The 72,089-nt window shown below is 43.0% G+C and overlaps 1 long non-coding RNA gene across 1 annotated transcript; it reads left to right on the forward strand.

Moving 5' to 3' along the window:
* Positions 1 to 19,119: 19,119 nt before the first annotated feature.
* Positions 19,120 to 48,345, forward strand: LOC140560737 (uncharacterized). The gene is made up of 3 exons (XR_011979993.1): positions 19,120 to 19,150; positions 20,621 to 20,789; positions 48,135 to 48,345. It is a non-coding gene; the product is annotated as an uncharacterized lncRNA (long non-coding RNA).
* The last annotated feature ends 23,744 nt before the right edge of the window (positions 48,346 to 72,089 follow it).

Raw genomic sequence — 72,089 nt, forward strand, 5'->3', positions numbered from 1 at the left:
GCGCTTTGTTATGTCTGCTCCATTACCGGCTCAGCTGAGGCAATCGGTTCAGGTTTACCTCTGTTTGTGTGTGTGTGTGTGTGTGAGTGTGTGTGAGTGAGAGAGAAAGTCTGTCTGTGTGTATATTGGAGCCTGGTTGTTTTTTCAGCAGAGGTGTTTAAAAGGTTTTAGTTTTTTTATGCCCTCCCTCAATTTATTCAGAGCACATTATCAGCCATAACATTAAAACCCCCTGCCTAATATTGTGGAGGTCCCCCCTCGTGCTGCCAAAACAGCTCTGAACCCACAAGGCATGGACTCTGTATGTATCTGGTACCAAGACTAACGTTAGCAGCAGGTCCTTCTTTACGGCCGGTAAGTTGGGAGGTGGACGGGGCCTCCGTGAACATCAGTGAGCCCATGAGGGAGTGCCCCTTCCCTTCCTTTTCACCGGTTGTCCTTCCCTGGAGTACTTTTGGTAGGTACTGGCCACTGCATACCTGGAACACCCCACAAGGCCTGCCTGATCATGATGGATTACAGTCTGCTGCGCTGGTATGAGTGCATTAGAAACAACACACACTCACTAACACACTCGCCACCACCATGTCATGCCATGCTGAGAATGACCCACCTCCTGAATAATACCTGCTCTGTTGTGGTCAGTCCTGTGGGGTCAGTCCTGACCATTGAAGAACAAAGTGAAAGGAGTCTGTTGAGAAACAGATGGATTCAGGCTGGACTTACAGCAGTAAACACTGCTCCTCTATGGGAAGCGGAGCTGATGCAATGGGTCAGGGGTGGTCCTAATGTTCTGATGGTATTGTGTATTATCTGCTTTTTTGATAGCTTGCCCGATCTGCTACTTCTAAGTGATCAGTAAATGGCTTAGACAACTTAGACATTCTCTCTAGTAAACTGTGTTTAGCACTCACACTTTAAGCCCCGCCTCCTCACTCTATTACCCACACTTCCCTGCCAACTTGGAGGGACATCACACACGCTAACACACCGCACTCTGGGCCATTCCACTTGGCTCTAACACCACCTTCCTATCCCGCCGTTCCCAAATCTCCCAACGAGCCAAGCTCACCTCTACACATCCTGCAGAAGGGAAGCCCACTGGTCCGGGGGGCCGCCCGCTACAGGCCGCTTCACTTTAACTACGCGCCCCAGGGTCCACATAATCTCCTCTCGTCGTCTCTGAACTTGCCTTTGAAGTGCCGGTCCGTGGAGATGGCTAACGGCTAATGGCTAGGCGCGGATGATTCAGATGTTTCAGATTGGCAGAGGGTTAGACGGGCCGCGACAAAAAGAACTTCGGCTGTTTGAAGTCGGGGCTAGGCTGCGGCGAAGGGGCGACGGTAACAATGAGGGCGAGAATCTGAAGAGCATTTCGTTGCTGCTGTGAAAAGTACATCTCCAAGATGGAGAGTTTTAATGTCTCATTTTTGTTTTTGTACAGTTCCTGAGTGGAAAGTACGGGAATGTAGCAGACGTAGCAGCCCAAGAGATTCGAGCTGTCTGATAGCTTTCACCAAGGTCTCAGACCTTAATTAGCTTGTTAGGGCTATAGCTTGTTCATTCACATTTAGGAATGGCCAGGCCTGTCCCATGATCTGCAGCCATGGGGTCAGATCCTCTAAGCAGCTGCTGAGCACTGAACATTAACATAACTGATGTCCACAAAGCAGAAGGTAGCCGTTTCCCTCAGTTCGTAATTTCAATAAGAAGTGGCAGTTGGTTCGAATCCCAGGTCATGCTCCTTGCCATCAGCAGCCGGAGTCAGAGAGAGCACAATTGGCCTTGCTCTCTCAAGGGTGGATGGATGGCCCCTGTAGGAAAGTATTACCAATAGAATAGTACTCTCTGGAGCAGATAAACATGAACCTATTGGCACCATGCTGCCTAATGCCAGGCGTGGGCTAGTGGGCTAGTGGGCTATAAAAGCCCCCCAGCATTGAGCTGTGGAGCAGTGGAAAATCAGTGTTTTTTGGAATGATACTGGTGCGCCATCCAGTACTTTTGATATGAGCTGGGGAGTTTGGGATGAGGTGCGGTGGTGATCATCCAACATCCTGACTTCACTAAAGCTCTTTTCCTGAATGCAATCAAATCCTCACAACAACACTCCTCTTCTTCCCTGGACAGTTACTTCAACAAAAGCAGGATAAACTCTTGATTTTAGACAAAACAGTGAATGAGCAGGTGTCCCAATACTTTTGCCCACATAGTGTGCATTAAAACAATCTTGTAAGAACCCTCCATCCCTGTCCAAACACATACCCAGTAGAAAGCCCATATGATTGTGCATGGCAGTAGCTAACCTTATTTGTAGCTTCTTGTCCTGCTAGCTAATGAATAATGCATGCACGCCAGTAGCAAGAGCGTGTGTGTGTGTATGTGTGTGTGTATGTGTGTGTGTATGAGTGTGTGCGTCAGCCAGAGATCAGGAAATGCTCTGCTCGAGGAGCCCTTGCCCTAACTTAGCAACCTCCAACTGTGCTGTCTAGCATCGCAGTAGCTTCGCAGATGAAAGCGCAGAGTCAAAAGGCCAGCGCTGTGTGTGTAAGAGTGTGTGTGTGTGTGTAAGAGTGTGTGTGTGTGTGTGTGTGTGAGCACAATCCACTACCGAAGATATACTCTCGCCTCAAGCACAGTTTTATCCCTCCACTCCATTGCAGCCCGAATCCTCAGGAGGATGTCGTAGTCCAATAACGAAGCTCAACCCGGCTCTTGGCAGGTTCCGGCTAACATCTGTGCGCTAGCAGTAGGAACAAACAGAAGTCAGAAAGCAATCGATACTTAATCTCGCAATTATGACTTGACTTATGACAACATCAATAACCGGGGTTGGAGGAACGGCGATGGTGAAGGTTGGAGTTGGAGGAGCGTGCAAAAGGTGCTAGGTGTTACGCCGAGAGGTTGCATACATCAAGTTCATCCGACCCAAAGACTTTCCTTGGGCTCCTGACCGTCGGAATAAAAACACTGAGTAAAAAAAAAGAGGCAGTTCACCTCATTAGGGAGTTTAGAGCTCATTGCCTCGCAAATCAATAGAACAGAAAGTCTGCGGCTGCGCAATATGGGCAGCCTCTTGATTACTTGTAACGAAGGCCAAAGAGTGTATGCAGGCCAAAGCCTTAGCATCCGGCTAACAGCCGAGCGATAAATGCCCACTCCGCCAATGTCATGTACAACGGGGCCGAATACACACCCCTTTATCCGGACCCTCATACGCGCTTCCCGCTAGTTTGTAGTTAAGAGAGTGCAGCACCTTTCCTAATGAGAAGCAGATGGTAGCAACTCCAGTCCCGCTAGCGCCATCTGTGAAAGGCAGGTGTCTGCCAACGGGCCACGAGTCAAGAACTACCTGACCCAAGACAAATATCTTCATTTAGAGAGCTTTATCCCCTCAGATATTCCTTCCTTCGCAGTTTCTTTTCTTTTTCCTCGTGTGAGCACCGGCTCTCTCCGGCTGCTACGTTCGTACCTTGTTTACCCAAGTATGCTAAAATTGGCAGGAAGAAGGGGTCGCTTAGCATTATCTAAAACATGCTAAAGATAGCGTGTGAATAAATCCCAGCCAAGTTAGCGATTTTGGGGAGTGAGTTACGTTACGTTCCACATTTCCCAGCATTTTTTTTCTCCGCCTGTTTTCCGAAAGATTGGAAAAGAGTGACTTAGCATTACCCAGATGGGATCACGTAGCCAAGCTAGCATTTTTGTGTAAAGGATTCCCCTTGATTTCTGTTCTCCAGGAGATGGACGAGGCGCTAGGATTAGTAGCCAGATGAGAACATATGGTTCCACTAGTTTTCATTCATTGTTTGCCAAGACTGAGTGAATTGCTCTCATTTATGCTCCTACCTCTAATATTTCTTTATATTTTTTTACTACCCTGTCTGTTTTCCAGGAGAAGGAGCCCACGTTAGCATCAGCCTGATATCATTAGCCTTGAATTTAATGTTAGTCAAGCATTTTTTAGGTCTATTTAGGACTATTTAGCTTGAATTCTCTCTCTTTGCTTCCACCACTCTCTCTCTACCACCGTATGAAGGGTAGGTTAGCATTAGCATTAGCCTGATAAGATGGGCACATGGCTCCCAGACAATTAGCTTTCTTTCATTGCTAGCCAGGTTAGCATGTTTTATGTTTTTATGTTTTTTGTATGTGTGAAAACATCCAGAAGATAGACGAGGAGCTAGGATTAGTAGCCAGGTGAGAACATGAACATATGGTTCATGGCTAGCTTTGGTTCATTGCTAGCTAGGTTAGCATTTCTGGGTGAATTGCTCTCATTCATGCTCCTACCTCTAATATTTATCTCCCTACTCACAATCTCTTTTACTACACTGTTTTCCAGACAGTGTTCTACCACCGTATGGAGGGTAGGTTAGCATTAGCATTGCCCGATAAGATGGGCCCATGGCTCCCAGCCAGTTTCGTTCATTGCTAGCCAGGTTAGCATGTTTTTTTTTTTGTGTGTGTGTGAAAAATTACTTATTCTCCCAGATCTTTCTCTCGGATTCTGTTTTCCAGAAGATAGACGAGGAGCTAGGATTAGTAGCCAGGTGAGAACATGAACATATGGTTCATGGCTAGCTTTGGTTCATTGCTAGCTAGGTTAGCATTTCTGGGTGAATTGCTCTCATTCATGCTCCTACCTCTAATATTTCTTATATATCTTACGACCTTTACCACACTGTCTGTTTTCCAGAAGAATGAGGATGAGTTAGCGTCAGCCGAATATCATCCGGAAAGAAATGGGGTTAGCCTTTTGGTCAAGCATTTTTGGGTGAATATTTAGCTTGAATTCTCTCACTTTTGCTTCCACCACTGGAGGAGGGTATGTTAGCATTAGCCCGATGGGATGGGCACATAGCTCCCAGAAAATTAGCTTTCGTTCATTGCTAGCCAGGTTAGCATGTTTTTTGAATATTTAGCTTGAATTCTGTCACTTTGCTTCCACCACTCTCTCTCTCTCTCTACCACCATATGGAGGCTAGGTTAGCATTAGCCCGATGAGATGGGCACATGGCTCCCAGACAATTAGCTTTCGTTCATTGCTAGCCAGGTTAGCATCTTTCTCTCCCATGTTTTTACTACACTGTCTTATTTGCAGAAGAAGGAGGACGAGTTAGCATCGCCATCATGCGGCTTGCTTCCGCCATGTTGCTTTTTTTCAGGCGTTGGCACAAATCCACATGGGATACGTCAGGCAGCGATGGATACATCTATCGTACAAATCGGCAAGATGAAGGTACCTGTTCGATTCGGATAGGATACCAGTCATACTGGTGGTTTAGCTTGGCCAGGTTCACCCTGCTTGTAGACCTGCTAAACCATCAAACTCAAGCCTCAAATAGTTCCACTAGCTTTTATTCAGTGTTAGCCAGGTTAGCATTCCTTTTTTGTGTGAAATATTTCTCTTACTTAGGTTCCCAACTCTCTCTACCCTCCACCCCCCCCCCTCCTTTGTCCAGTAGATGGAGGTTTTGAGGTGCTGCTGGCCAGTTAACACAAGTGCAGCATTGTGGGTCAAAGCAGAGACAGCTACTGGCCCCCCATCACTCCACCCCTCCCTCCCTCCACTGCCTGTCACAGCTGTGCATGAACAAGCCCAGGGGCAGAGCACAACAGGGCAGAGCACAACATATATCACTATGGAGACTGTGGGGGGTTCCTTCAAAAGGTGCCCAGGACCAAAGAGGACAAGTGTCCTTTACAAAAAAAAAAAAAAAAAAAAAAAAGACATGCCATAAATCAAGCGAAGTGAAGCCCGGGCTTTGTCCATGACTCGGAGCAAGATGATTGGTAGAGAGAAATGAGATACTTTGGCTGCTTCTACAATGTCTTCATCATCATGTACCAGTGAATCACTATACGGACAAAAGTATTGGGACACCTGCTCATTCATTTATTGTTTGAAAATAGATCCTGCTTTTGTTGGAGTGACTGTCTCTACTGTCCAGGGAAGAAGGCTTTCTACTAGATTTGGAGGAGCTTTGCTGTGAGGGTCTTCAGATCCCCAACTCCCAGCTCATCCCCAAAGTATTGGATGGAGCACCGTTCATCGTTCCAGAGAACACAGTTTCTCCACTGCTCCACAGCTCAGTGTCTATTGGCCTGAGGAGTCATGGTGTCAATAGATTCATGTTTATCTGCTTGAGATAGTCCTATTCTATTGGCAACACTCTAGAGGGACTAGACATGCTGTGTCCTTGAGGTGCTTCAGTTTGAAGGTGCTTTGAGGAATCTTCAAGAGAAGGTTTTTAGAAGGAAAAGGTTCATTGAAGGTTTCTCAAAGCACCTTCAGAGGTTCCTCCTCAGTTCCTCAAGGTTCAGATCCAAATCCTTCCGAACACATTCAATGATGTTGAAGTCTGGACTCTTGGGTGGTCAGTCCATTGCTCTGAGAGCAGAATCTTCAGCAGTTTAATTTATCTGTTTGCTTTGCTCAGTAAGAGCCTCTTGGTCATCTCCACATCCCACGGCGCGAGCGGAGCTGGGTTTTCTCCTCTGTCTTACAGCTCTAAGTGCTGTTTATGTAAGAGGGGCAGTTTTGATGGTCTACGAGGTCTTGCATCCTGCTTTCTCGGTATCTTTGCATCAATTTTTGATCTCCATCTCTGGAAAACGTCACTCTAAAGAACCCTTTTAGCACCTTTTTAAAGACTGTGTTGGAAAATGAATGGTCAAAGTAGGATTTTAGATTTAAAAACACTGCGTCATTCCCAGTTCAGACATCTCAGCACTGAAGGTAACATGTGGGCGTTGTGGAGAGCAGGCTAGTGTCTGAGGCCTAGGGGAGGAAGGCAAGCACAACAGAAGCTAGCCGCTCTGCGTTCTTCAGCGTTAAAGACGGCGAAAAAGCAACTTGCGCTCACAAAGGGCGGCAGGGTCGAGGGCAGTCAGTGAGCTGGAAAACGATCAGCCACGCTGCCTGCAGGAATCCCACGATAGCGAGGGTTTCCCCTTGATCGTGGCTGAGAACTGTCGACATGGAGGCACGTTAGCCTCTCCCCAGGCGTGGCCTTTTAGAGCTTGGAGTGCATGCACTGCCGCAGGAACCCCCTCATCGCTGAGCTTCTCCTGTGTACTGTCCATAATGCTGCCTTCTCCATTTCTTCCTTACTGCATCTATATCCTCTTGTTAGCCTTCACTCTGGCCTGATGAGATCTTGTGGTCTAACTAGCTCTTATTAGTGTCCACTCAGAGGGCTAACACACTTTAAAGCCACAAAGCCTTGGCAAACATTTCCCTCAAGGGTAAGTGGTGAACCATGAGGCTTTATAATAGGGACAGAGCTACATGCAATGCAAAATTGCAGGTTATTACTATGGAAACACATTACTGTGGAAACACACAGATCTTTAGGGGTTACGGAGGTTCTGATATCTGGAACAGAGTTACCAGCCAATATACAGATACAAGCTCAAGCCATGAGCAGATACAACATACAGATACAAGCTCAAGCCATGACTGGGGCAGCGACTGGCCCACATGGTCTAATCCCCTATCGTCCACCCTGTTCTTCCCCACTACCTTGGCATTAGATGGCTGAGCGCTGTCCGGGTACGCTTGGGTGGCAGACCGCGGATCTGCCCGGCTAAAGTGCTGCATCTGGACCTCCAGTCCCTCCCAGCACCTAGCCGGCAAATTTCCACAATGAAGTAGAGAGGTGCCGGGGGCCGGAGGGACGCCCCCATCAGTTCCCCTAGTCACGGCTTAAGCTTTAGCTCACCAGTTAGGGTGCTCAGATTTTAAGAGAGGGCATGTAAGCCTTGTGATTGGTCAGGGGTATGGTGACGTAAAGCTGACCACTTTTATGCCCGCCCGTTCTACATCGAGAGGACGGCAGTACGTTTCTACTTTTTTAGCCTTTGAGAAGATCTTCATCAGACAAACTTGCAATGCTAGCACTTAGAAGAGGTTGTAAACCCTGTACTTCTGCGTACGTTTGGCCTACATCACTAGATAAAGAGAAATTGGGTCGTTTTTCTGGCCTATGGATCAGCGGTGTGTACTTCTGCGGGGCAAGAATGAAGCATATGCTAAAAAAAAGAACACCCTGCCCTCAGTGAAGCATGGCGGTGGCTCGGTTCGGCTTCCTCTGGCACTGGAAACCTGCAGGGTTCCTGCAAACAGCTGAAAGCTTGTACATTTTGCTAATGAGCTTCAATAATTCAGCTGTAAGGGTTCACAGACTTTCTAGCAGCACTGTTTATTTCCTCTAACTAGCATCAAATCTGAGATTGGTGAATGAAATGTGGAGGACTCTTGGGATGGATGTTGGAACATGGCACCTGTTTTCAACTCGAAATGTGAGACCAAATGCAACCTCACAGTTTCAAAACCCCGGAGCTGCTTTACAGCCAAATTTACACATTTATTAAAGTCACCAGCTTGGTCATTATTTATATGCTGTTAGTTAGCTCTTTGGTTGATGTGCCTTGTGTGGATTAATTTTTGAAGAAAAGGCAGGCTCATCACTCGTGGAATCGAACAGCTTATAACATACGTACACCACAAGGATTTATTCAAAGGGTGTTGCAAGTTCTTGTGGCTCGTTGCACCTGAGCAGTGCATAATTGAAGAGTGCTGAACTTGTAGGATCTGAGGACCACTTTGCAAAATATTTCAGCTAATTTTTGATCACTTTATAGCTTCATCGCTTCTTCCTTCATCTGTACTTAGCCCTGTTTCACACATCCTGCCTCAGCATGGCGTGAGCATTGCAGAGGGCCTTGTTTTTTATTTAGGTGCCAATGCTAACAGGCTAGGATATTTACACAAACAGGAGGTTTCCAACTTTTTTAAGTACTCCTTGATGCCATCAAGCCCAATTAAGTTTGGGAAGGGCTTAATAATAACTCTTACCAAGGTCTCAGACCTTAATTAGCGTGTTAGGGCTGTGGCCTGTTAACAATTATTGAGTACTGTTTTAACAGTACTCTTCCACATGCTTGGAATTGCAGTTACACATTCTCACCAGAGAGGTCTCCAAATCCCCAACTCCCCCAAACTTACGCATTGATGCTTTAAGTAAGGTCACTGTTTTGACCAGCGTTTGGAAAAGGGATGTTGAGCTTGCTCTCATGAGTGCTTGAATTTCCAATAGAGGCCCTAACGCTAAACCATTCGCACCGAACCGTTATGAGTAGACCCTCTGGGTGCTGTCTTATGAAGCCATTTCAACTGCGACAGGGTTTCTGACTCAGCTCCATCTTCACAGAACCTGACAAACGCAGTCACGGCTCACGGAAGCAGTTAACAGCGTTCTCAGTTCAGTACCCAGGTTCAGATCCTCAAGCTGTGATTAATCCCAGCGTGAGCACATGCTGCGATTAATCCTTTGCTGGAACCAGATTTTACACTCCTTACATAGGTAGAAAGAAAAGCATCTGAAGCTGTGAAGAGCCTCCGTCTTGGTGATTACTGGGGTAATAAGAATTGAATTTTCCTGATCTATGTGGAGTGATTCACTGCCTCTGCTGAGAAGCCATATGTTTGTCAAGTGATTGAAATGTCATGAATTAAAAAAAAGTGACCTAAAAAGAACTGATTGGGAAGAAGGCCTTCTACTAGATTTTGGAGATTTTGTAAGCATTGCTGTGAGGATGTGATTGCATTCAGCAACAAGAGCTTTAGTGAGGTCAGGATGTTGGATGATCACCACCCCACCTCATCATCCCCAACTACCCAACTCATGCCAAAAATATATATTCGATGGAGCACCAACTACCTTTCCAGAGAACACTGTTAGTTCCACTGCTCCACAGCTCAACGCTTGGGGGCTTTATGCCCCTCTAGCTCACGCCTGGCATTGGACATGGTCCTCCATTCAGAATTCCTTCAGCTGTATGATGATTGAGGGGCTTCTGCATGCACAGCCCGTGCTAAACTTGCTGGAGGGTTTTTGGGTCATTGTCATGTTGCATAGCCCAGCTTCAGCTTTGGTTTTCAGACAAATGGTCTGACATTTTCCACCTTTTCCCCTTTTGATACAATATGTAATTTATAGTGGATTATATAATATTATGTAAATAATAGAAAACGCCTTAGTGTGTAAAAAGCCTTTATGCGTTAAGGGGTTATAGAACAGTTGAAGGTCCCTTGTCTATGGAAACAACTGTCCACATTAACAAAACATCCCTACATTTCCTTACAGGCCAGTTGAACTGAATCGGAATAGAGGTCCAGTGTTTCCACCACTGGAGCTCCACCTGTAGACGTCACCTGGGCCGCTCCACAGCTGGCCTTCGCCCCTCATAGCTGTCGCATTGTGGGAGTGGGAATCTCGCTCAACAGGAAACTGGATTGTCCCCAAAGCGCGAGTCATTTAAACAGCCTCTTCGTTGTGATACATTCCTTCTCTGGCGCGTGGAGAAAAAACAGCTGGACGCGAACCAGCGCTCTTGTGTGTATCTGTGTGTGTGTGTGAGTGTGTTTTTACTCTCCGAGCGACACAGATAATAGTGTGATCCTCTCCTACCCCCCGAGGACGCGATTTGGCTGAGCAGCGGGGGGGATTGGGGACAGAGGGGAATCAGAGCGAGGGGTTATGAATGTGCGTTTGATTTTCATACGCCGCGGGGGTCCGGCGCACAGTGGGCCGCTTGTTGCCACGGCGCCCAGATGTGCGCCCCAGCCCGTTCAGACAGGGGGTCTGCCCTCAAAGACGCCCTGTTTAGGGCCGCTGGGGGAAAAGGCCTTGTCTAAAAGAGACAGTGAGGGGCCCTATCCTCACCTCAGCCGTGGACACACTCACACACACTTACACACACATACGCCCCTCAGGAGCTGAATCAAGTCGGTACCAGGCGGAGCATCAGATAGACAACATTCGTTCTGTTTAGGTCTGTGAATCGAGGCGGAGTGGTATAGAAGGTAGACTGTAGTGCCGGTTCCGAACAGTAAGTCATTTTCAGCAGAGCTTGATTTAACAGAGCTGTCTTATAGACCTTGTAGGTAAGCTTGTATGTAAAAACCATAAAAATGGGTTCTTCAAAGGTCCTTTAGTAAAAGCAATGGTTCTAACTCTGCTCCAAGAACCATCATAATGGTTGTTCTTGAAGCTCTAAGCTCTAAGGACAAACGATTGTGAAAAATAGTGGATCTTTTAGATACGGTGTAGAGTCTTTTTAGGAATGGAGATTTGAAAACTGAACTGAAATCGAGAACTGAAAGACTCAATAAATGTTTACAAGCTGTGATACTTTTCAAATAGGTGGGTGGGGGGTTACTAAAGTTCTGACCATGCAGGGTGTCCAGATTTTTGCATTTCCTTTTTCATTATTTCGAATTTAATAAGGTAATATATAGATTTTCCTGCAAAAGTCTTCTAGTTCTGTGTTCTTGGGTCATCTTGCTGCACTGCAAGTGCAATATTTAGCTTGAGGGACCTGTGAGGGTCATGGCAAAGGTGTGTTTAGGATCATTATCCTGCTGTAGAAGCCATCTTTCCTCCATTTTTCATCCTTTTTCTTTTTCTTTTTTTTTTTTTTTGCCTCCAGAATGTGCAAACCAGTGAAATCCCAGGCTCCCTGTGTCACTGGCTGCAGCACAAGCCCAACGGATGACTGCTCCACCCCCTGGCTTAACAGTTGGATGAAATTCTGCCTATTTGGAAATCCTTACCAGGGGTGTCCAAACTTTTGCATGCCACTGTAAAGAGATGCATTTTTCTTTCTTCCACATTTTTTACTGAAGGAAAGGGTCATATGGAGGCCGCCTCCATCTGTGGAACCAGGCGTTGGCGCTGAGAACAGCTGGGAATAAGGATGACCATTTCTAGAGGCCTACGGTAGCTTTGGTGAGGGTAAGAGGAGAGGCCCAGAGGGAGATGCATACTTAGAGGGGGGTGGGATACGAAATTGCTACAGCACACCTCACAAAGCCTCACAAAAAGATTTTTAAACGGTGTGACGTCGATAGTCATTTACATCGGTAGGGGTGTGTTTTTTTATGTCCGCTGCTTATAAACTATTGACCGGGACCTCTTCTCTTCACTGTGGATGGGAACAAACGGCAAGCCTCCAGGTGTGAGAAGGAGCTTTTGTGTGGCCGCTGATCTTTTTGTCGCGCACCTTCCCGAAGGAAGCCTCGCCACACTGTGTCAGAGATTCATGCGAGGGGTCCCTGCTGCTAGCTATACAAATCACAATCAATGTGTACAAAAGGGAGATTATTGATGTGGCGCTTTATGCTTTACGGCATATACCTCGCTCACAGTAGTCCTCCTAGTCCTGACAGGCCGTGTACACGTACGTTTTTATGGGCTACGTTGCCTGAATTTACATTAACATGCAGTTTTGGCGTTATTTGTCTATTAGCAGTGATACTACTGTAAGAGCTGTAAGAGCTGCTATTGCACTGTTGATCCTGAAGTTGGGCAGTGTGTGTGTATCTCTCTTAAACCTGCCACCAAATATCATCACCCACCTCTCACATGCTAATGCCTCTCATTAAACTTTTCAGCGTTAGCGTACACGTTACGTAGCCGCCTGTTCTGGTTTTTGGTGACCCAGAAAGAGAGGATGCGTCTGATATTGACGGACAACGAGGGGGCCTTTTTTATGGGACGGGTCGATTTCCAGCATTCAATGCGACTCGGTCGTCACGGTGCCAGAGGACACCTGCTGTAGCTTTAATGTTCAGCCAGTCAATAGCCGCCACCATTCACTTAGCCGAGGGTAATGCAGGCCCACTGTGGTCAAACTCTGTAAGTGCGGTGGTCACTGAAAGGAGCAGAGGAGTTACACTGTGCACTGTGAATCCTTTCCTTATAAATGTACTAATATGAATATTGTATGAAGCTACAACAAGAAGCTGAACTGACCTAGGATCAGTGCTTATACAGCCTACTGTAGATAATAGAAGTAGTCTGATCATGCTATTGTGGATTATCTTTAAACGCCACAGTGTTGGGAGAAAGAACTTTAAAGCATAAAGAACTAACTCTCTCTCTTTTTACCTTCTCCGAGTAAATGGCCACCCAGCCCGACCTGCTGGAAGATTGTCCGCTGAGGTCCCCTCGACCTGCGTCAGACCAGCTGCCACCTACCAGTCCGACCATCAGGCCCCGCACACACCACCCATGCCAGACCAGCGGCACACCCTCCTACCACTGCTACCTGTTTAGTGACCATGTTCAAACCTAAATGGACTCTATGGTAACTATCTGCACTATTAATATCACCACTATTAACTATCTGCTGTATCTGGTTTGGTCATTTTTATCAATAATTTATTAATAGTTCTGATCAGAGGAGGACGGGTCAGGTCGGATCCCCCTTGTGAGTCTTGGTTCCTCCCAAGGTTTCTTCCTCCAGCTCTGAGGGAGGTTCTCCTTGCCACTGTCGCTGTTGGGGTCTGCTCACTGGAGGTCTTGGATCCTTCATGTCTTCTTATGTTATTCCTTTTTTCTGTCTTTTACTAATGACTTATTATGTAAAGCTGCTTTGTGATGACAACAGTTTGACTACAGCATGAGCTTCTGGGAAGTGGAGATCAGCTATCACCCAGACCCAAGTATAGTGTTTCAGCATATCAGTCCAAACACAAGAAAGCTGACTGTATCCAGTCAGACTCAAGTCATGTTTGTTTTACGTGTCCCTAAAAAAATGGTACAATAGAAGAACCACCATTTTTGTCCCATGAATGGCCATTTCTAAGCTCTGAGTGGCTCAGCGAGTTCAAATCCCGGGCCATGCCACTTTGCCATCAGCAGCCAAAGCCTGAGAGAGCACAATTCGCCATGCTCTCTCCGGGTAGATAGATGGCGCTCTCGCTCTCCCCTCATCACTCTTAGGCGATGTTGGCCAGCACAGGCATCTGTTGTGATGAAGCAGGGGACCTATCGTGTTCCTCCGAGCATGTCAGAGGCGGTGGCTGGAATAAGGAATCCTTTAAGGGCCGGCGTTGGCGAATGATATGATACAATTGCGAAGAAAGCAGACCAGCACAAATAGTCTTCGCTCGCTTCTGATTGGTCGGTGGAGGTTTATAACAATAAACTGCATGATAATCGGCGAGTATGTAAACTTGCTACTTCACATGCTTTGCGAATTACACTGGAATTAATATACCATATTAATCAGAGCTGCATATTCTGCTGATTTTGCACATTTCTGCTTACTTATCCTCTTATTTCGTGGAAGGAATCGCTGCAAGTTAACTTCCTGTGCATGAAGAGTAACATTAACTGAAAACAATACGTGGCAAAATCTCTGCTAGTCAACTTTCCGAAGAAAAACACTGAGTAATTAATCATTTTAGCACCTTTAAAAAAAATTTCCTGTGACTGTGAGTGTTTATTCGTACAGACCGTACAATAACAGTGTTTCCCTGACGCTGTGTAATCGTATCATTGTTATATCTTAAGCGCAACAAACAATAAATCAACCTCAAACTTGAGTAAGACAAATGCGTCCGTCGTGAAACCTCTGACACGGCGACGTTGATTCCAACATCCGATCAAGGAGTTAACTTCTTGTGGTATGTTGTATCCAAACAACCCGGCCGTACGCTTAAAAAAGGCAGCAGAAACGATGGCTATCAGCTTTCACGGTGGAGCAGCAAAGATTCCCCAAAGTGCCCGAGCTCTTCTGAAATGTGGCCCGCTGGGACGACTTAAAATGAAACTGCAAACTAGACAAACACGCCGGTGAAAGCCGACACATTCCTGCGTCCGAGGCTGCTGATAGGCCGCGGCTTTATGCTAGCGCCGGTCAGATGCCTTAAATCTTCCCGATGGGGTCCGGCCTGCTTCCACTGCCGAGGCATCGCCACGAGCCGGCAGCTCTAGCGCCCTGAGGCTGGTTAATAATATCCCACATTTTCCGAAATGACTGTAAATCAGTGAGATGTGAAGGAGCTTTGAGCTTCGGGCATTAATAAAAGGCCCACAGTTATTATGCACCCACATTATACACCCACTGCACAGCACTGTCCCTACACTCACCGACTATCTACTCACAAACACCCACCAGATAGGTGCACTTTGTAGGATAACAGGAAACTGCTGTAGTCCATCCAGGGCTGTGGGGGACCTCTAAAAAGGTTAAAAAATAATGAAAACTTTAATATTTCTCTTTAATAAATAAAAAAAAATATATAAGTTTAATAAATATTAAATGCAATTAAATGACAAATAATAATTTTGCTTTATTGTACTAAACAGTATGTGTTATATAAAAAAGTAATTAACAAAGGCAAATATTTATATATAAATAAAGAAATACATTTATTTATTTTAATATTTTTCCCTTATTCCTTTATTATTTAAACTATAATAAACTGTATACAAATAAGACTAAAACTATTACACTTTGTATAATAAAGTAATTAGCATAGGCAATTAATTAATTAATAAATAAATTATTTATTATTATTAGATATTATTATATATGAATACTGTTTACTTTATTTTATTTTACTTTATTTAAAGCCAATACTTATATAAATAAATAATGTATTTATTATTTATGTATTTTATTTTATTGTACTTTGTTTATGTTTAAACCATAATAAACTGTGTACAAATAATAACTAAGCCCACTAGATATTTTCAATTATTTTATTATATATAAATAAAACCATTTTATTTCATTTTAAATATAATTTCAAGTATTTTTTTCTATATATTTTTCCTTTTCACAGTGCCTCCTGGTGGTTTGGGGACCCCAAGCGACTGCTTATACCAGTAATAGCATGAACTAGACCACTTCTGACTTGATATTACTTTGGTGGGATGTGTTGATGCCCTAACTTCTAATGAAGTCCATGAGTCAGAACATTTATGGGGTCCAAATTTAGCTTAGAGGCTAATTTTACTAACAAACACTAGAAATCATTAGAAACCAAAATCTTTTTGGTAAATTGGAGCCAATCAGAATGTATGAATAGTATGTATGTATGTATAAGAGTCTAGCTAGAACCAGAACTATCTGTTCTACAGTAAAGTGCTAGTACCATCACTAAAACACTAGAGGTTTAGAGTCTGGGCCCATTTCATTCCTATAGAGCTCTCCACTGCGTAAACCAGCAGGGGTACGCATTTATCTCAGGCTAGCAGATTGTGTTCGAAAGAAAAGAGGCCTGGTCCAGAGTAACCCAGAAGCCCTCAGACTGCTCAGACTCAGGCGGCGAACTCTGAAGGTGAGCTACGCTGTAACCAGCACAGTTACATCCGTTAGAGCGAAAAGAACGGGCCTAACCTAGGCTTGACCTCTGGTGAAGTTAATTAACTACACAGGAGCGATTAGGGCAGATTAGCATGACAGTAAGCGTCCACAAGTCTCGCTAGTCATTAAACAGTGTCTTTTCTCCCAGGAGCATGCAACCCTCTACTCCAGGCTAGCAATGACTAATGACACAGTTCAGGCCTTTGGGCGAATTGTTGGGGTTGGGGGGTGGATGAAAAGGGAGGGTGTCATTTACCCCGTGTATAACATTAGGGGGGCAGTAAGGACTGTGTCTGTGTGAAGGCTAACACAGGGAGTCATTCATTGGCCTTTTCCAAAGCAGCATTCTGCGAGCGGCACAAGTCGAATGGCATTTTTGCGATAACAACCTGAGCGGTATCACAGGCGGCCATTGTTGAGGACTTTTCGGGAGAAATTAGCGGGAGCCCCCTGGTCATGTGAACTGACCACAAAGCCATTGTGCTGTGGTGGGGACTGCTGTGAGTCCAAAGGGTCAATAATAAATAAAAAAAAAAGAATATATTAGCCAGTGTTATTGAGCCTTTGCTACCGTTATATGGCTACATCACCATCTCTATTACTCTCTCTCTCATTTGCTCCCTGCAAAAACGTATTTTTTGGTTTGGAGTTTTGACAGACATTTAATTTACATTAAATAGTAAAGTGTGAAACATTGCAAAGGATTTACGAGAAATGTAAATTTTCCTAGTAAACATCCTAATAAAAAATACAATACGGATCAACATTACAACAAATGTAAAGCAGTTTACATTGAGCATGTTTACAACCTACATAATTAATAGAATTATTATTTTTAACAATTCTATAAAAAGTAAATTTTCCAATGGCAACACTGATACTGAACTCATTTGTAGGGATTTATTTATATTATTATTATTATTATTATTATTATTATATCCATTATATAATTTTATTTTGTACTATATTGAGAATTTCCCCACTGCGGGACTAATAAAGGATTAAAGGATTATCTTATATTATGCTATATTATTTAATATACTTAATTCTTACATTATATTACTATACATACTTTTCTGATATCCACATGTACATGATTAATAGGTTGTGTAATGCAACTACATTACATAATTACATAATATTTATATTAATTTTTTACATTCTTTCACACGCAAAAAAAGACTAATCATTTTTATGACGATTAATTTGTTTTTAATTCTACGTAAAATCTCTACTCTTTTACCTGAAAGTGTGAAATCTGCACCTTGGACAGACTATAGCTCATTTAAACAAGCATCAAGCCGAACGTTTCTACCATGCAAAAATGGCAATGCCCATATCTCGCAAACAGCAACTTTACAATATTACAAAATCCTTTATTAGCACATCTGAATGTTTAATAAACAGTACCTAACCATTCATTAATTAGTATAATATATAATATAACTATATTTTTTACTCTTATAATTCCAGAAAAATGAATCATTCTTTATTAGCATTATTCAGTCAAATGTTTATGTCTTAACTAGCTTCAATTAATAGTTATTAACCATATAGTAATGTTTATTACTGTCGTAAGTATTGCTAATGAATGTACCCTTATTTATATTATTCTACAATCTCAGATATTTGAGTGTTATTGAAGATTTAGTCATGGCTTGTATCTGGCTGGTGGTATTTTAGGCTAAACGGCTTGCCGTACTGAAAATGTGACATATATCAGACTACATGTAATTCCCTTACATTTGTTACAAATTGAAATTGACAAAAGTATTTGGACACCTGATCATTCAGTGTTTCTTCTGAACTCGAGGGTATTAAAAAAGAGTCGACCATGCTCCGTTGGAGTAACTGCCTCTACTGTCCAGGGAAGAAGGCTTTCTTACTTGATTTTGGAGTAGAGCATTGCTGTGAGGATTTGATTGCATTCAGCGACAGGAGTGTTAGTGAGGTCAGGATGTTGGATGATGACCACCACCCCACCTCATCAACCCCAACTCATCTGAAAAGTGCTCCATCATCCCACTGCTCCACAACTCAACGCTGGGCTTTTTTTTTTTTTTTACCCCTCTAGCCCATTCCTGGCATTAGACATGGTCCCAGTAGGTTCATGATTATATGTGCTCCAGAGGGTCCTATTGTACTGGCAGTACTTCTTTATTACAGGGACTAGGCAAGCTCTTACAAGCAAACTACGAGTGGTTAGGACGATTCTTAAGACCTGACAGTTGTTGTGGACGAGCTGTGGGGCCCTGTCTAATATCTTTCCATGGGGCCCGAAATCCCTTGCATTGCCCCTGCAAACAGGACATAAGTAAACACTGTCAGATGAGGTGTTTTAAGGCAAACTGGCAACCTAGGAAAGTTTCCACTGCTGTCATGTTGTGTTCTGCAGTTTGGACGCTTGCTTTCTCAAGTCTATTAAATGAAAACAACAACAAACGGAGATGTCAGTTTGACATGCCCAGCTCCAAACTACTCCTGACGTGGCTTATCCGTTTCTGCTGCATTATGCCGGCGAGAACAAAACAAACTGAACGGAGAAGAAGGCCGGGATACGTCGGTACGGTACCCCAGGCGGGAGAAGGCGCAAAAAAGCTCCACTAAAGTACAAAACAGTGTCCTATAGGGAGTGAGCATTCTTCCCTCTCCCGTCTTCCCCTCCGAAATGAGCCCACAGCCTCTGGCGCTGCGTGGCTTTTCAGACTGAGTGGGAACGCACGCTTCCGTAGCACTGAGTGGGCTGCCGAGGCTTTGATGTGTACCTAGCCGATACCTTGTGGCTAATCTAGCCGGCTGGATTAAGTCTTTTTTGCCCCCCCCCCATACCCCCCTTCTCCCCTCCTCTTTTCTGCAGCCAAGATTGCCATCTCGGCCTCCGTAATCTCTCTGTAATAGACGCTAATGCAGAAGCACCTGCCACACAAGCTGGGCACATCCCGTCCTGTCGCCGTAAGCAGCTTACATCCCATAATGCCAGGTATTTGAGGAATATTCATGTCGCTAAGTGCTTATGTAATGAGTCATAAAGCGCTATTGGCTTCTTGCTCTCTCTCGCTCTCTCGCTCTACTCCTCTCTGCTTGTTTGTGAGCTGATCCCACCCCTACGTACGAGCGAGCGAACCTTCAGGGCATTGTTGTTTGGGATGAAATCCCTGGCCCTTGCCAAGCAGTGAAATCGCATGCCTCTGGGTGCAGGAGAGCTAACTGTGGGACATGCTTTTGTCTTGGCGGTCTTGTGACGCAAACCAAGCACTAGAGCTCCTGCTCCGTACTCACTTCTTACAGATGAGACCCTCACAGAGGTCAAATATGGGGTCAAGTACGAGCACAACTTCAGCGGGGTCCATTAGCCTATACAGAAATGATACACGGCAATATATCGATTTGACATATGTGACATATTTGGAAGCATATGTCTAATTCCCTTACATTTGTTACATATTGAAATTGACAAAAGTATTGGGACACCTGCTCACTCGTTGTTTCTTCTGAAATCAAGGATATTAAAAAGGAGTTAATCCGGCTTTTGTTTGAGTAACTGTTTTTAATCTCCAGGAAAGAAGAAGGATTTGGACTCGATTGTGGAGGAGCATTGCTATGAGGATTTGATTGCACTCAGCGATAGGAGCATAAGTGGGGTCAGGATGCTAAATGATCAGCACCCCACCTCATCCCCCATATCCCCAACATCCCAAAAGTGCTTCATCATCATCATTATCATAATTGCTGGGGTCTTTATACCCCTTTAGCCCACACCTGGCATTAGGGCACGATCCCCAATAGGTTCATGTTTATCTGCTCCAGAGGGTCCTATTCCAGTGGCAGTGGGCAATAAGTGCAACTTTAAGTAGCCGAATGCAATCCTCAGAAGGGGTGTCCACAAATATTTGGACATATAGTGCATATGACTGCTAAGGTGGGTTTAGCTACTGATGACCACTGATGCCAGGGTTCTGACTGCTGTGATGAAAAGTAATGGGCCTTAATGAGTTCGGAAGCTAGTGGGAAAGGCTCGGAATTCTGATTTGATGGGATGTATATGCGTTTACAGTAATTCAGAAGCCAGCAGAAGATCCAGTAAGTCATTCCAACGTCCAACACCTGCTGGACTTTAGAAATGTGCGCAGAAAAGTGAAGGCCGCTGTTTACGTAAGTGCAGCTCGTACGGTGATAAAATCCTCAGAATTACATGACTAATATCACGACTATATGCTGGGCTGTCACCGGAGCTCTCCCGAACGCTCGAATCTGACTCCGAACTGACTGGTGGAGGAAAAGAAAGCTCTGGAACAAAAGTGGAGCCATCTTTTCAAACAACAGCCTGTGGCTCCTTTCGCTTGGCATCCGCGGGACGCATCTGATCCCTTGCTTTGTTTAATGCTGCAGCTTCCTTAAAAATGGATTTATTTGTTTGAGGTTGTTTCTCTATTTATTTCTGTATTTACAGAGCTCATCCATTTCTGGGAGGGAAAGGGAGGGATGGGCTTTGTCAAAATCCTAGAAGGTTTCCTGGCTCGCGCACAAACGTGCCTTGATGACTTACAGGGATGGAGAAAGTGAATTATCATGGGCCTACAGAAGGGGCTACCGCGAAGGAAGCAGATTCCGTGATTAAGGTTTGTATGAGAAAGTTGACTCGCCGAGATTTACTCCCAGGAAGTTGCAGTGTGGGAGCCGGACTTCTGTAGCTGTAACGTAACAGGGCCTATTTTCCTGCCGTCCGTTGTTGCAGAACCTATGTTGATGTATTTCCCTCACGGTGCATCAAAACCCAGGCTGAATTAAAGTGATACTTGCAAGCTGGTGGAAATTTTAAGCCATATTTGTCGTAAGATTAGCATTTATTGGACCTTGTATGTCTTTTTTCATAAATAAAAATCTATAAGCATTTTGATTAGTTAATGCTTTCTTGAATGGAGAGCATATTAGCTTCTGCGATTAGCAACATGTACATGCACATCAATATATTAGCATGGGCGCCTAAGTACTACAGAAATGGATTGCCCAGGAGCTAGACCAGCTAAATTTTGTTCACTACAAATAACGTAGATTCAAAGTAGATTCTGTAGTCAATAAAGGAAAAGCTGGTAGGTTCAGTTAGCATCTGATCTGAGTAATGCTGACATGCTGGCTGGCTGACATGCTTCCATTTGTTGCAGGATTAGCATTTGGCCTGGGCATGCATTTAATGAACACAGATATATACATAAAAGAGATTTGTGGCTTTGCTATCAGTGACTAAAACTATCAGGGACCTGATCTAATTGCTAGATTGAGCCCTAGAGCTAAATTAGCATTTAACTTGACTATAAAGAATAGCAGAAGAATAGAAAACCAGTTAGTTAGGGATCATAGAAATGCTAGCTGGGCCTTTACTGTCGTTCATTTGTTTTAGCAATATTTGCATTTTACAAAAATTAGCTAGAGAAAAAAAGGCAGTACATGTAATCTACATGAATTAAAGACAGAGTTTGCAGCTATGCCTAGTGCTATAGCATATATATATGTTTATAGGTTTCATTGGATTTTTAGCAAGATCAGCATGGCTTTTGGTATTAAGTAGACTGAAAATGTGAGAAGAAGAATAGTTAGTGATGGCCTGAATGAAAGGAAAGGAATCCAGAGACACGGGTCGTCTTCAACGTTTCTAAATCCACCAATGTCACTCCTCTACTGCGTCCTCTCCATTCGCTGGCTTCCTGTAGCTGCTGCCAGCATCAGATTCAAACGCTGGCCTACAAAGGCAAGACTGGACCAGCCACCCCCTCCGTACTCGCTATTACCTCCGTAATAGCGATGGTCAAAAGCCGATCCGCACCAAGAGCCCTTCCAGCTTCAAGTACGGCTCGACTCGACCCGCCATCCTTTAAGATCCACGGAAGACGAGCGTCCAGGCTTTTTTCTGTCCTGCACCGAAGTGGTGGAACAAACTTCCCCTGGGTGTCCGAACAGCAGAGTCCAACGCTCGCTGTCTTCAAACCCAGACTGAAGACCCTCCTCTTCTGAGAGGACTTGGACGAAGTGTCGAGTCGAGTACTGCGTCTCCATACTGGTTTCTGTGTTTGGTAGTATCTAAGCTTGGAGGGATCTTCTGGATTCTAGCCGATACAAACTAGCTGAGGGTATTTTCTGAGTAAACACTGAAGCACTTTGCCTTCAATGTGACTGTAAATGTAATACTAGCTGCCCATCTCTCACTTCCCTTTGTTTTGAGGGTCTTAAGAAAACTACAAAAGCTAGTAGAGATCATCTAAAAAGCAAGCATAGCTAGCAATTAACTAGCATTTTAGCTGGATTGTTCAGCGGGAGACGTGGCTTGTGGTTGCGCTACGAGCAAGGAAATGCTATTGGCCGGCGATGGGTTAGTATTTGTATTGTGCTAGCTGCTCCCTACTAGCATCCATTGATGTTAGCCACGTTAGCGTTTGAGCTGGAGTATGCCTTTAATGATAAAAGATCAAGGGAAGAAGTGATTTGTGGTGCAGAGCTGAGAACGATTAGATTAAATGGCCATAATTACCTGATTACGGTGAGTAAGCTGTGGTCATTCTGCCTGGCAATGAGTCTCCCATGCCGGCTGCTCGACTTAATAAGCGGAAAGGAAGAACGATAACGAATGAGTGGAGGAGCTACTCCACCTTTCCTTATCTGAACCAGGTTCACGTCAACATAGCTGGTGACTCAAATAGTTCTGAGCCAGTTGCAGTAAACAGTGTTTATGCTTCACTTGCATTTCCGTTTTGGTGGCTTTTGAGGAGCCATTTGGGGGTTTTATGACCTTCAGGTCCTGAATTCCAGAAGATACCTGTCCTGGAAAAGCAGGCGGACACCGCCACTATTCCATTTTCCCGGCTAGTTTTCTGAACGTTCTTTATCCCGTAGAATTATACATCTGGTGTTTCTCAAGACTGACCTGCATAATATGTCCAAATGTTTGTGGACACCCCATTTCGCTACTTTAAGGGGCACCCCTTGCACACGCACAGCTTGTCTAGTCCCTGTAGGGAAGTATTGCCAATAGAATAGGACTCTCTGGAGCAGATAAATAAACATGAACCCATTGGCACTATGCTGCCTAATGCCAGGCATGGCCTAGAGGGGTATAAAGCCCCCCAGCATTGAGCTGTGGGGCAGTAGAACTAACTGTGTTCTCTGGAATGATGGTGGTGCCCCATCCAATACTTTTGGGATGAGTTGGGGATGATGAGGTGGGTTGATGATAAGTAACGCTCTTGTCGTGGAATCAATCAAATCCTTACAGCAATGCTCCAAAATCTAGTGGAAAAGATCATATGGGCTGAAGAGGGAATTGTACAGTTTTGTTACTTATATGTCCACAGGTTGGTCCCATCAAGATCACATGTGCAGGGTCCAACCCAGATGGGGCCCATGGTCCTATCACTGGTCCTGGTGGGCACCCATATATGCGACTAACGTGGAACCCATAGACAAAACCTTCTGGTTCCCAGTTGGGCTACCCAATACAGGTCCCATATGGGGTTATCTAATGTTATCTAGGGCATAAAGCTCTCCAGCATTATTACTGCACGATCAGCAGTGAAATTCCATCCAACTTTGGGATAAGCTGGAGTACCTGACCTCACTGATGCAGTCCATCACCATCATCTAATAGAAAGTCCCACACCCTGCGTGAGGCGTGTCGCAATGCTCATTGCTATCTTACACCCCGCCAACAGTCTATGTTCACGCCTTCCACCTGCGTCGTTTAAATAGCAACGGTGCTAGCTTATATACCTGCCCTGATGGGTGCGGTGGTCTCGAAATGAGGGGTATTCAGGTCAGTTTCTGGTGTATTGCTGTGTATCTTGGCAACAGAAAACACAGGAGGAGCTCCACTGACTGAAAACAGCCTAGACAGACGTTCGTCAGCAGTCAGACGTTCGTTGCTATCTCGGCAGTGAATTGTCAACACAGGCACGTGCAGGTTGACGATTGACGGCTCGCCAATAGATCGCTAAAATAGAGCCCTAGAAGTTGTTGGTGCAGCATAGCGGGACAGATTTCTTGCAATACTCTTAATTTTGGAGGAAACGGGACCATACCCAAAAGCAGTGCTCTGTGTTGGCTGTGTAAGCTCAAAACACCAAGTTTTGGAGCCCGCTGCATGTTCACGGCATCATTAGTAACGTAATTACACCCTTTATTAGGCCCTGGCCGAGAACCTTCTAGAAATACATACAAATACAGACAGTACTCAAAGAGCTTCATGACCCTCGAACTGCTATCTGTTATTTCTACTCTTCCCCTCCAGCTCCATTGTTCCAGGAGTTATGAGGTAATGATATGTGGAACGCCAAGCAAGCGAGAGAGGTGTGTGTCCTCATATTTTGTTTCGCCGTTTCCCTGCTTTGTAACACACCCTATTTCCGACGACCTCCTGACCCCGGTGTGTTGGAGCGGGCAGCAAAGCCGGTGACGCACACACGTTAAATATTTGCTTTGTCTCATATTCGCTCACAATGGCCTTCCAATGGCGACGTGAGGTGCACTCATCCTGTGTTGTGCTTCGCTCGATAAAACGCTCGCATCCTAATCAAAACGGCCGCGGAGGTACGTGAGGTTGCGGAGGTTTCTTCGGCCTGTTTGGTTGATCCTCTTCACCTGGATGAGGTCAAGTTAAATTGCTTAGCTCCTCATGAAAAATATTAACACTAAATCATATGTGTCATTCACATGGACGACACACATGAATACAGTGAAATCAATGCACTGTAACTTCTTTCAGTACCTTCCAGGGAGCTGCACTGGTCAGACATGGAGCCCAGAGTCAAATAAATGTAAATGACCCCCTTTAGAGCAGAGGTTCCTATCTCCTGCCCTGCACATTTTAGAGGTGACTAGCGCTGGTCTTTACACCATATGACTTTTCAAGTGATTTCATTGTCACGGACAAATGTCCCAATGTCCCAAAATCTAAAATGCATAGATTAAACGACAATCAATCAATCAATCAATAAATAAATAAATAAAATAATATAAATATCAGGTGAGTCTTAGTCTCAGTAGCTACTTCTGTACAAACTGGTGGGGCTATTCTTCGGGAATAGAAGCTTATAATAACACTTTCAGCCTGCCGGTGGTCCACAGGCTGTTTAAGGGGTTAATCTGATGTTTTTTTCTTGGCTCATGGGAAGTTCGACCCGGACGTGTGGAATAACCAGCAGGTAAGCTCTCTCCAGCAGCAAAGCAGCTACAGGAACATTTAACCAGGGCCGTGTCTTTTTTCAGGGTGTATTTTAACATTTTTGAACAAGCGACTGCTCACACGAGGGCAGATGTGGCCAAAAGCTGCTTCTGTTTCTGCTCCACTGTTCAACCGTTTCTCTTCTTTTAACTTTCCGCCAGGAGGATGATGGGAAATAATCTCAAAAGGAGTTTATTTGTAGTCTTGCATATAGCAAACCTGCACGAGTCTCAGTCTTTGCAGTCGTCTTTAGTCATTTTAGACTTTAGTCACAGTTTTTTTTTTAATTTTCTAGAGCATGACTACAACAAGGAAGGACTTGTTAATTAGTTGATTAGCTGGATCAGGATCAGGTGTGTTGGGAGCAGGGTAAACTTTAAATTGTGCAGGGCAAGGGTCAGGTTTGGGAACCACTGACTTGAATCTCTTTCTGCAGGACCCTAAGGTCCTGCAACTTCTGCTGGTTCATCTACATTTCTCAGTTAATTACACGACACATCACACGTTACCACATTTGTGTGATCTTTCAAAGTCCTAGATTTTGTTCTGTTAGAGTCAGAATGTCTTATTCTGAACAAGAAAACAACTAAAAACACTAATCTAATCTAATCTGTGCTCTGAATAAGATTGTAAAAAACATAGCGCATCCAACAAGAACGAAAGCCTTGCATTTAACATAGTTTTCTGCTTTCTTTTACAGATTTGAACACCACAGCTGCCCTGAACATTAGTGCTGATAACCAATAGGAATACTGTAACATGACTTGTAATACATTTATTTATATTAACCCCTTAACTCAGCAAGGCTTATCACACATTAAGGCATATAATTCAGTAACTACAGGGACGTCTGTACAAACTGGTGGGGCTATTCTTTCGCAATAGAAGTTCAGGCTTGAAGAGGCTTGGACTTGAGGCAGGGTGTACAGATTCCATGCAGCTTTAAGAAAAATCCAATTATGTTCACTAACCAGAGGTACTGAAGACAAACCCGCAAGCAGGGATAGACGAATAAATCCTGGGCCACTAGGAACGAACCTTCGCAGGGCTCACTCCCAGTTCCTGTGGTGATTTTGTAATGCTAAGTACATCCACCAGCCTCCATCATCCTTTCAGTTCTTCCTGGCCTGTGGTCATGGTGGGTCCAGAGCCTACCCAGAATCACTGGGCGCAAGGCAGGAAGAAATGCCAGTCCATCGGAGGGTACCGTAAACACCCAGTCTATGAAGCAACAGTTTAGAAAGTCCTGAATGAGATGCATAACACGAGGCATCCAGTGAGGATGAGCCTCCTCTCACAGGCCTACTGATCGCCGGCTCCAACACTTCCCTGCTCACACACCTGAATCTCATTTGACTCTGGCCTTTAAAAACCCTCTGTGAGCTTCGCCAGGTTGTGAGGTCTCTCGGCCATTGTGTCGCTTTCCCCAGGTTTCCACCCCGGAAAGATATTTCTGGCTTTTGAGTCTGTCTTAACCTTTTCTTCCCTGGCCTTCATTACTCTGTTTTGGTTTGCAAGCCTATTATTATTAAAGCCTGTCTGCAATGGCATCCCATCTGTCTCAAAGCTGCTGCCGTAAAGCAACCCACCTGTTAGGGTCAAAGCACTTCTGGATGAAAGCCGAGCCGTGGAAAGTGAAGAACTGATGCTACGCTTTCACTGAAGTGTCAAATGTCTCCTCCACCACTGGCGGCTGACTGCACTTCTCATTTCCATAATTCCAGGTCACATTCTTTGATTGGACTTTCATTGGCTCGTCATGTCAAGTCAGGTTGGATTTATTCATATGGCGTTCTTAAACAACGAATGGATCTCAGCCCCAAGCGATCAAGCCAAGGGTGGCTGTGGCAACCAAGGGGAACCCATCCTCCGCTGGTAAAGAACTCAGTGTGATTATGATAGTTAGTGATAGTAATAATGGTTTTAATGAGAGTCTGGGCAAGCACTAGTCTTATCATGGGAATGAGAGTGTGTATGTTGGTGGGGCTTTACCCGGCTTGGCAACGGCAGCGTTGATCTTGACACCACTGTCAAACCGGACAGGAAGGCCATAGAAGTAGTATAGTCAGAAGGAAGCACAGACATGAGCGTCCCATAAAAGACATTGGTGAAATGCCAGCACCAACATCTGAAGGTACGTCCACCTGGGAGCGATACAAGACGGTTGACCATTATCATGTCATGAAAAGGATGGAAGCACTGTGGGAAGGAGGGATTGCAAATCTCTGGGCAGTGTTCTGCTGGGGAACCCTGGTCCAGCCTGGTACAGCTAAGGTATACCTGTCTGGGAATGGTGTTGCCCTGGCCTTCAGATTCCCCAGATGTCAATCCAATCGAGCATCTGTGGGACTTCACTTCACCTGTGGTCATTAAGAAAGTAGAAAATGATGTTTTTTCGATTGTAGCATGAAGTGACAACTTTCCATGACCTCTTATAATCATGCCAACTACCCCATTAGCTTTCAATGTGATTGAGCAATATAATAAACTTTTACACTGTAAGCTTTCCTTTATGCTTCTTGACTAAAACTTCTACATTCAGCAGGACCTTGAGCTGTCAATATTCACTTCTCAGATACTTTCCTTGCTTCAGAGTGCAGTTTTTGCCTCACTGATTTTTGCCCCATGTCATTTTCTTGCTTTTGACAGCAGTGACTGGTTGCGAGTACAGTATCAGCCCTATGGACTTCCACATGACAGGGGTCAGAGCCTGGTGTGACAGTCAAATTTTCAGCCCAGTGACAGCTTCCCTATGGGCTGCATCACCAGGAATGGATTTCTAGCTCAGCTCTGCATGTCAGTCACTTTGCTGGCTAAACAGTTCTCCATGTGGACTTTAATGACCGGTCTTTTTCGAAACACAGGGATGTTGGAGGAGGTTCTGCTGTCCGAGGCCAGTTTGCATCTAAGCTTGGACTAAAGTGGAGGTGGATGATCTGAAATTAAATCTCAACAACAACAACAACAACAACAATAATAATAACAATAACAATAATAATAGTAAACAAAAGCATTAATGAAATGGCTCCAAGCTGGGGGACTAAGATCGTATGCTAGCTTATGCTTCTGAAATCAAGGGTGATAATAGGCAGTGTGTTTGTCTGTTGCTGCAATAGCAGTCGCTACTCCTCTGGGAAGGTTACATTGGATATTGGAACATTGCTGTGAGGTTTCGACTGCTTGGGATGCCTTTTCGTCCCTGGGTACTGGTTTAAGCTGTAACACCTGTGCAAAGTTGCAAAATTTAGCTTTATAGCAGCAATAAAGTGAATTCTGAAGGTTTATCTTCATATTTGATGTGTCAGGAGTGCCAACAAGTGTTGGTAGTATTCAAGTATTCAACCCATCGTCAAATTTATGTGAATTACAAATCTATATATCTCCAGATCTTTAACTCAAACAAAATATTCAGTCTCTATAAAACTAGCACTTGGTCAGCTTCTATTTGGGCTTTCTTCTGCTACAGGTTGACTGTGTTACAGATTACAGTTTTCAAACAGTTCCACAGATTCTGCAAGGGACTGAGATCTGGACTTTGACCTGGTCACCCTTTTCCTCATTCATCCACTTGCCCTGGCCTTGTACATTGTCCTGCTGAGGAATTTCTCAGTTTCTCAGAAGTTTCTCCCAAGCCTTACAGTATACGCTTGTATTTCGCACCATCCATCTGTCCTTCAGGCTCAAACTGGAGACCTCATTCTACATAAGCTTTTCAGAACCCAATACGATGCTGCCACCACCATACTTCAGCTACTTGAAGTCCCTGTAGTGAAGAAGTACCATGAACCTATTGGCACTACCCCTAATGCTAGGCTAAAAGGGTATAACCCCCCACCTCTGCATTGAGCTGTGGAGCATTGGACCCGTGTTCTCTGGAATGATGTATGATGCTCCATCCAAAACTTTTGGGATGAGTAGGGGAGTCGGGGATAAGGTGGGTGGGGTGGTAATCATCCAACATCCTGAGCCTGCTAACACTCTTGTCGCTGAATACAATCAAATCCTCACAGAAGTGTTCCTCCAAAGTCTGATAGAAAGCCTTCTTGCCTGGACAGTAGAGACAGTCACTCCAACAGAAGCAGGATCAACTCTTTTTAAATACCCTTGATATCAGAAGTTACAATGCATAAGCAAGTGTCCCAATACTTTTGTCCATAAAGTGGATTTAATTGTTGCTAATTGTAACTTTTAAAAAATGATAATATGTTTACAAATATGATATTTGTGTGTGTGTGTGTGTGTGTGTGTGTGTTCATGCTGTTTTTGCTTGATGTCTGCCTGCGGTGTCTCCCATGGGCCTCTGAAGTAAAGAGTTCATGCAGCTGTTGAACAGGATATGATGAGAAAACACAAACGCTGGTTTGCTGACCCCGTGTACTTGAAAAAAAAAGGCCCTTTTACCTTTTAAATGCTGGACGCCAGGCCTCTGTGCCTCTGTTAACCAGCACAGCTCCCAAACATGCCTCCACGTCCCTGAGTTCAAGTTAAAAGGCGCACCCCCCCCCCACACCCCACCCCCACTTCACAGAGTGCTATGTAAGCAAAGATCTGCGATTCTCCCTTGAGAAAGGAAAGGCCCCAGCAATTAGGCTGTTTCATGTCACAGGCCTGCGCCTGCTCTCCCTTCTGGACAGTCGCCCGCAATGCTTAAGACACCTTAAGGCTCGTAAGTAGTGTTTGTGATTGTGACTGTGGCGCAGACAGTCTAACGAAACTGTGACCAGGAGCCATTCTGGATCAGATAAGGTGCTCCATATCAGCATGAGTCAAGTTCCTGTCTTGAGCTAGCCGGTCAATTGCTGGTTTCACTCCTAGACGTCGGAGTTCTCGCTGGTGGGAACATAAGCAGTAGGAGTAATGTGAGGCTGAGAAACTGGTATCAAAAGTGTGGATTGTAAACAAGCTAAACGAACATCGCTGCACAGTAGAACAGCGCACCACCCCTCCAGAATCTGGTCAACCTGGCAATGGACCTTTTGCAGTCGGCAGGGGTTTTGATTTGAATCCTACAGACAGTTCGCTCCGAGCTCCCAGACCCCCAAATTGACCTCCACCCTGTTCCTATTAATATACAGTTGTTTGCGGAAGCTGCCTCTAGCACTAGCAATGCTCCGGACACGAGGAGGGTAAGGACTTTACACACGACTCCTCCGCTGCATTGGCGGGAAGCTGACATGCTCAGAGGAAAGCGCTGGGTCCCCAGCTCCATCTCCCTAGCTAACAGACGTCTGTGTTGGCCAACATCACTTTAAGGGTGATGAAGGGAGAGTGCGCCATCTACCCACCCGGAGAGAGCATGGGCAATTGTGCTCTCCCTGACTCCGGCCGCTGATGGCAAAGCGGTGTGGCTAGGGAATCGAACTTGCGACCCCTGGACCACCCACTGTCACTGCCATTTCCAGTTACATGAAGCACTCCTCAGCTGTTCAATTGAATATTCTCATGGAAAAATGACCCCTAGCACGGGATGACCGGATAGGCCCTAGGTTAGATGATGTGGAATGACCAGACCGGAATACTGCTTGGATTCCGAGGGCTGAGCAGAAGCGAAAAACAGTTCGCTGTAGTCAAATGCGTCCAACAGTTTATAGGTTGTGAGATTTTTGTGGCAAAATAAATGCTTGTGGTCAGATGTTTGGGGTCCCATCACTTCTCAGTATACTTCTCCTGTTTGGTGAACAGAGCGAGTGACAAGAATCCATTAAGGGAAGATGCCTCCGGCAATTGCTTTGTCGTGTTATTTCAACAAGCGATTAGAAAGGGCAAGGTAAGCACTTCCACTCCATCGCTATCACACACACACATCCCCGTACACACAAACAGAGTGTATCAGGACTATTTCCTGTGCCTTCCCTCCCACCTTAAGCGATCCCTAAAGGCTGACTCACATATCTGGGAACAGGACGGTGGGGACAGGACAGAAGAGAAGCAGGGAGGGGTACATTAGCATTCGGTTCCACGGGGGTGACATAGGACCTGAGGAATTCTCCGGGACTATTGCCAGGCAGGAATCGGAACAGTATGTGCGCCTGCCCCTTTTGCTCTTCTGCTTGTCTTGTCCTTTGCTCATGTGAAGGATTTGCAGATGTACCAGCTATGTTTGCACACAGGGCCGTCATGCTGTCAGCTGCTAGTCAGTGGAAACCCTGCAGGGCCTTCTGAGCTTCTGAAGACCTACTGACCTCTAGGAGCTAAAAATGCATGTTGATAATGATTAGTTAAAATCGTCATATTACAGTATTTAAACTGATGAGGTAAAGCACACTATGTGTCTGAATGTTTGTGGACACCCCTTCTAGTGCATGCACACTTGCTCCCATTGCTGACATAGATCCCTGTAGAAAGGTTCTGTCAGTAGAACCTTCTGCCACCATGCGTAATGCCAGGCTTGGGCTGGAAGGACATACAGCCCCCCAGCATTGAGCTGTGAAGCAGTGGATCTAACTGTGTTCTCTGGAATGATGGGTGGCGAGTTGAGGATGTATTTTTAATATCCTTGCTTTCTGAAGTAACAATAAATCAATGAGCGGGTGTCCCAATACTTTTGTCCATATTGTGCATGCTACACAGTTCCAATGAAAACTATACAAGTCTATTACAAGCTTTGAATTCCTGTGTTGGCACCATGCTGCCTAATGCCAGGCGTGGGCTAGAGGGGTATAGAGCCCCCCAGCATTAGGCTGCGGAGCAGTGGAACTAACTGTGTTCTCTGGAATGATGGATGGTGGAGCTCCATCCAGTGCTTTTGGGATGAGTTGGGGAGATGGGGATGATGAGGTGGGGTGGTGATCATCCAATGGAGTGCAATAAGAATCCTCACAGCGATGCTCCTCCAAAATATAGTAGAAAGCCTTCTTCCCTGGACAGTAGAGACAGTTACCTCAGCAAAATGACCCGATCATTTGACCTGAGGGCTAATGGCCCGATACCTTAGTTTGGAGCCGGGTGACTGACCCAAAACCCCTCCCCCCTTACCTGTCGCCTATAAATGAACTGATCTATAGCCCACTACTACAAGCAATGTTACATCCCACTTTCTTCCCTGTATGTTGATGTTGACTGCACTGGACAAAAGGTCTGGATTTTTTAAACTTAAGATGGCAAAGACCAGGCCAAACCCAAAAATAGGCAAAGGCATTCTTTTGCATAGAAGCGAAAAGACAAGGAGTCAGAGGCCCTGTCGGCCTGCTGGGAATCCAGAAGAACCGTCTTGGCCCTTAGCAGCGAAAAAAAGCCTCTCGCACTGTCCTTCCAGCCAAATGGAACCTTATCATTATCCAACCTCAAGACAAACATGAAAGCACAACTGTCTGCATTCTGTCACGACTCGCCGGGGGACCGACTCCCCTGAAACCTCTACCCAGAGAGCTTTCTTTTTTTAGCTGGACGGGACCTGAAGTGTACAGCGCAGTGGCTTGCAGTGCTCTAAAGGAAAACAAATAAGGGAATTATTTGGATCTCCATTAATGACTTTAAGTCTGTAGGGTTACCAAAAGCTGGACTGAGATACCCCTGGCCTCGGCTTTGGCAATTTGGCCAGATATATAAAGTCAGGAAAATCTTGTGGAAGTCTTCACGTTCTTCTTAGTAATTTTCAGAAGAGTTTTGGCTATATACGGCCTGGCAGTTGAGATTTTGTCACGGATTCTGCATGCGGCGTGACAAGGCATTAACCTTTTGAGGCCTAGGCCTGCAAGTGGCCTCCTGGACATATCTTCTTACTTCAGCATTTAGCTTGAACGAGCCAATATTCACTAAGATTAGTTATTGAAATATTATAAAACGTTAAATATGAAAATAGGGGGGAAATATACAGAACAAACTGCTTTCAATTATCTGACCATATTTCCCAGCACTGTCAGTGGGTGTTTTAAGCCTTAGCTGCTACTGCTGGTAGGTATAGCTATAGCTGCACTGGGAAACATCAAACTACTGCATCCTTTCAAGAGTCTTCAGCCTCAAATCTCACCTGTTTAGAGAGTAAAGCCTCATATCTTAGAGCACAAAGTGAAGAGAATGGTCTTAGAAGTGTTTTGCACTGTTTTCAGGCTCAGTTAGTAGACTACTTTATTTAGGTTTTGCTCGATTTCCCTTTTAATTGAACTTAGCATGTCGCTAAACTTCAGTGGCCCTGTTTTTTTCCCACCTGTTTTCAGAGCATTAGCACTCAGTGAGCTCCCAAGTTTCCGTGCCTGGATTCCAGTAGTTTCTGACTTCTGACTATGTTTCCCAGCATGGTCAGTAGTAGGTGTTTTTAGCCATAGCTATAAAACTACTATCAAACTACTGCATCCTCTCAAGTGTCTTCAGCCTCTTCATTGCTGACCCCATTCTGTAGTTTTTCAGTACCCACTCTGAGGAACATCTTGAAAAGTCTGAAATCAAATATGGTCTTTAAAAGATGTGCACCCTAGTGTATGCTAGTATATGCTAATGCTATGCTTTATGGACCTGTTCATTGTTTCTTCAAAAATCAAGGGTATTAAAAAGAGCTGATCTCTTGGAGTTGGAGTAACTGTCTCTACTGTCCAGGGAAGAAGGCTTTCTCCTAGATTTTGAAGGAGCACTGCTGTAAGGGGTTTGATTGCATTCAGCAACAAGAGCTTGCCATCAGCAGCCGGAGCCTGAGAGAGCATAACTGCCTGGGCTCTCTCTGGGTGGGTAGATGGTTCTCTCTACCCACATTACAAGCTGCTAGCTGATGTTTCAGAGCTGGGAAGCATGTATTGGAGGAAGCATGTGCTAGTCTTGGCCCTCCTAGTTTTGGGAGCATTGCTGGTGCTGGGTGCCAGGGGTGGGTGACAGGTTGGAGTCAGTGGCACTTCTAAATTTCTACATTGGGGAGGAAAATTGGGTGGAAAAAACTTCAATCCTCTTGTTGAATATGAAATTGCGAGCATTGCTGCCATCAGCAGCCGGAGCCTGAGAGAGCATAACTGTCTGGGCTCTCTCTGGGTGGGTAGATGGTTTCTTTCTCCTCACTAGGTGCTAGCTGATGTTTCAGAGCTGGGAAGCATGTGCTAGTCTCGGCCCTCCTAGTTTTGGGAGCATCGCTGGTGATGGGTGCCAGGGGTTGGTTGCCAGGTTGGAGTAAGTGGCATTTCTAAATTTCTACATTGGGGAGGAAAATTGGGAAGGGAAAAAAACTTCAATTCTCTTGTTGAACATGAAATTGGAAGCATTGCTGACACCTCAGATAGATGTGAAGTTGGTTAAGTTTACATACAACACGTTGCTAGCCTAATGCTCAGCCTTATCTTTCAAAATGAAGTGAGGACAGTATTGCCGGAGCATCGCAATCACTTCTAAATGCTCTCGCTAGGAGAAACCCGTCCTTTTTAAAAAGAAAGAGCATGAGAGCTTGGACATTTGTTTCAGACAGGCATGTTTGGTTGCTGTTATCACAGAAATGTAATATGCGTTATCGCCGTCTGCTCGTTGTAGCGCATTACTCACGGCGTGTGAGAGTGAAGGAGAGTTCTGGGGTTGTGACACAGGTAATGTTTCTTTCATACATGAGAAAGCGCAGGAGTTTATGGGAGAGAGTGAACCTTAAGTGAGACCCGCAATCCTTATCTGATCCCTCAAATCCAGGAAATAAGAGATCATAGCCAGACCCAGCAAGTCTGGCGAAGTGGGGAAGATTAACATTTACTCAGTGGCATGAGCTTGGGCTGGGTTTGCCTTCATGATTCTGCTCCTCAGCTGGAACAGGGAGATGAGATCTGTAGATTATGATATGCAAGCTTTATGGCTTTTAAATGAAGGTAATAGCAGCAACAACTGATGAGCTGTATGTATTTATATCTACTTTTTAGAGGCTCCTAGTTAAGTTGTGGGTTGTTGTGTCATTAGTCATTATTACTGGATGTCTCAGAAAGCTGTCTTAGGCTGACATAGGCTTAACAAAGGATTGAATGACTGGATTTGGTGTATTAATGCAAACAAGCCTAATAGGTCATACAGTCACTACTGATCCATGCTCTTAAAAAACTGCAAGTGGAGAGCAGCTTCAAAAGTGGTCTGAAGAAGGGGGTTCTCAGTAACTTGTGATGTGGTCATTGAGAAGTTTTATTTACTGCCTGTTTCATCTTGACATCTTTTAGAGGGTTGCCACGAAAACAATTCTCAACCATTTAATAAAGCATCTGAGGTCTGTAAATGTACTTTATACAGTTGTGAACAGAATCTACCCACTGTTAAACTTACTAAACTACCTATTACTGACTTACCTGTCTACCTACTGACCTACCTACTCATCATGCCTACTTACCTTCCTACTGACTCTCCTACCTACCTATCATGCCTGCTTACCACCCTACCTACTAAGCTTTCTACTGTCTGACCTACCTGTCTACCTAATGGCCTACCTGGCCTATCATGCCTACCTACCTTCTGACGTTTCACCTACTTACCTACCTACCCGTCATGCCTACCTACCTACTAACTTTTCACCTACTAACCTACCTATCATGTCTACCTACCTTTTGACTTTTCACCTACTTACTTACCTTCCTGTCATGCCTACCTACCTACCAACTGACCTATCTAGCTACCTTTCTGCCTACTGAGCTTTCTTATCTGACTTACCTATTGACCTACCTACTGACCTACGTATCTATCTACCCACCAACTTATCTACCAACTGACCTACCTTGTTACGTATTGGCTTATCTACCTGCCTTTCTACATACTGACCTTCCTACCTATTGACCTACCTACTCATCTACCTGCTGACTGATCTACCAACCACCTATCTACCAACCTACCTACCTATTTACTTACCTACCTACTGACGTTTCTACCTACTGACGTACTATATGTTTCTAACTACTTTCCTTTCTACCTGTTGACCTACCTATTTACTGACCTACCTACCTCCCTACAACCTTCGTGTCTACCTACTGACCCATCTACCAACCACCTATCTACATACCTACCCACCTACCTATATACTTACTGAACTACCTACCTATTTCACCAACCTACCTGCTGACGTTTTTACCTATTGATCTACTATATGTTTCTAACTACTATCTAACTACTATCTAACTACTTTGACGACACTAGTCACTTTAAATACACTCTGCTGCTACCTTCTCCATTTACTTCTCTCTGTATTTTATTTTCATTTTTACATATATTTTTATATATTTATGTATATTTTATTTATTTACTGCTGTCTGGGTAAAACTGGGTCCTTGGGTACCACAATTTCGTTCCACCCCATGTACCACATGTGATGCGAATGACAATAAAGTCTCCTTGAATCCTTGAATCCTTGAATCCTTTCTACCTATTGACCTACCTGTTTACTGACCTACCTACCTCCCCACAACCTTCTTTTCTACCTACTGACTTATCTACCTTCCTTTTTACCTACTGACCTTTCATACCTGACTTACCTATTGACCTACCTACCTATCTACCCACCAATCTACTTATTGACTTACCTACTTGCCTTTCTACCTACTAACCTTTCTACCCACCAACCTATTTACCAACTGACCTACTTTTTCACTTCCTTTCTGCCTACTGACCTTTCTACTTATTGACCTACCTGCCTACTGACCAATCTACCTATCTTTCCATCCCATCACCCTATGTACTAACCGACCTACTTTTCTACTAACTGACTCATCTACATGCCTCTTTACCTAACAACCCACCTACTTATCTACGTACTGACCTTTCTACCCACCAACCTATCTAGTAATGACCTACTTTTCAACATTATGACCTTTTTTGATGCTCCAGAATCTAGTAGAAAGCCTTCTTCCCTGGACAGTAGAGACAGTAAGTCCAACAAAAGCAGGATCAACTCGATTTCACAAGAAACAACAAATAAGCAGGTTCTCCTAATACTTTTTACATTCATGTTCTCGTTTTATGGAGACCCATCATTATTAGACCCATAATAAACAAAGCCACATTACCGCAAGCTTAAATAGTCCATGTTTGCAGTCAAAACGCCTTGTAGCTGCTCAGACACTACTGTGTGGATGACCTCAGAACACAAGGTCAAATTAGTGTCTAATGGTAAATCCCACACACCAAAACCAAAGCCTGTTTTGTCCATCATATTTTGAGAGGAGAAACAATAGTAAACTCCCCGACACATCTGTCCCCGGCTTATCCGAGCGTCCACAGGGGAAGCGTATTACAGTGCACTTAATATGCACACTTAATGCATCACCTTATTAAAGCCCTATTTATTTGGACTTAGCCGTGCCTCCTATCTTCCAGTGGCCTCATTTAATAGGACACTTAGTGCAGGCTTTTAGGGGAGCTTACGGATTGGTGCACTTTCCTGTGGTGTACACTGTCAGTGTTTTGGTATTGGAGGAGAACAGAGGTAAACAGTGTATCCAGGGTATCCAGCTGATTCACTTTGGGAAGAGATCGGATTGACAGAAATGATTGAAATGATCGTGTGTTCGTCTTTTCTGTGGAGAAATGGTGCTACTTTTTCTGTAGCTTCTAAATTTAGACAAAATTCCAAAACAGTTTTGGGGTTTTGGAGCTTGTTTTTTTGTTGGGCGGGACTAAATTTGGTCCATCTGAATGAAACTGAATGGTATTTTAAGGTGGAATTACATCTCATGCTGTGAGATTAGCGCACAAGAAACGCTTATCCTCATTTCCATATTCTCCAACAGTAGCTGTTGTGTTTACCCTGTGAAAGGCTTTCTGTAGTGGGCGGGGTTTATGTCATTTTTGGGGATGTAAATATATAACAAGTCAAGACTGTGATGTAACAGTTTTGGGGTTTTGGAATTTGGTTTTAAGTTGAGGCGGGACTAAATTTGACTCATCTGAATGGAACTGAATAGAATTTTATGGTGGAATTTTAACTTTATGCTGTGAGATTAGCGCACAACAAAAGTGTTATTATTATTTTTTTATTATATTTTAAAACATTTTGTACCCGTCAGATCCAGTAATGACATGAATCAGTCATGAGGTATCACCACTTTATTAAAAACTAATAATAACAATAATAATAATAATAATAATAATAATAATAATAATAATACCCCCCCCCCCAAAAAAATTTTTTTAAGAGAATTATTAAAAAGTGTTAGTTTTTAGGCTTTTTATCCTCACTTCCACATTCCCCAACAGTAGCTGTTGCGTTTAGCTTTGAAAGGCTTTCTCTAGTAGGTGGGGTTTATGTCATTTTGGGAATATCAAGACTGTGATGTAACAGTTTTGGCGTTTTGTAATTGGCCTGTTTTAGAGCTCTGTTTGAGGTTCGAGGTTTGTCACTTCCAGGTACTGAACTCTCATTATTCAACTATAGCAAAAAAAAACCACACTTCAATATTCTGAAGAAACTTTAATTCATTAAGGCGTCCAGTTTGGTCCAATACAATATGTTTTGGCACCTTTAGGTCAAAGGCTTTTGTGAAGTTAAATATTGCAATATGCAAATCATCTACACTATGGTGATGCCACTGCCAATCATTCTGCGATCTGACATGGTTAAACTGCATAAATATATAAATATATACTCAATATAGTATTTAGTATTAAGTCAGAATTTTAGATATTTAGGGCCAGTAGACCGGAGTTGTTTAGTAACTGTCATTAGTTTATGGACACTAAAGTATTTAAAGCAAAATGAAAATTATTGAGACATATATTAGTTAGTTTCATTATAAAAGAAATGTAAGTTATTAATAGTCTGTGTAAAAACTCAAATATACACACAATATATTATAGATTTAAGTTAAATATTAAAACGAAACAATTACAAAAGCTAGAAAACTGGGGGGTCCTGTGCTGAGCCCTATGCCTATAGACCTACCTGAGCCTTTTAGCCCAGCTGCTCCAGCACTCCCACTGAAGGGATTTCCATTTTTGTGTAAGAGGCTTTTTCCTCTCTCTCTCTATCTCTCTCTCTCTCTCTCGCTCTCTCTAAATCTTAATGGCAAGTGTGTTGTTCTATAGCAGTGGAATCAAGCTAATGCCCTGTATGAAAATGCACAGCAGAAGCTATGTGGGCATCACTGGTCCCCTGCTGGTTGATTGGGTTTACACTGAATACTCTTGGCCTTAGAGGTACTATGCAAAATACTTAATACTAATACCAAATACTAAAATTCAAGGTGTTGTTTGATGTATAAATAGCAAACATGTGACTTCAGTATGTGGTGAAAATGCTCAGACACATTTTTACAAGCCTATTTACCACCCTGTTATTTTACCTAATGCTGATTTTCCTTTTACGATGGGCTCTTAAGCAAAAATGGAAAGTTCTGAGTTTTTTGTAATTATTCCCAATTCCTTCTGGATAGTGTCACTGTTCTGTTTAGCTAGCCAAAAAGGTTGTAGTCCATCAGCTGGGTTAGCTTTTAGGCTAGCACGTGTTCACCTAGCACCTAGTTGGTTTAGTTGGTTTGGGCTTAGCTTTTAGCCTTTGTATCCATTCCCCCAACTTCCATGCACTGCATGCAACAGTGTGGTCTCCTGGCTTCCTTGTGTGGATACCCAGTGTTGCTTGCCTCCTCTAGTTGGTTTAGCATTAGCTTTTAGCCTCTTTATCCTTACTTCCAAATTCTACAACAGTAGCTGTTGTGCTCAGCTTTGAATGACTTTCCGTAGTGGGTGGGATTTATGTAATTTGTGGAGGTATGTAAATGTATAGGGGTTGATATCAAGCCAAGACTGTGATGTAACAGTTTTGGGGGTTTGGAATTGGCCTGTTTTTACAGCCTTGTCACTTCCAGGTACTAAGATCTCATTGTTTAACTATTCCAAGATGAACACAGTCTAATATTCTAGAGAACATTGCATTTTTAGGGCATCCAGCTTTGTTCAAAACAAACCTCTAGGTCAAGGGCTTATTAGCATATTGCTAACTATTAGCATATTAGTTTTTACAGTTCCAATCCAGCACCTAGTTTATCTAATCTGAGCACATGCATATAGTGTCTGGGGTTCACAGAGAAGATCAGTGTTCTCCTACCTGGGTTGTTCTCATTAAGAGGCTAGTTCAGAGGCTTGATGCACTGTAAAACTCCATGAAGACCCAAGTGACGTCCACTCCGTTCAGATGAGATCTGTTGTTAAAGCAAAGGGTTAACTTTGATCACTTTCTGCACAACTTCATCCAACTCTAAACGAACCAGTTAGAGAAAAAAGAGAAAGATTAAGCTCTCTCAGATCTGCCTGTGTTTGAGCCGCCATCGCGCCCGCACTCGCGCCCGCACTCGAAACAAATATTCCAGTTAAACACACCGAGACCCATCCATTTTTAATTACTTCCACCTTCATTAACACACAGCCCCCTTTAACGCAGTGAAAGAAAATGAGAAAGAGTTGAATTTATTCGCAGCGGAGTGGCGATTCCGTCTTTGATGATCTCAACAATTAGGGAACATCAAAGCCTAGGTTGGGCAAAGACGGGGCCTCATTTGCATAATTAAACCAACCTGCAGACAAAAACCTCTTAAATGGGAGCGAGCAGCGCCTGGCGTCTGAAGGAAGAGCGGCGTGGAAATAATGTTTATGCTGCTTATAAGATAATTATGTACCTTGTACTCAATTAGGAATTTGTTAATTAACTTCTAGTTTACATATAATCAGGGAATTTGTTTAGCTGCTCTGCGCGGGAACGGGCCTTTTCTCTTTTTTGGCATTCTTTCCTCCCAGGCTGGCGTTAAAAAACATTGCAAAGTCGATTCGCAGCCTGAGGAATTAACGATCCTATCTCGGCCGTCCACGTCTGTCCTTTTCATCTCTGAGGAAGCAGTAGATAGCCACACGCTGAATCTTGATACAGTGTAGGGATTATGAAATGTACGAATTCAGGTTTCGGCTTCGTAACGGCCCTTTTATCGCGCTCTCGGACGTGTTATAAATAGCCATCCCTCAGTTTGACAGCTCACTCATTTGAGCTGTTGAGTTCCTCACAAAATGTTCATTGACCTTCTCTCACCCTCATTCACACACTCACATGCATGTCAGTTTGTATTGCTGGCTCTGTGGGGTGCTGGTCCAGTGGTTGACTCTGGATATACTTGGCCTTAAATCGTATATTCAGTGAAAACAGATTCTAGGAATAACAGTCGTAACTTTTCGGAAAGCATAGCAGCACTTTTGGCATTCTAGTCAATATTGTTTGGTTAGTAATTAAGAGGTTTGCAGGATGATTTGGATAGGATGCCGACCAGGCCTAAATGCGAAGGGGAGTATAACATTAACAACAATAATAAAGTTGAATAAAATACAAATTAAGAGTGTTTACAGTATGAATTATGACCACTTTTAGATCACGGACAATGCTAAACTAAAATCTTATAAAGGATTTAGAGTATACATTTTGATTTATAAAAAATAACAGGAACAATGTATATACAACTACACCTGGTGCTAAAATTTTATTGGCAAATAATCTCCCCGAACCAAAACAAAATTAGTCACCTTGCGTGTTTAATGGGGTAGTAACTTCAGGCTTCTGCCACTGGTGCTGCACGAGGATCATTAGGCTATAAATACCTGTGGGGTGTGTGTCGGAACTCAGACTTTGAGAATAGTACAGTGCAGTGTGCAGAGTGTCTCGTTGGATGTGTGGGAAATGGGTTGTAAAGCATAGACAGTTAATGATTGGCAATGGAAGCATACGGTCATACAGGTCTACCAGCAGTGGCAGAAATCCCAGCCTTAAAACTTTTGGCCCAAAGTTTTGCTGTGCTGACATCACAAGTGCCTTATTCCCAAGTAAAAACCTCCTCCGATGTTCCTTTGGTTTGAGATAAGGAAATTTAAAAGATCTAAACAGCTTTTGACATGATATGTCACGTTTTTGCAAATCTGCAAAAAAACCCTGCTCACAATTTGACAAACTAGGTGTCCTCAAACCTTGGACAGGCTGTGTACAATTATCTTAAGTATGGATTCACTACTTCTATGTTCAGAAGTTCAGTGGTTCTGAAGCTCAGAAGTTGTTATGCTTGGCCTTTGTGCTCCATTTTTCCCCACACGGGTTGACCTGTCCTCTACTTTCCACTGTCAGTCCTGTTAACATTACCCCAAACTAATGAGCTGCAGGTCCTTATCTTTCTCCCTCTACTCTTGACCTTATAGTGTGGGGGCGGGGGGGGGGGGGGGGGGGTGTCCTGTGTGAGCTTCCCCCCCCCCAAACTCATCATCTCCCCCCATCCCAGCGTCAACTCCCGCACCAAAGAGAAGCTGACCCCTTCCGGCCCTCGCTCTTCGTGGGAAAGATGTGCTCTCTGTGCTTAAACCTCCTGCTGGACCAGAGGCTTTGTCATCCTTAAAGGGACAGTCTGGATGAAAAATGAATTTACCCGTTTTTTCCCTGACCACAGCCCTTCCGTTTTGCACTGGAACTTCGAGGCTAATGTTGCTAACGATGTAATGGAAGATAATAACCTCCCGCCAATTAACATTCTGCTAACTGCATGCCTAAATAACCCTGGGTTCAGGATTCTAAAAACTGAAATAAAATAAAATAAATACAATATTAGTCTTTTGTACACTGTATGAAACAAGTGCTGTACATTTCACCTTAGAGCAGACACTTAAAATATCCACAACATGAATCTTTAATTCATTCATGAAAATATTCAACTAAATATGTATATAACAGTATTTATCTTGTAATAAAAAAAAATTAAAAAAAAACATTTTTTCAGGCATTTTATAAGGCATAAAATCCTTATCATGGGAGCCATATTCACAATAATGTGACGGGGTTGTATCTTATCCTAAAATCCTCACCATTTCCAATGTGGTCAAGTTCCAAACTATTGAAATATAATTTTATTTGCATTAATACTGTAAATACCTTCCTATAAATGTTTTTTCCTTATGTTTTTTGCGTGACAGGGTGGTTAAATTGAACTTGATAGACCCTGTTTACCATGAAAAAGCAACAAATAAACAATGTTAAAGAATGTAAGAATGTTTTTTTTATTATTATATATATATATATATTAGTGTGACAGGGTGGTTTGTACCATAAAAGTTTTATTTGGAATAAATATACCTCATGTAAAAAAAAAATAATAAAATAAATAAATAAATAAAATTGATTTGATTGATTTATATGCAAATGACTTTTTGTAAAATAGCCTATTAGCTGACAGAGAGAGGGATTTTTTTAATGTGATGCTTGCTTTACCATTTAACAATGATGTTTGTGCTAAGAGGCTCTTAGGAAACTCAGTCATGTATACTGCTTTTTGAGGAAATGTATAGTTTCCATGTAGCAATTATTAATAAATTAATAACACTTATAAATTAACACTAATAATAAATAATTTAAGAACTAATAAAGTGGCAAACATTTGTGCATTATTATATGCTGGTGATACAAATACACTAGTAACACCCTGGCAGCGCTCCTGCCCATAGTAACCACCTAGCAGCTACCTAGCAATTCAATCTCATAGTAACCACCTAGCAGCTACCTAGCAATTCAATCTCATAGTAACCACCAAGCAGCTACTTGGTAATCACATGGTAACCCCAGCAACCGCTTAGCAAAAAACTTTAGTAACCACTTAGAAACAAGTTAGCACTCATAACCATATAAACCACCTGGGGTACTATAGCAACTGCCTAGCAACACCAAAGCAACCACCTGGGACACTATTGCAACTGCCTAGGAATCTTATAGCAGCCTAGCAACACCATAGAAACTCCCTTGCAACCCCATACCAAGCACATTGTATACCATAGCAACCATCAAGCAAAAACCCAAGTGTCACCAAAGTGACCACATAGCAACAGCCTAGCAACCGTCCGGCAGTGGGAACCGCTGTAGTTGGCTGTAGTTCATATCAGTAATCAAATACTCTGTGTCAAATACTCTCTGCGTTCAGCATTTTTCAAAACTTCACACACACACACACACACACACACACACTTTCACACTTTCACACGTCCAATTAATGCATTTCTCCATGTGTACTCCACTCCTTATTTGGGGCCTGTCCCAGCCTGTGGGCCCTGAGCTTGCACAGGGAAGCAGCTCTGCATTTGGTGAGAGGGGAGAACTGTGTCAGTTTGATTTCTGGCCAAACTATGGCTTTAAACCCCCTCGAACGACACCCTGCATCCCTCCTCTCTCGTCCTTCCCACGGTTAAAATAAATCGTCCTGAGCACAGGAGCGGCTGGCCGAGGCCTTCCTGTCTCCAGGGCTGGGGAAGATCCCCGGGGATGGAGAGAGGGGGACATGGGGTGTATATGTATGTGTATGTGTGTGTGTGTGTTTATGAGAGAGAGCACAAGAAAGAGAGAGAGAGAGAGAGAGAGAGAGCAAACCTTCTCGTCTTCCTCTCCCAGTCATGAATGAAGCAGCGCCCACACACTTTTTCTCAAGCCCACCGATGGCCTAAGTGATAGCGTGTGTGTGTATGTGTGTGAGTGTGTGTGTGTGTGCGTGCGCAGGGTAGAGAAGAAGGCTTAACGACGTTGAGGTGCTGTTTAAAGGCTGGCCAGAGTGTCCTCGTGGGCGAGTACAATTCCCATGCCCCGCTGCATTCCTCCCTCAGATCCCAGACGCGTTTTTTAGCTACTATTTATTTTTCCTCCCCCCACCGATCGGACAGAGCGCGGGCGCATTACCGCTGACCTGAGTGGGAGGGGGGGGGGTGGGGGGAGGGCGAGGGAGGACAGAGAAGCCCTCCTGGACACACATATACACGCACACACACACACACACATACATATATATATATATATATATATATATATATATATGTGTGTGTGTGTGTGTGTGTGTGTGTATTTATAAAACATGTGTAAACATGTATTCCTACCTTTATGGGGATCTGCCCTGTTCTTCTGTATGACTCGCACCATAGTAACCACCTGGGATAGTATAGCAACTGCTTATCTGCAATATCATGCCAACAATCTAGCAACCCCATAGTAAGCACTTAGCAACATGTTAGCAGTTACTGTAGACACCATAGTAACCACCTGGGATAGTATAGCAACTGTCTATATATATAATTTCATGTCAGCAACCCCATAGCAACCACCTAGCAACTAACTACCTAGCATTCACATGGCAGTCAAGTGGTATATCACAGCAACCACTTAGAAAAAACTGTTTCACTGTAGTAACCACTTAGCAACATGTTAGCCATCACCATAGCAACCATAGATACTGTATAGCTGACCATGACACCATAGTAACCACCTGGGATAGTATAGCAACTGTCTAGCAATATCATGTCAGCAGTCCCATAGCAACCACCTAGCAACTAACTACCTAGCATTCACATGGCAGTCACGTGGTATATCACAGCAACCACTTAGAAAAAACTGTTTCACTGTAGTAACCACTTAGCAACATGTTAGCCATCACCATAGCAACCATAGATACTGTATAGCTGACCATAGCTGACCATGACACCATAGTAACCACCTTGGATAGTACAGCAACTGCTTAGAGATATCATGTCAGCAACCACATAGCAACCTCATAGTACCCACCCAGCCACTACCTAGCAATCACACAGCAATTACGTGTATATCACAGCAACCACTTGGTAAAGAAAAATGGTAAAGAAAATTGTTTCACTGTAGTAATCACTTAGTAACATGTCAGCAGTCACCATAGCAACCATAGATACTGTAAACCTGCCCTGTTCTTCTGATTGACTCTAGCTAGACGCTGCAGCCAATTAGGACAGAACAAACAAACATGTTAGCAGTTACCTTAGACACCATAGTAACCACCTGGGATAGTACAGCAACTGCCTAGAAATATCATGTCAGCAACCCCATAGCAACAACCTAGCAACTGATAAAGGGGTTATTTTGTTAAAAGCATCCCTATTAAGAGAGTAGAGCAAAGAATTTGTGGTAGCTAGCTGTGTTAGCATCAAGCTAGCCAGGTTACATTTTCTTATTATTAGGTTTAAACTTTAATAAACAATTTTTCCAGAGATCCAGGGTCTTATTTGACTGGCAGTACTCAACCAACTAGACAAGTGTGTGCATTTGCACATCTGTGTCAGCAATGTAAGCAAAGTAGCTGAATGCATTCATTAGGAGGGGTGTCCACAAACTTTCTACCCCAACTATAACCATGTTATAATACAACCAACTGTTATATTTTGGCTTTTTTCCAAAATATTTTACTTTTCGGATTCCAAAAAAAAAAAAAAAATCATCTGGAGAGCAGCCAAATATCCCCATAATGACAAAATACTGATGTTGTCATCATACTGGGGAAATCTGAGTCCCACAAGGAGTTAAATACGTACATTCCCCCCACCCCTTTAAACACACACACATACCCTCTTGCACAGTGCCATTAGCCTGGTCCCCATGGGCTTTCACCCTCCGCTCAGCGCGACAGTGAGTCCACGTGCACAACCCTCCGAGTAAACAACTTGACCCATCTCCTGCTAAAGTCGCCCTGATCATCCATTCATTAACCCAGTCGAGTTCTGCACATTACACAGCCTTCTGTAACTCCACAGCCAGAACGTTAGTACCACTGACAGGTGACAGACAAAAGTATTGGGACACTTGCTCGTTCATTGTTTCTTCATGAAATTAAGTATTAATAAAGAGTTTATCCTGCTTCTGTTGAAGTAACTGTCTCTACTGTCCTGAGAAGGCTTGGCAATACTTCTCTACAGGGACTAGACAAGCTGTGTGTGTGTGTGTGTGTGTGTGTGTGCATTTGCACATCTGTGTCAGCAATGGGTGCAACTTAAAGTAGCTGAACACATTGCATTCATTAGAAGGGCTGTCCACAAACATTTGACATATAGTGTACCATGCCATACCACAGGAAGCCTACTCACTACCCTAAACCAACCATAGACTTATTTAAGTCATGAAGCACAATCGGCAGCTATCTACTGACTCCCCTTTATAATATATATAGTGATATATAATGTATATACAATATATATAGTGTATACAATGTGTACAAAATGCATATAGTGGTATGTACAATGTATATAGAGTATATAACGTGTACATAATGTATATAGCGGTATATGATGTATATACAATGTATAACCTATATAGTTTATTTAACATATATATCATGTACATAGTGTATATACAATGTATTACCTATATAGGGTATATAATGTGTTCATAATGCATATAGTGGTATATGATATATATACATACATGTATAACCTATATAGTGTATTTAACATATACATAATGTATAAAGTGGTATATAGTGTATTTACCATGTATTGTGTATGTATATAGGGTATATAATGTGTTCATAATGCATATATTGGTATGTACAATGTATATAGAGTATATTTTTGTACATAATGTATATAGTGGTATATGATGTATATACAATGTATAACCTATATAGTATATTTAATATATATATATCATGTATATTGTGGTATATAGTGTATATATAATGTATACAATGACACCTATATAATGTATACAATGTATAACTTAAATAATGTATATAATGTATGCATGATATATATAGTGGCATATACTATGTATATCCTATATATATATATATGTATAATCTATATAGTGTATATAACATGTATGTATAATGTATATAGTGGTATGTATAATGCATATAGTGGTATATATGCACAATGTATAAGTTATATAGTGTATATAACATACATAATGTATATCGTGTCCCTTCACTACAGGAGTTCCTTGTAGCTTAAGCTCAAGCTTTATCTGGGTCTGGGAAACTGGCCCTGTATATTTGCTTCACCGTAGCCCTTCATCCTCCGTATGACCGTGTGTGTTTTGCAGAAAATAAACGCTGGGCGCCGTCACACTTCGCAAGAGAGAACCCGTTTGATGCATGTAGAACATGTGAAAAGGAAACAAGCCCCCAGTTCCCCCAGCCCGTGAGATGTTCCTGAGGCTCTGCTCTTCTCCCTGGGAAAGCCTGGGTCAGGCCAACCACCCCTCACTTTCTCAAAGTCCTCACACAGTCTCCGCAGATCACCCAAGGCCCCACTTCCTGCCTTCCCCACCTCTCTCCGCTGGAGGAGGACAGGATGTGAGGACCCCCTAGGTGATCGGAGAACGTGAGGAGGACGTGGACCGGGGGGCCCTCACGCAGCTCTGTCAAAACACTGGCTGCGTTCACACGTTCCCTGAACATGTTCGTCCGAACAGAGCGGCCCGCTCTCGCAGGATTCGTGACATCACGTTCGCTACAGGCGGTGGAAGAGGGATGATCAGTTCTTCATGTTCCTACAATCACAGTGTCATCTGTGTGGTCAGTTAGCACTGGGGTCAGTCACATCCACTTTCACACAACAGCTGTTTTCATTATGTATCAAAAATATCATATTTATAATAAATCTGACAACAACCAAAATGACAAAACCTCTTTATTGACTTTAATTTATTGAATTTTTCAGCATTTCCAAGTATATAACTCATGTCATGTTACCTGGCAACCATTGCCTACTGTTCGCAAACTGGTAGAAGCAATTGCTGTTAAAAAATAATTGTTTAAATAAAGGGTAGTTCTTACATAACCCTTTTCCAAGCTTTGTCTCTTAGACTTTAGTCTATATAAATACACACATAAAGGGACAAAAGTATTGGGACTCTTGTCCATTCATTCATTGTTTCTTCTGAACTCAAGAGTATTCAAAAAGTATATCCTGCTTTTGTTGGAGTAACTGTCTCTACTGTCCAGAGAAAAAGGCTTTCTACTAGATTTAGATTTAGACCATTGCTGTGAGGATTTGATTGCATTCAGCGACAAGAGCTTTAGTAAGGGTAGTTCATCCCCACCTCTCCAACCCATCCCAAAAGTACTAGACGGAGCACCACCATCCATCATTCCAGAGAACACAGTTAGTTCCACTGCTCCACAGCTTCTCAATGCTGGGGGGCTTTATACCCCTCTAGCCCACGCCTGGCATTAGGAGGCACGGTGCCAATAGGTCCTACATGTCAGTCTGCTCCAGAGAGCCCTGTTCTGCCTATATATTGGCATATAGACTTCTCTACAGGGGAAAAGGGGAAAAGTCCACAAACATTAGGCCACCAGGGCTTCAAATTCAAATGAGTGATTTAGCTTCTGGTTAACAAGCCTGGGGAACGTCCGAATGAGTGGTGTGGACCAGGTGGATCTGATCACAGCCTCCATAAAACTGCAGGAGAGCCAGCGGGACTCATTTACAGTGCGCTTTACTGTTTGGACACTACGGCTGTAGGTGTTGCCTGTGTTAATAATAAACTACGACAGTGTAACGTAGTGTAATCCTGCGGCCTGTAGCAAGTCCGCTGTGCCCGGAGAAGACGGATTCTCCCGCTCCGCAGCTCTTCGGTGGGAGTGTGTCAGCTGGGGATGATGATGAACAGGACCCCGGCCACGCTCTTCCTCAGATTGCTTATTATCGTGATTTAGTACAACCTGAATCACAATTCACGCCGCTCCGCTGTCAGCTTCGGGGAAGAGCGACGCCGCTGTCACTGCCATACTCCCTTTTAAAAAGGCATAAATATTTGCTCTCTTAAGGGCCGCGCTGACTGATGATCTGAAAACAAGCGATTGTAGCGACTCTATAAATCTATATTTAGCCACCGCCGGAGCGGGAACTGAAGTCGTTGACCCGGAGCTGTCTTAAGAGGAAGAGAGAACGAGAGAGTGAGGGAAAAGAAGAGGAAGAAGACGAAGAAGAGGAGGAGGAGGAGGAGGAGGAGGAGGAAGAAGAAAAAACAACATTTTAAGAGGGTGAAAATGTATTTTGTGCCGGCGCACATCTGGGACTGGTTAGCCTCGCGGAGGTAGGTATTAAAATTGGGAACACGCTGGATTTTCCCAGAGCATATGCCTTAGTTACTCCAAACAAGGCAGAACATTTACACTTCCGTTCTCTACACGAGGATTAGCACGTCGCGCGCCAAGACCAGGAACCTGGTTGGCATTACGTTGATCAACCCTTCCACCAACAGCAGTGCAGATCAGGTCACTCTGTACAGCAGGGGTGCGTCACATAGCGGATCAGGGGCCAAATCCGGCCTGAGAGCTCCAACGATACTCTGTTTTTTTTTCAGTTGCATGGCAAAGTTAAGCGTTGCCTGCTAGGCTAGAATCAATGCTGCCCTTCAGAAGCCCTTTAAGCATTCTTCAGTAGAGGCAGTGGCTTAGATGAGAACTCATTTGGATATATTAATACTTCCTTAGCTGGTTACACGGTTCTTCTCTATGATGGAGAACTTTTTTGGTAAGATGATAAGATTGCTCTTATATAGGGTCTATAACTGTAGTTAAATTAATGCATATTAATTATGTTATAAACACCTTTTCAAAAATCATGGACAAGCAGTTAATTACGTAAATGAAAATAATAACTGTGACTATATTCATAATTTTATGGTTTAAAATCATTCTGATTAAAATATTGAGATTTATATATATATAATAAAACATTATACATGGTTTATGAACGGTTACTAATGAGGTCATAAACACCATAAAATCATCAATATAGTCACAGTTATTATTTTAATGATGTAAATGATTCATTATAAAAACGTATGATTTTATTTAGTTCATGACCTCATTAGAAACCGTTTATAAACCATGTATAATATTCAGCATTCATAAACCCTAAAGTTTTTTTAAAAGATGGTTCTATAAAGGGCTTGAAAGGGTCAAAGGGACATTTGCAGTACTATATAGAACCCTTCTTATTAAGGTATAGGAGGCAGGGTTAGGTCTGTAGTAGTTTTAGCCTTTGCATATATATATATATATATATATATATATATATATATATATATGTGTAATCTTGGTGATTTTGAGTGTAGCATGATTGTTGGTGTCAGAAGTGTCTGGTTTAGTACTTCTAGAACTGCTGATCTAGTGAGGTCAGTAGTTCTGGTATATCCAGTGTCCACATCCACAACGCTCTGTTGACAAAGGAGGTCAACCCGAGAATGGTCAGACTGGTTGGAGCTGACAGAAAGTCTACAGATACCCACTCTGTACAATTGTGGAGAGCAGTAAAGCATCTCAGAAAGCACCACAGCTCATCCAACCTTGAGGCGGATGGCCTACAACGGCAGGATTTCAGGTCGGGTTCCATTTTTTTCAGCCAAGAACAAAAAGCTGAGGCTGCAGTGGCTCAGCACAGGCTCACCAAAACTGGACTGAAGTAAAGACTGGAGAAACGTAGCCAGGTCTGATGAATCGCGAAAAAATCCATTAACCTGACCTGCCGTGTGTCAACAGTCCAGGCTGGTGGAGGTGGTTAACTACTATCCAAACCATGCCTTGCTTAGATGATGCAATTAATTAGCCATGTTACCCCAGCCTGACTAACTGACCTAGGCCTACGTCTGCATTGTTTGTATGGAAAGATGCTAGGTTGTAAGCGCTGTTGTCTAAACTAAACTAATACAAGCTACCCTGTTTAGCACCAATTACCCAAAGCTAACATCAGCCCTGTACTTGCCAGCAAAGCATCAGAAATAGAATGGAACATTTTACCATTGTCAGCCAATGGCACAGTACATATGATGTCATGGCATTGCTTGCATATAAACACATATGGGAGACATTCAAGCACTTACATGAGCCACCATGTTCATCATGCACTGTTTAATTAAAAACAAAGAGTATTGTCTCCATGGGAATTAGCCCCAGGTCATTATTTGATGACCCCTGATAGTGTAGTGGACTGGAGGATTCATAGACTTGCGTCTCCACCAGAAGTTTCATTGTGCCGGCTAGCAGGCCATTAGCGACTCTCAATCACGCCACGCCTCGGTTCATGCCCGTTTCTCCTTTCCGCTCCACCAAAGAGAAGTTCTCGAAACTTCTCGCTACGTTTCTGCTCGCCTGGCTCTTTAGACCGAAGGCCTCCGTGTCGGTCATATACAAATGAGGGACACTTAAGGGCCAGCCAGTTCATTAAAGGAGATTGTCTCTAGGCTAGAATCAAAAATGGCTTATTTGGATGAGAGAGTGAACACGTCATGAAGAAACACGCCACTCGTGACACCCCGTGTCATCAGCAATCAAACAAATGTGGATAAATTGAAGATAATTAGCATGTGTCAGCTCCCATTGGAGTAATTGGGCCCGACAGCCCAGCCAGTTTAGCGTGAGCATTAAAGAAAAGTCCCGGACGGCTTATTTAAGTCAAAATATGAGGATGGTTTTTCAGCAGAAGATTGTCTTTGAGAAGATTTTCCCCAAATACTTGCTCGCGTGAAGGACCACACGGCCTTTGTCAGTTAGCAATGACCGCTAATGCAGGCTTATCATGAAAAACTGCAAATGTCTATTAATCTTCTTGACGGATTATACTGAATTACAATGGAGGGGGGAGGAAAAATAAAGGGTGGGACAAAGGGACCATTATGGATCTTAAGTCCTGAGACATTCTTAAGCTCATGGCACAAAATTGACAGTGATGGGACTTATATATGTCTTCTGATGTAACCCATGTTCTGCTAAGACTGCAGATGTAAATGTAGGAGATAATAAGTTAATAGTAAACATTATTAAAATATGTTAATAAGCATAATTAGAGGCCTATTGACATAGGTACAGACCTCTAAATCCAGTCTTATAGTTTTTCTTAGATTGTAGCTTACAAATGATTAAAAAATATTACTGTTATTGTCCATTGGACAGGGTCTTGACTCTGTCTTGCTCTCCCATGAATGAGGTCTTGACTCGATCTTGACTCAATCTCACTCCTTATTTGGACAGGGTGTTAACTCTGTTTTGCTCTTCACTGAACTGGGTCTTGACTTATTCGTAACTTGGTCTCACTCTGCTTTGGAATAGGCCTTAACTTGATCTCGTTCTATTTTGGACCTTGCCTTTACTCTGCCTCACTATTCTTTTGGACTTTTTCTTCACTCAACTTCAGTCTCCTTTGGACTTGGCCTTTTCTCTGCCTCACTCTCATTTGGACTGGATCTTGTCTCGGTCTCACTCTCATTTGGACTTGGCCTTTTCTCTGCCTCACTCTCATTTGGACTGGGTCTTGACTCGGTTTCACTCTCATTTGGACTTTGCCTTTTCTCTGCTTCACTCTCATTTGGACTGGATCTTGTCTCTGTCTCACTCTCCTTTGGACTTTGCCTTTTCTCTGCCTCACTCTCATTTGGACTGGGTCTTGACTCGGTTTCACTCTCATTTGGACTTGGCCTTTTCTCTGCCTCACTCTCATTTGGACTTGGCCTTTTCTCTGCCCCACTCTCATTTGGACTGGGTCTTGACTCGGTCTCACTCTCTTTTGGACTTGGCCTTTTCTCTGCCTCACTCTCATTTGGACTGGGTCTTGACTCGGTTTCACTCTCATTTGGATTTTGCCTTTTCTCTGCTTCACTCTCATTTGGACTGGATCTTGTCTCTGTCTCACTCTCCTTTGGACTTTGCCTTTTCTCTGCCTCACTCTCATTTGGACTGGGTCTTGACTCGGTCTCACTCTCCTTTGCACTTGGCCTTTTCTCTGCCTCACTCTCATTTGGACTCACGTCTCTCACGTGGGTCCATTTGGCTCCCACGTCTCTGAACATGTTCAGAAAGTCAACCTGAAATCAGAATGGACATTTTTTTGTCTAGTTATGATCATGTGTCTGATCCTGACTTGGTCTCACTCTCTTTTGGACTAGGTCTTCCCTTTAGGTCGTGTCCTTCTCACTTTGACCCTGCCTTGACTCAACCTTGCTCTCATTTAAACTCCTTAGTGACCCAGTCTTGCCTTCTTTGGACCTGGTTTTGATTCGGTCATGCTCTCACGTCTCTGAACATGTCCAGAAAGTCAACCTGACATCTGACTGGACATATTTTTTTTGTCTTGTTAATTCATGTCTCATATTCATCATATCTTTTCTAAGACAAAACGATGGTTCTTTTGTAATCCTTCATTGGAACGTCATGACCTTTGCTACCTCTAGAACATCACAGAGCACCAGTGAGTTGATTAACCATAACCAATCATACAATGGCTCACCCCCTGCTACTACAACCCCTGCTAATCATCAAGAGAAAACGCTTAGCTAGCTCAAAAATCGTGTGATTTTACCATTAACCCTGGCCGGTAAATTCATGTGTACACCTGTTGTAAGGTCTGATTTATATTAGGTGGGAAGCTCATCAAAAAAGCTCATCAGCAGGTGCGTGTATGACCACACTCAGACCTAGCCTGGCCTTTGCATCAACACCTCTAAGTACATAGCCCATCTTAGCGGCCCTCCGAGGCTGCATAGGAAACGCTCTCAGCTGGAATTATAACTATGTCCACTTAAGAATGAACTCCGCTTCCTCTAATTCATTTCCCACCTGTGGAGCGCGATGGTCCAACATGTTCTCCGAAGAGGAACTTGGAGCATTTGGAAAAAAAAAAAAAACTCTCCTGAGGGTCAATAATGAATAGTCCAGGCCCGTAGAGCAACCTGCTGGCTTCCTTATGGACCTGACCTGAGAGAGAACAGCTGGCTTGTAAAGGCTGAGAACCTCTCGCTCCTGACGGTTATGTTGAGGCTTTTTCTGTCTGGCCCTCAGCCATTCGGCCTCTATTGGCGGCCCCTGATGATGTAGCCAGTTTGTTTTATTGCCGTTCCTTTCCTGCCCACTAGACACACCTTCTGACAGGATATTATTGATGGAGCTCTTGGAGAAATGCAAAAGAGTTGAGAAAGATTTTGCTATTTTTTCCTTTTCATGTGATTGAATGTCAAACATTTTCTTAAATGTTTAAAACTGAGCAACCCAAACTTAAAACTACAAGGCCTACGAGCCAAAAATGCCCATCAAGACATATGATTTGGCCAATCAGAAAGTTGCCTGGCAAGACAGGCCACTGTCGCTCTTGTTTTTTGTGCTATGAGCTATAATATCACATTATCACATTTTATTATTTATCATATTATATTATTTCCTCCCTGTAGGATGGTCAAAACCCATACCCATAGATCCCTACCCTTCAAGCTTCAAGTTCACCTCAGCTTCAAGGCATGTGGAAGTCCTGAAATCGAGAGGGTGGAACGGACTTCCCATGAGTGTCCAAACAGCTGAGCAACTAGCTTCCTTCAATCTCTTTTTTCCTGAGCACTGAATTTAGCACTTCCTAAAGATGCTTTATAATAGAATACTCAAATCCTGTTGGCAGAACCAACACAGGCCTGAAAAACAAACCATTTCAACCCCCCAAAACTGTTACATAACAGTCTCGGCCTTTATATTTACACCCTCCAAAAGACGTTACTGTGGGCCAGCATTGTGGCATGAACCAATGCCAGAGCCCAGCAAGAGGATCCATAGAGGACAGCAACACTCTCCAGTAACTCAGAAATAACTGTGCTGGGCTAGGCTAGTCTAGGCTAAGCTAATCTAGGCCAGGCTAGGCTAGGCTAGATTACTGTGGGCCATCTTGGTGGCATAAACCATACAATAAAAGCAAAGATGGTCTGTTCTTATGAGCCCACCTTAAAAAGAAAGGAGGTGTGTTTCATTCTTAAGCAAAATAACAGGGTTGTAAACAGGCATTTCTTGCCCCAACCAAAGTTGAATGCTTCTGATTCCTATTTCAGTAGACTTTGCTCTTGTAGTTTAACCAAAGCAGTGGAGTTTCAGAACTACAGACTCTTGTATTTATGTATTATATTTATGTATTATGTATTATTATATGTATCTTCGGACTGTTCACGCTAGCCAGTGGACAGCTAAGCAGTCCTGTAAGTCTCTGGACACTAGTGTCTGCTAAACGTCATGTTATATAAAGACTGGGTGGAGACTTTCTAAATTGGGGAGAAATATTTGATGTAAAAAACAGTTACAGTGTACGGTATGCTAGACGCTAAGAAGGCCTTGTTGGCTTGCTATAGGTCTTTTAGCAAACCTTAATGGTACAGTAACAAATGATGGCATGCGTACATTAATATTTATCTTTTTACATTATTAAAATGAATATTTAGCTTCAATCTGACCAATTTAAGAGTTTTAGAAGGTAAGTTCTGTAAGTTAGCTAACTGATATCAATTAGCGTTGTCAAAGACTTGACTCCTGTATTTTTTATGTAGCAGTATCTAAGCTCAAGCGTCTCTTCGGGCTTCAGCGTGTTCACGCTGGCCAGTGGACGGCTAAGCACTTCTGTAAGTCACTTTGGACACTAGCCTCTGCTAAATGCCGTAAACCTAAACCAAAACACATGTGGGCTTGAAGCGAAACTGTAAAACACTGTGGCATACGGTGTTTGCTTGACCTCTAGTACACCTTACCGTTTCAGACAGACACAAATTATACCACAGCACCACGGATTTAACGCAGGCTTACAAGACCTCACTCCTGCCTGGACACCCCCCCACCCCTGCCCGCCCCACGGCGCCACGCGAACGCCCGACTTGAGCAAAACTACTCAGACAAGGTAGAGGATTTACGGAGAAACAGATTTATCTTTGTTAATCAGTCTTAAAAAAAACAGCAATCTGGGGACAGATGTTTTTTCCCCTTCTGTTTTTCCCTCTTTTTTTTGAGCTGGCAGCCGGAAAGCCGTTTTAGGACAGGATTGAGAGCGCGGTGCCACCTGTGTGTGCAGTTTCCACAGCGAGGGAACATCTGAAGTAATCTGACCAGATACAAGAGGAGTGCGAGATGCTCTTACAGATGTAGCAGTCAGATTGCTGTCGGTGTGCTCAGGGAGCCAGACGTGTTGTGTCGAAATTGAACAGCCAGCCAAAAGAGTGTGTGCCTGTTGTAATCCAGCCCTGAGTTCAGAGTGTCCTGGAACATGACCACGCACTGGTCAAGCCTACAGATCGGATACTTTAAGGGTGTGTTTGGGGTTCGTTCCCTTGATCCCTACAATGAAACATAATGAAACTGCCCACTACATTAATTGATCTGTTGTTTGAGGACCAGCAGTGCCTATTACATACCCCCTTACTCGGCTTTTGGTGATCCCAAATGATGCAACCTGTCATTGGTAGATGAGCAGCAGTTCGGGAGGCCCACAGAGCATCCCAACTTGGGTGGGGATTTATGTATTTATGTTTAAATCAATGATGCCTTAATTTTTATACATTTATTATTTTACTCAGCAGAAGTAAGGCAGTTAGTGTGTATGGGCCTCCACATGGTCCAGCAGACTAAGCAGCTTCCATAATGACCGTTGCCATTGGCCTGCCATCAGCAGCCAGAGCCTGAGAGAGCACAATAGGCCTTGCTCTCTTGGTGGATAGATGGTTCTCTCTCTCTCTCTAGTGTTTTCTTCCCTATAGTTTAACCTCAACAGCATTAGATACCCCATTACTCGTCTTCTGGGATCCCAAATGGTGAGATGACCTCTCATTGGGAGATGAGTTCGATCACCAAGGATGCCACAGCCATCCGTAATCAGGAGGCCCACAGAGCATCACTTGCCTTGCTTTCCCTCTGGGTGAGGATTTATGTTTAAATCAGTTGTAATTTGACACATTTTTTTATTTAACTCAGCAGAAGTAAGGCAGTTAGTTTTGCAGTGTACGGGCCGCTGAGTAGTCCAGCAGGCTAAACAGCTTCCAGATTCAAATCCTGGGTCAAGCTACCTGCCATCAGCAGCCAGAGCCTGATAGAGCACAATTGGCCTTGCTCTGTTGGTGGATAGATGGTGGCTCACTCTCTCTCTAGTGTGGTCTTCCCCGTGGTTTACCCTCAAAGCTTTCCACATTTATGAATGCAACAAGAACAGCACCACTCTCTAGCTGATTAGGATGGGGTGCGTGGCTAAATGACACCCTTCAGTTCTCAGTGATGAACCGCCACTGTCGTTCTGAGAAATTGTGGTGGAGCGCTTCATTGGCTAGACGGAAGGAACAGTGCTTAGAGATGATAGTCCTGCCAGGTTGATCAGTATTCTGCAAGCGGTCAGTTCCCCATGCTGCTCCATTTTGCTGTGGCCAGCATGGGAGGAATATTTGAATGAGTTAACCTGGACAAAGACAAAGATTCAGAACAGACCGCCAGCGTCAAGTTATATTTGATATGGAGGGTTAAGTTAGTTCCATGAATCAATGCTGCACGAAATGACAATGTTCCTAGACCGTTCGTCCTAGACCACACTGGGCAAATCCGTGATATTATGACTCCACCACAGTCTTATGATTACTCTATCAAATACCATCACTCTGGGTTTTCCGGCAGGCCGCGGATACCCGAGGAACCAGAGTAATCTAAACAACCTGAACGAGAGCCGCGACAATTAAACAAAACTCAGCCTGACTGATTAATTGGCTCAGGACGAGTAAGCCGGGTCTGTTCAAAGGCATCGTGGACATTTTTCTTGAATTGAATAATTGCAGGCTGTCATGGGCATAAAAAAATGTTCAACGAAACCCAAGCAATTTGGCGCCAGAGCCATCACCTTGGCGGATTTCAAATTATATGCTGTCGATGGAGGCCTTCGTGCTATAATTTAGTGAGTCTGTTTCATAAAGTTAAAACTCATATAATTTTTATACTCTTGAGGGAGCTTTGCGCTGTTGGTATGCGGCCGCCATGTCAGCGACCCGATCAGCATCTCTGTTTAACCCTTAGAGGTTGTAGTAATGGCTGGCGATGAGGGATATTTAGCATCATTTACAGTATTTATGAGAGATTCTATGGTAAAGAGCAGATTATAAAGTACATACAACAAATTATATGATAATGATATATATATATATATATATATATATATATATATATATATATATATATATATATATATATTTGTAAGCAAATCAAAGATATTTTATGATAATTGGAACTTGATGGAGTTCTTAAAGACTATAAAGATACTGTACATCTGTCTTGTCATACAGAAAAAGACTTTTTTAATATTAAAAAAGCAGAAATAATGTGCACACTGTAAATGTAATTTAAATGGTATGTAGTTAAATATTAAGTAAAATATTTTTACATTACTAACAAAATAAAGTTACAAACATTATGTCCATTTGAATGTTTTTTATTATTTTTACATGTTTACATTCATTTGCAGCTGTTCTTTACATTATGTGCAACTCTGCATGATGAATGGACCAATAGAGATATTGTACATTAATACAAATATTAACATTGACTTCCATTGAACGTTCAGACATTTTTACATTCTCCTGTAAAATGAGGAGATTTTTTTATGAGACAGCAAAGATATACATTTCTGCCACTTTAAACATGTGGTAAAAAATGTGGTAAATTTGTGTTAAAGCATCAATCAATTCAACACTGGTTTCCACGTATGCTGTATAATATCTACAGTATGGATTCAGTGGTGTAATCTACTCTACTATAGTGTGTATACTGTGAATAGGGATACTGTTACCTACATGAAGAAGCTAGCTACATGGATACAATTAACATCTTACTGAAAAACAAACAAACAAACAAACAAACAAACAAACAGTGTATCCAGCTCATGCTGGTCAGGCTGGTTCAACAGAGCTTAGCTCTGGGCATGGGGCACAGGGCATGTTCCCGTTTGACTTTGGTAACCACTAGTATGACCAAGCTTGACCATGCTGGTTGACAGGCATGACCAGTATGACCACGCTGGGCGCCCAGCATGACTAAGCTGCTCAACCAGCTTGAATCAGCATGGGACATGAATGCAGTTAGCTAGCCACATCAACACAGGTCATGTTGTATATTCATCTTAAATATATTTAAACCTGAAATCTAAACGTATATATAGTCTAAATGTCTAATTTTACTTTGTTTACTAGCAGTATGTATTATTGGTGGGTATATATATATATATATATATATATATATATATATATATATATATATATATATATAAATTATTTTTTTTTATAAACGAATGAATTTATTTATTATTTATTTATTTTTAACAGTATGTTACTCTTTAAAAAACAGAATTTTTTTTTCTCATGTATCATATTAACAAGAACATTGGTATAAATAACTTTACGTTTTGGAAACACTTGGACACTTTTTTTGGTGCTTTTTGTAAATGGTAATTTGTAAATTGCGATATCCAATAAAAAACATGTATCTCCAAAATGGTGACTTTACTTGGGAAGTCAAAAATCTTAACATAAAGGTCTTAACTTAAGAGTTTATTCAAAGTAATGTTTGAGCATTTCTATTGGTCAGTTCATCCAGATATATTCACACAGGACACAGAGTCAGCTACAGGGTTGAAACCATGGAGAAAACTAAAAATGGACAAATGGACATACATGTTTTTAATTGGACATCAGCGATATAGTGAATACATGCAATCTTATAGACCATGGGTGGGCAATTCCAGGCCTGGAGGACTGGAGCCCTCCACAGTTCTGCGCTTTTTTCCTGCTCAACCCTGACGTAGAGTATACCTGTGGAGTTCACTTAAAAAAATATAACCAATGAAAGAGAGAGAGGCATTTTCCCACTTCTTTTGTTTCTGTATCACTTTTTTGAAACAACATCTGCTGAATGGATGTGCTCTTCCAGATTTGTGGCATTTGGCGGCATTACATGGACTTAAGGCTTGTTTTAACCTTTTTGCGCCTCGAAAAATTGCAACAACAAATATTTGTCCCCGCAGCGTGGGGCCAGAGGAAAGGCATCTGCTCGGTGACACACAGCGGCCACAACATGGCCTGATCCTCATCCTCAGTGGCGCGCCAAAACGGCCGGGAACAGCTGTGCGGAGAGGGGGGGATTTAACTGACGGGCTGTCAAGTCCAGAGTCAGAATCGGGCAACTGACGTCTTCACCTGCTTTGTGTAGAAGAGACATGAGGCCTAAAAGAGTGCACCACCTCCCCCCAACCTCAACCCCAAACAAGCAGGTCCATGGGTCTCATGGGGTCGTAATCAGATTAGATTAAGTAGACTGAACATGGAGTGTGTGTGTGTGTGTTTGTGTGTGTGCTTAGTATATATAAGACAGATTTTTATTATATATAGGTATTTACATATATATAATATGTATATATGTTAGACATTATTACTTATAACGTAATATAAAAAGACCTCATGTCCCTATGTTGTATAAAAACAAGCATGTGTGTTGGGTTGGGTTGGGCTGGGCTTAAAAATAAATATATAATACTGCATTTTAAAAGCATTTATCCATGGAATTACAAGCTTATCTGAGGACATACGTGTATATGCATGTGTGTGTGCGAGTATGTACGCATGGCAACAGAAGATGTTGTACAGATGTTATAGCATGTGGCCATGACCAGTGTATTAACCCACTTTCTATAAATGCTGCTCTAAAGACAAGTTCCATACAACTGAGAGTTTAGTAATACCTCAGGTTATCTTTATATGAGTGTTGTCCTCAGGTCATTATGGTGGAGGAAGACCCTGTGTACACTCACCGTACCACAGTGTTATACACTCCTGCCTCATGCCTTTACTCACTGACCATTTTATGACCACATATCTCAAATATTATATAGCACTTTACAGATGTGCCACAATTTCTGTATGTGAGCTGACTGTTATCTAAGTCCCAATTACTGACAAATACAATCTGACCCAACCATTGAGCACATAGTAAACGCAGCCTGCCGCAGTGCAGGCTAGAAAAAAAGTAAGTCATCCCCTTAGCAGCAGTCATCTCTACCATGTTTTCTGTAGCTGCAAATACAATTTGTGTGCTTGGGGTCATTGTCCTGTTGCATAACCCAACAAGTCTCCAGATTGAGGTGGTGGTGAACTGCTGTCCTTACATTCTCTTGTACAATGGTTTACCCCCCCCCCCAAAAAAAAAATCTATTGTTTATTTATATAATATTTTATATAAATAATAATATTTTTGATGGTACATTAGTGCTAAAACATTCTTCTTTTTAAATTATATTTCCATAGAACATGGGAGAGTATCAGTCCTTTAATATATTGTGGTCATATTATCCTGTAATATCCTGTATCTAACAGTTCTCCAGTTGTAGACAATTTGTGAGCCATCAATCTATGGATCAGCTTCATGCATCTCTATAACAGGTCTTCTGAGGTCTTCTGAGAGTTGTTTTCATCTAACTGGTCAGTAATCAAGTTTTGTGTGCCTTTATTGAGTGGGTAGCCCCTGAAACCCACACAGATCTAGGATGGAAGGCAGGGGTGGAGCTAACCCCCTGGGCAACTGGCGGGACCAAACTGGTGGCGGCGAGATGGAAGGAGGGGGAAATGAAATGCCACCGTCTGAAAAGCAGCAAAGAGGGAGCTTAAGCAGCAGGTGATTGGTCGAGGAAGGGAGGAACAGCATTCAAGTCTCCCAGGAGAACCTTCACTTACTTTTTCTAGCCTGCACTGCACATTTATTTTAGTTTAACATGTTTGCATGTTATTGGTTTAGTTACACTGGCTTTATCTGTAATTGGGAATTAGATAATGTTTAGACCATGTTGTGTGTTTTTTTTTCAGGTACCTCCAAAGGGTTTGCTACCCTTTTCTTGCTCTGTAGCTCCACCCATTCACACTGAGGACTTTATGAGGATTTATGATGACTGTTTCAGCCCAGACACAGCTTTCATTTTTTGAATGTAGCACAATAACAGGGCAGCCAGTCAGAACAGAGGTCGTTTACATATATCGGTCAAGGCTGGGACAGCCTGTTTAAATGCAGAAGATAAAAAAAGGCTGGGAATGTTCATGTAAAAATGAATTATGACTGCTTTTCATACAGAAACCCACAAATCATAAAAATGAGAGGGGGAAAAAATCACAAGAAAAATGTAGAATATGGGTATTTGGATTTCATGGGTGGAAAAAAAATGCTAAACGAAATTCCAATGAAGTAAATAAAATAAATAAATAAATAAAAACAAACAAACAACGAAACTAATAAGTGCTTGAACCTAAAGATTTGCTCCACAGTCGCCACTGGTCCAGTTATCAGGGTGATCGAAAACATTGAGACTGACTTGAAGACGGTGGTTATGGGACACTAACCGTCCTGGTCCAGATTCCTCAGAGAGCCGGCCAAGTGAAACAATCTGGGCGAGTAAAATTAAGCGAATGTTTGGTGTGCCAGACCTCAGCTTGGGCCCTGGAACGCAGGAGGCCCAGTCACACCCATACACACATACACTCTTACACACACACACACACACTCAGTCCTCATGCCCCTACTCTCGCTCTCCACCTCTCTCTCCCCATCCCAAGACAAAGGGGACGCCACGTTCCAAGAAAAAGACATTTAGGCCGCTTTATTTGCGCAAGAACTGCGGAGAAGCGGGTCTTGATATACAATCCAGTAGTTGATCCTTGTTTTTCTAATTTCGCAGCCTCGCGAGCCTCGAGCATGTTTACGTAGTGGGATGGCGAATGAGGACGAGAAGGCGCTGAGGTTTGAACTGACCGCGCCGCGGGCTGACACATCTCGCTGCACTTTTTGGTTGGCTGCGGTGGTCAGCCGTGGGTTTCCTCGGCCTGCTGCATATTTGATGGTGGTTGGCGTCCACGAATACAAACTGGTCACTGTGTAATCTGTCTTCGGCGGACGGCCAAACACGAGACGGAACCTTTAACTGACCCTCAGGTGATGGACATCTTGAATGATGTCTCCAGGTCAGTGTGCTGAGGTCAGGTTTGGTCCCTAGTGATGCCTAACTGGACTCGCTTTCTCTGGGTGGGTCAGATGATCCAGTCTCTAGTGTCTTGACATTTAATGGAAACACTGGATGACACTGCTGTATGACTGGACACGTCATATATCGTCATATAACATCTGTCTTAACGACTAGCGTTAGGCTATGACTTCATCCATGACATGTTTATAATGGTGTTATGTCAATATTATGTTGTAGGGTTCAAGTTCAAGTGTTCCCATGACACTATGTAAGTTAAAGCAGCATTATGTAGAAATTGAAGCTTTTTGCTCATGGGCGCCCCCTACAGGTGGAGAGTGTAATTCACTGCATTGAAGACAAATTTTGAATTTTACAAGCTGAAAAATACAGGACCGGTGTTGAGAGTAAAAGAAGTCTGTGAACGGAGGCAGTAGAGTAACAGCTGCCCTCCATTTACCATGGACGTCAGATGTTGGAGCTGGGAATGACGTCCCAACACCCGAGTTGACCACGTTCCAGTTACGCATTCTGATAGTTGTAGACTGGTTCGAAACATTTCCACAAAAAAAAAAGGTCGCTGAAGACTTCTGACTTCCCCACAGCTGCTTTTATTGCAAATCTAAGCAAAATATGTCCCACGTTTTACGTCCTAGGTTAGCATTCTGTTAGCGATACCAGTTGATAACTGGTATGGTATTTTGCGAAGTGCAGACCACGCTTGACTGAGGCAAGGAGGAGCGCTCAAGAAATTTGGGCTGGAGTTCTGGGGGGCTTCGAGCTGATGGGACCCGAAGCCAGACCCCCCCCTGCTGGGTAGAGGATGGATAAAATTAGACCATCCGGATGAGCAGGGGGTGGCGGAGGGGTGCGGATTTTTGTCACGGGAAGGATAGGGGAGAGGAGCAGCTATACAGAGCATAGTAATGAAGAGGAGGAGTTGAGGGCGTGGTCCTTCTCCCAAACTTTAAGTTATTACATAACCCCATTTTGCACAGCCAAACACAGAGGACACATGTCCACAGATAGAAGTTGGACAGTAATGTGTGTGTACAACTGATTTAGTACTAATAAACTGTGTAACACTACTGCTGATGTGCATTGCGGCCATCTTGGATTTTGAACTTACTGGTTGGTAAGGCTTACACGACTTTTCCAGTAGAAAATCCGACTTGTGGGGGCGTTCCAGTTTAAATATCCTACTTGTAACTCCGGCAAATCCAAAAATCCCAATAATTTTTGTTGCCCATTTTCAGTTACGTAGACGCCGGAGGCGCTATTCTCCCTATCACACGTCTGTGGAGCATCACCATGTCTTTAAAGCTGTTATTTCCAAATAAAAATGCTACAGTGATGTTATTTTACACCAGTTTAGCTTGAGCAAGGAAATCACCTCACTGTGCTGGTCCTCCTTGAACAGAGATGCTCACCCATGGCCTATGCAATGCACATACCGAGCCAACTAGCTAGCTGCATTTACACCTAATCTAATAAACCGATTTAGACATTCTTTGGGCTGGGATGAAGGTAAGAATTGACCTACCTAGAATAGTTTTAGGCAGTTCATTTAAGCCATTTTGAGGAGGCATTTGTGACCATCTACATACATTTGTACCCATCTTCTGGCAAAAATGAAACCATTGGCCCTGTACGATCTCTATCTGTTTGCTAGTCCACATCTTTTGTAGACTAGCTGTGTTAAGGTGGGATGACTGCAGCCCAGTTATGGGTTAACTCTAGAAATATTTGGGAGCAGGGTAGTGTATATAGTGTAAAATATACACCTATTAAACTCTTTCCACAGGAAACTAGTGGCCATTCCACTGGTGAAGTACAAACTGACTGATTGGACATTTATGTTTTTTTTTACTGTTTTAAATCTCGTCAGACGAGTTGTAAAACAGATGTGCAAGGTCAGCACTTTCTGTTAGCTACCATGTTTTTTGTTGCTGTAGGAAAGATATGATAGACGTATGCTGTTTCGTTCTTGTTGGATGCGCTGTATTTTTTCCTGAGTGAGCATGCAAGCTTAATTGTAGCACAGTTTTGATTATCGGTGATGATTTATTTGTGTTTTTTAATGAACAAAAAGTAATTATTATATCACAATAATTACAGATCATCATAATAAGGAAAATTTTGATGAAGTGGTAGAAATGGTGGCTGCTTTTGCAGAGTCTTGTGGGGTGTTTAAGCAGAAATGGAGGCACTAAGTGTTGCAATACATACCTGGTAGTTTTCAAGTGTCATGTATCAGAATTGACTTGGAATTACTAAGTATTTACCATATCGTAAAATAAAGTGCCACCCAAAAAAAAATGTCCCACAAAGGGTTTCTTTGCCACTTTTGCTTGCCTTAAGAAATTTGTAAGGTGATGAATCTGTTTACAAAAATAGTCCTCTAAAGAACAAAGTTTTTTTTAAGGTAGTGTAACGTGTCACCCATAATCAGATGCTCACAGAGTGTAAATGAAAAATATCATAGTCCAGATTTGTGGTCACAAAACAAGCAATGATCACTTCTCGAAGGCAAACTATAATAATCAGAGGAAAGGAACAACTCGTAGTCACAAAAACAGGCAATCGGTCTAAATCCATAGCAAAACACTATGGCAACTAATCCGAAGGGCTAGATGAAAAACAAGGCCGAAAATACAATGGCAAGAAGTCATACACAGAATAAACATTCAGAAAATAACGCTCAGTAGTTCACCAGAGTAGGGATACAATACTTCGCAACTAGCCTGAACTAAAGCCCGGGCTTCTATACTATTTCTTTATATATACTTATATACTAAACCACAGACTCAGGTGATAACAGTCAGTATTATGGGTGACTGGGAACATGGAGGGATGGAGTGAGTCATGTGATCACTCCTACGGTCACCCGAGGGATTCTGGACATGGAGTCCGGAACCGATGAGGTACTCTGCGGAGTTGGGACAGGTAGCCGTAAGTGGCTCTTATGGGAAGGCAGAGGTCATGAGCGAGGCTCCAGTGATCATAATGATCGTGATGTTTACCTTAAGAAAAAGAAGAAGCCAAAATTATATGATATAATTCATGCTTTCGTTCAATATAGAAACATAAGCAGTATCACACTTGGAAGCCTTAATGCTAACACCAGTGTCACATTTGGCCCAAAATGTTCTGTTTTAATGGTGATAATAAAATTTTAGAAAACAGGCAGTGTTCATAACCATTATTAATGAATAAACACGTTTTATCAGTCGTTTTGTCCAAATTTAAGGGATGCTGATTCATCTGATGTTAAAATTCCTGGGCACTCGAACCGCCGACCCGGTCAGAAAACCCTTCCCTGCTTCTCTCTGGCTTATGTACAATTTTACCATGAGTTATTACAGACTGCACCGATATCAGAAACTGTGCCGAATCTGACCGCTATGAGATTGGACAGTTCGGCTGTGCAGAACACCGCAATGCTTTCGCCTCAGAAGTCAAAAAGGGCCTCTGATTAAAGATGGCAAAACGTATCGGATGCATGAACATCTCTCAAAGACAAATGATGGAAAGTAGCTGAGTGGCCATTACCACTTAATAACACGTTCGCACACAGCTGCGGTTTCCAAATCCGTACCTTTACGACATGAAACACGGCCGATTGTCCAAAAAAACCTGGCCCGCAGCTCCGTGGCCCTGCTTTCCAGACTTCCAGCTCTACCCACTCGTCTCCACAGGTATTTGAGGGTATGCGTTCCAGCACAGGACGGAGGAAAAAAAACATAAGAGCATTTAAATTGTATGGATTTTCAGCGGCGACCAAATCAGCCTCCTCATTCTCATTTTCTTTTTCTTTTTTGTTTTTTTTTTTTGCTCCTACGGTTTAAAATCTTCTCGGCTGACATATAATTTCAGCTGTGGTCGTTTTGAAAAACCGTCCGGCGGCTTGGCTGACATTTGACAAACCTGTGTGGAGTTGACAGCGCTGGTCTGTGGTCTACCTTATTTGAAGCCAGCCTGCTCACGCCGAGAATAAAGGGGGAAAAAAAGAAGGAGGAGGGTTTGGGTTACTGCAGGGAGAAGTATCGCCACGTGAACAGCGGGGGTTCCTGGACGGAGAGCCGAGATGGAGAGCGAGAGATGGGCCGGACTTCGTGGACTTAGTGGAGGTGTAGGTGGAGATCTTACACACTGGCCTTACCATTCAGACCTACTGTACTGCCCACATAGCTTCATGGTAGCTACTGAATTATTCTATAATAAACATTAAAGGGGCCTTCCGGCCTTCACCTAATGCTACATGTCATTAGTCAGTGTACTCCAACTACACTACCCAGCATGCATTGTACAGTTAAGTCATTCAAATTGTGAATCCCTGTGATTCTCAAGCAATTCTGACTGCCGGCCTTGCCACTGATCTATAGCCAGAGTAGCATCATTTCAAACAAACAAACTAAAAAAAACAACAACAACAACAAGCTCCTCCCACCTTCAGGATATGTCATCAGATATGAATTTTTTTAGCTGACTGTTTGAATGACAAGGGTGATTAACATATTAACTTGTAACATGGTAAATGTAGCCTCAGTGACACAAGCTGCCAAATTAATTATATGACCTGCTCTTTGTCCATAGCTAAGTAATTTGTGGAGCTAATGCTAGCAAAATTCACTTAGCTGGCTAACAGAATTTAGCTAAACAACTAAAAGTACTTGGTTGGGTAAATTTCTCAAATTTAACTGACTGTGCTATTTGATTATAGGCCATATTTTGTTACAAATGTTAACATTTATTTTGTTTTTAGCTTTGTCCAGAATAAAATGCAAGTAAAAGTGAATACAAAGTCTAGTGATGTGTTTGTTGTAGAAGGACTACTAATTCTAAGCCCACCGGAATCAGACAATCAACCATTTTGAGATCAAGTTAAGGCTAAACTTAGCAAAGCGTAGGAAGCTAAGCTAGCGAAACAAGCCCAGATGTAGAAATTGAATGCTACAGAATCATGGGTTCTCCTTTAGTCTGAATTTCTAAGCACTTGATACAGTGCCTTGAAAAAGTATTCGCCCCCATTGGCTTTTTACCTATTTTGTAACATTACAACTTTTACTTTAAATGTTTCTTTTTTATCTGAACTGTATGTGATGCATCTGCTGAAACTGGCTTTAATTGGTGAAATGAAAATAAATAAATAAATACATAAATACAAAATTGCTGAAATAATGCAAAGAAATGATTATAATAATTATAATGTAAAAAAATGTAAACAAATACAGTACTAATAATCAAAAATCACTATGGTAAAATATCCCTGGCTCTCATTGCTGGTGGGTGACTTTATGCCCTTCATAGTCAAATTCAGGTAACTCAGCTTTGTTTGATGAAATGCCTGGAATAGAACGACTGCCGTACATGTAGCGGTGCAGAAAACTTCATATATATATATATATATATATATATATATATATATATATATATATATATATATATATATATATAAAATTGTGGATCTAAAAAACTGAAAATTGTCATTTGCATATGTACTCACCCCTTTGCTATGAAGCCCCTAAAAATGACCTTCAGAAGTCTTTAGAAGTCTTAGTGAAATGAAATCCACCTGTGTGCAATCTATGTGTCACATGACCTGTCAGTATATACACACCTTTTCTGAAAGACCCCAGAGGCAGCAACACCATTTGGCAAGAGGCACCACTGACCAAACAACAGCATGACGACCAAGGAGATCTCCAAAGAGTTAGGTTATAAAAAATGATCCAAATCTCTGATGACCCACCTGAAGCACCATCAATTCCACTATCATCAAATGAAAAGAACAGGGTACCACAACAAACCTGCCAAGAGAGGGCCGCCCACCAAAACTCTCAGACCGGGCAAGGTGGGCATTACTCAGAGAGGCAGCACAGAGACAAATGGTAACCCTGAAGGAGCTGCAGAGTTCCCAAGCAGAAACTGGAGTATCTGTCCATACAACCACAATAAGCTGTATACTCCACAGAGCTGGGCTTTATGGAAGAGTGGCCAGAATAACAAAAATAGAAGGGCTTGTTTTGAGTTTGCCAAAGGTATGTGGGAGACTTCCCGAACGTATGGAGGAAAGTGCTCTGGTCAGATAAGACCAAAATTTAACCTTTCGGCCACCAAGGGAATTAAACGCTATGTCTGGCGCAAAACCGACACATCTCATCACCCCAAGAACACCATCTCCACAGTGAAACATGGTGGTGGCGGCATCATGCTGTGGGGATGTTTTTCAGCAGCAGGGACTGGGACTGTGAGTCGAGGAGAAGATGGATGACCCTTCCAACAGGACGTTGATCCAAAGCATACTGCTAAAGCAACACTCGAGTGGTTTAAGGGGAAACGTGTAAATGTATTGGAATGGCCGAGTCAAAGCCCAGACCTTAATCCAATTGAGAATCTGTGGTCAGATTCTTGAAGATTGCTGTTCACCAGCGGAAACCATCTAACTTGAAGGAGCTGGAGCAGTTTTGCCTTGAGGAATGGACAAAAATCAAAGCGGTAATTGCCGCAAAACTTGGCTCAACGAAGTACTGACTTAAGGGGGGTGAATAGTTTTGCACAGGGAAGTTTTCTGTTATTTTGTCCTGTTTGTTGTTTGCTTTGCAATAAAAAAAACACATGTAATGTAAATGAAACAATGCAAACCCTCAAATAATCCAAATAAAAATGCAAAATACTTTTGCAAGGCACTGTATATACATAAGGATATTGGCAGCTGCTGATTGGCTAACACTGTGCTCCTCGAAATTGCTAATTCATATATCTCAGAGGTCTCCTCAAGCTCTGGTTCAGCAGTCACTCGGCCTTAGGATCTCATTCAGAAGGGCCTAAAAAGATGATCAGATCATAAACTTAGCAAAATGTAAGAGTATAAGCTAGCTAGAAAGCTAAAGCTAAGGAATTAGATCCTACCGAACTCCAGGTTCTCCTGTATTCTGAATCTCTAAGCACTTGTATGACTACAGAGCATTAAACAGGCAGCTGCAGATTGGCTAACGCTGTGCTCCTCTGAAATGCTAATTCATAGCTATATACCAAATGTCTTGTAAGGCTCTGCTTTGGCAACCACTCCTGTTCATCCTCAGGATCAGGGCCTGGAAGCCCTGATAGACCTGATCAGAACAGTCTGACTTATAGACAAAAGTCATGCTTGGGCTAAACTTAGCAAAGCGTAGGACGCTAAGCCATCTAGCCAGCTAAAGTGCAATTATCCTTTAGGTTCTTTAGGTTCTCCTTAAGTCTGAATTCCGAAGCACAGGACATATATATATCAAATGTCTCCTCAAGCTCTGGTTCAGCAGTCACTCAGCCTTAGGATCTCATTCAGAAGGGTCTGAAAGACGATCGACTCGATCGGCCTAGCTCTGAACAAAAGTCAATATGAGCTCCAGATATGTTTATACTCCAGCTACGCTACATGAGCGCACCACCGCTAGCCACCGGTCAAGTTCAGGGGTGGGGTACTTCTGTAGAACCGGTGGGTGTTTCATCTGCAGCCAAGGCACAATCTCCCGATGTCCGTCCCGGACATGCCTGCGCATTTCAAGTGTGGGCCAGAGCAGGCATCTCGAACACACCCGGTAATTAAAAGAAGTAAAAACACACACACACAAACACACACACACACACACATAGCGCAACATGCTTTCTCCGAGTTAATTTGCAGACACCAACAGAAATGGAAAACAGACAGCCAATGGGCCCTCCGACTCCTATGCACATTAGAGCCAGTCAAGTGTATCAAATCTAATTGGAATATATGAATGTTTCCTTTGTCTGTTGCCCCTAGCCCACTTGGCAATGAGCAGGAATCAGCTTGATACTGAATTTCCCTGGTTACAGTTTGAAGGGTAAAACCTGATGAAAAGCACTTTTTCTGTGTGTGTGTGTGTGTGTTCTGAGAGTGTGTTTGCCACATGTGTCGGGTGCTTCTGCTGCGTTGGCTCGCAGACTAATTGTAGCTTGGATATTCTCTGTGTAACAGAGATTTTGTAAAGATTTTGGAAATAGGAGTGTGTGTTCACACACGCCACACACTGGGATTTATGTTTCTTTAGTATAGGTTGTATAGGTTTTTTAACCTCCTGACTTCATATGTATACATATATGTACACGCTATATACACCTTATTCACTCACATATTTGACTGTCCAATAAAGGGACAAAAGTTTTGGGACACCTACACATTTACACCGACAGGAGCTTTCCTGACCTCACATTCTAAACCCAT

The sequence above is a fragment of the Salminus brasiliensis genome, chromosome 8 (genome assembly GCF_030463535.1).
Source record: "Salminus brasiliensis chromosome 8, fSalBra1.hap2, whole genome shotgun sequence".
Taxonomy (NCBI): Eukaryota; Metazoa; Chordata; class Actinopteri; order Characiformes; family Bryconidae; genus Salminus; species Salminus brasiliensis.